At 35.7% G+C, this 72,089-nt stretch overlaps 6 protein-coding genes across 6 annotated transcripts; 5 read left to right on the top strand and 1 right to left on the bottom strand.

Annotated features, from left to right (window-relative positions):
• Positions 1 to 547: 547 nt before the first annotated feature.
• LOC133338234 (uncharacterized) lies at positions 548 to 5,823 on the top strand. The gene is made up of 4 exons (XM_061546412.1): positions 548 to 611; positions 677 to 2,350; positions 4,279 to 4,893; positions 5,057 to 5,823. The coding sequence occupies exons 1-4, from the start codon at positions 548 to 550 to the stop codon at positions 5,821 to 5,823; spliced, it is 3,120 nt and encodes a 1,039-aa protein (XP_061402396.1).
• Positions 5,824 to 9,221: 3,398 nt separating this feature from the next.
• LOC133338235 (uncharacterized) lies at positions 9,222 to 9,991 on the bottom strand. Its single transcript, XM_061546413.1, has 2 exons — positions 9,934 to 9,991; positions 9,222 to 9,844 (listed from the first exon to the last, which is right to left on the bottom strand). Exons 1-2 carry the CDS (start codon positions 9,989 to 9,991, stop codon positions 9,222 to 9,224), a joined length of 681 nt encoding a protein of 226 aa, XP_061402397.1.
• Positions 9,992 to 29,031: 19,040 nt separating this feature from the next.
• LOC133338236 (probable serine/threonine-protein kinase kinX) lies at positions 29,032 to 31,723 on the top strand. Its single transcript, XM_061546414.1, has 3 exons — positions 29,032 to 29,168; positions 29,232 to 29,884; positions 29,984 to 31,723. Exons 1-3 carry the CDS (start codon positions 29,036 to 29,038, stop codon positions 31,721 to 31,723), a joined length of 2,526 nt encoding a protein of 841 aa, XP_061402398.1. The 5' UTR covers positions 29,032 to 29,035.
• A 9,539-nt stretch (positions 31,724 to 41,262) lies between these two features.
• On the top strand, positions 41,263 to 42,198 carry LOC133338237 (uncharacterized). The gene is made up of 3 exons (XM_061546415.1): positions 41,263 to 41,317; positions 41,396 to 41,733; positions 41,788 to 42,198. The coding sequence occupies exons 1-3, from the start codon at positions 41,263 to 41,265 to the stop codon at positions 42,196 to 42,198; spliced, it is 804 nt and encodes a 267-aa protein (XP_061402399.1).
• Positions 42,199 to 51,645: 9,447 nt separating this feature from the next.
• Positions 51,646 to 52,904, top strand: LOC133338238 (PH domain-containing protein DDB_G0287875-like). Its single transcript, XM_061546416.1, has 2 exons — positions 51,646 to 51,709; positions 51,775 to 52,904. Exons 1-2 carry the CDS (start codon positions 51,646 to 51,648, stop codon positions 52,902 to 52,904), a joined length of 1,194 nt encoding a protein of 397 aa, XP_061402400.1.
• A 6,610-nt stretch (positions 52,905 to 59,514) lies between these two features.
• LOC133338239 (coiled-coil domain-containing protein 96-like) lies at positions 59,515 to 60,567 on the top strand. The gene is made up of 2 exons (XM_061546417.1): positions 59,515 to 59,569; positions 59,636 to 60,567. Exons 1-2 carry the CDS (start codon positions 59,515 to 59,517, stop codon positions 60,565 to 60,567), a joined length of 987 nt encoding a protein of 328 aa, XP_061402401.1.
• The last annotated feature ends 11,522 nt before the right edge of the window (positions 60,568 to 72,089 follow it).

Here is a 72,089-nt window from a genome sequence, read left to right on the forward strand (position 1 = left end):
AAAATTCCCAGCATAGAAAATCGTATTCGCGAAACATTTCATAAAAAAGCAAAAAATCCCAACATATCATCGTCTCTTATTGAGTCAATACAAACAATAATTCGGCAATATGGCAGAGTCATGGCAAGTCGTTGTTGAAAAAAAAACCCAAGACTTGACCAAAACATATGTATGAGTAGATGTAAACAATCGCTCTGTTGGTGGTGGCATGTGTTTTGGGTGTTTTATCGTCATTAGGTGATGAACGAATGTCTTGTTTAACATTAAGACAGATTCTTTGTTTGTCGTTGTTGTTGTTTTGTTTTGTTTAGATGATAACAACAAATTAGAAACTCAACAAGTTTGACCAGAATCCATTGAGGAGTTTGTGATCTACACACCAATACATACACACTTTCGTCACTCATTAAATGATACACGCGTCCACAGCCCAAAACACTAAACGTTATCTCTTAGTTTCATTGGAACGTTTCAGTTAGATTAAATCCGAACGTTATCAAATACAGAGCATTTACGGTTGCGCAGTAACAATCATCGAATCAGCATGATGTCTGTTAAGGGCCTACGATTGGCCATTATATTAATTATTGTGTCTATTTTAAATAACGAAGGTAAGTATTTCCATCGATTAATATGAAATTACGCTAGTTACTAATTTAGTTTCCCGGTTCACCAGTTTGTTTCGCCCAATTCTTCCAACAACGTCAACCCATACGTAATGTACCCAGGACGGGTTCAGTTTCTCTCGCCAGCAGCCAAGCATATGAACGTGAAGTAGACTTGGGTAGAGTGGAACTTTCTCGTGGAGTGGCCAACTCTCGCACTGTGACCAAAGCGAATGGAGGCTTTGCCAATGGTGGTGTCACATCGGTCTCAAAGAGTAATGCCGTTTCTCGAGAAATTGAATTGGGAAATCTAAATATCGGCAGTACCGTTACCCGCACCAAGACCAACACAAATGGCGCTGTATCCCAAGCAGTATCGCGTGACTTGAATGTGGGCGGACTAAGTCTTGGTACAACGGTGTCACGGGGTAACCCTACATTCGGCTTGCAACGGACCTCGGATGGCGGTTTGGAATTCGGTTTGGGAGCTTTGAGTTTTGATATTTCCCGTAATAACCAAGCGAACAGCAACGCCTTAACCCAAGCACAGGCACAAGCTCAAGGTGTCGGTGCCCGCGCTAAGGCCAATAGCAATTCGAAAACAAACACTCAACAATATGGACGTGCCGAAGTGACGAACACCTTCTCTAAATCGAATGCTATAAGTCGTACACGACAGGGACAAACATCTGCTACTACCGGTGGTATAGCAGGTGGAGCTGCCACCAATGGCGCCACATTCGGCCAAGGAATTCGCAGAGTTAGACAACCAGTGGCCAGCAGACCTGTCTCGAACTTTCCCTTCCGCCCTGTAGTTCAACCTTTCCGATCAGTTAGACCTAAACGTAGGGCACAGTATATACCATTCGTCTTTCCCGGCCAACGTTGGGGAAACAACAGATATCCCGTATTTGGTGGCCAACCCCAAAAACAAAACGCCAATGCTCAAGGTTTGGCCAACAACATGAACGGATTTTTCAATCAACAAGCTGGTGCCAATACTCACTCCAATCAAGAGTTCAATGCCAACGGATTTACACAGGACAATGGTGCCTCTAGTATTGGTTCTAATTTGTCTAAAGACGGAACCAGCGGCCAGGTAGCTTCTTCCAATGTTGCTCAAATGAATTCGTTGAATCAAGGCGGCTTCCAAAGTAGCAACAATGCACAAAGTCAATCGTTGAATTTTGATCGTAACCAGCAACAGGCAAATTCTGCCAATGCCGGCACCAATCAAATTATCACCGCCAATGGTCAACGCAACGAGGCCCAAAGTGGTTCCCAATCAACAAATAACAATCAATTCGGTTCATCCAGTAATATTGCCAACACCAACACGGCCGTCTTTGAAAATGGTAACTCTAAGGGTTCCTCAGCCGATTCCAGTAGCCAGTCCATATTCCAAGGTAACAATGGTCAAAATTCTGCTGCTAATACCCAATCGAATGTAGTCACTAAGCAGAATGCTGACGGATCGATCACGAATTCCGCCACTAGCAATGCCTCTGCTGTTAGCCAAGGTGGTAAGGGTGCCAATGCTGTGGCTTCGGCCAATTCAAGTTCGGGTTCTGGTTTGGGTGGCGGAAATGCCATTGCCCAAGGTTGGGCCGGTACAAATGGTGCCAATGCAAACAGTGGTGCCGTTGGTAATTTAGGTGGATCCCAAGGTTTTGGCAATGCCTTCGGGGGTGGATTTGGTGGCTTCGGAGGTTTTGGAGGTTTTGGAAACTTTGGCGGTTTCAGAGGTTAGAGTGTTATATTGAGTCTTTTTTAATGTAAAAAACAAGTTTTTATTGCACTGTTCCCAACGAATTTTTATATCTTTTGCACAAATAAATTAAATCAATGTTTGTTGTTATTGCTTTTTGTTTATGTATTTGTCACTTTTTATTTTGTTTGTCATTTCACAAGTTGGTGTTGTTTGTGTGTAGTTGTTAAGTATAAACAAGGAAATTGGATTTCATGTGGTGAGTTGATAATTGGGATTTCCCATTTCGTATTTCGTTAGAAGTTGATCTTTTTCCATTCCAATGATTCGGAGCATTCCCTTATTTTATGAGATCTTTAGAGGCGTCTTATCTCACATTGCGTTAGCAAAATCGCAAACGAGGCGAGGGTTACTCAAGTTCCATGAAAATACGTTAAAAAGCTGATACCTGTAGATTACATTATTTGAAGAAGCTGAGGTGGCAATTTTTCTTTTATATGTTATTTCAATATATGCAGTAACATATATTCCAAGTATGGTGTGGCATCAACTTTCCAATAGACTCCTTTTCGTAACTCTTTCAAGATTAAATGAACCTACTTTTAAAATTCGAAAAGTAGCTAAACCACCTGTCTACCGGAAGAAATAAATTCGAAGTCGTCTTATTTCATTCGGTGGTTCATTGTGTACTCCAAGAGTAACAGGAAATAATTGTAGTGGTAGTTCCCTATATAAGTCAAAGTGTTGGACTCAGGCATATTTTTGAAGCCTGAAACTTACGCAAAGTAATCTTGGCACTGTAACTTGGAAAAAATGACATCAGAGGTAAATTCAGTTCAGGGGTCCTTAGAGAAGACAAAGCAAGCGAAAGCATTACTCGATGTTTGGGTGCCAAACCAATTAACATTAAAAATAAGATGGAAAGAATCTCCATCTGCGAAGCTTTGGCCAAACGGAATAATATAGCCGCTTTTTTTCTTAAACGAATGGTGACTGGAGATGAGAAATTGTTAAAGAGCGGTGAAGCACCTCAAACGGTGACCAAACTAGAAATAACGGTCAGGAAGGTTCTGCTATGCATTTGGTGGGACTGGAAGGGGCCAAACGCTAAATTCTTTAAGATAGCAATTGATCATAAACGGCCAAAATTGGTCAGCAGGAGAGGTGTCGTGTTCCACCACGGCACACACATCTACAGTGACTCGCAAGAAACTTCAGGAGCTTGGCTGGGAAATTTTAATGCATCCGTTCGGACTTGGCACCAAACAATTCTCATCTTTTTCTTGCATTCCAAAATTTCTTTAATGATAAAAAATTGGTATCGAGCAAATATAGAGCAAGACACAATGCTGTTCAGAGACATGTAGTAGGCATACTTCCGATACACCCGGCCAACTTTGAAACTGTAATGTAAATGTGTGGACACTAGCCATCCCTGCAATTCAGAAAAGGCTCTAATTCGATCTGACGAATATAGAAATTCGATAGTTCTAAGATAGTAAAGACTAATTGGAATCGCCAATTGAATTAACTTTGTAGTCCACAAGTAGTTATTCGAAGGCACATATGCTTTTATAGGAAATTATACACCAGTGTGGTTTGGAATCACACCCCAAAGGATTGTGGCAAGATGACTCCTAATTCCATCCTTGAGCCTTTTGCTTGACGAGACAAATATATTACCACCCATTATATCAGATACAAATAGTCTGAAGAAAGAGTAGAGTCGCGTAGGTGTAGCGTTCCGGCGTGACTTAGTAAATAAACCACACTCTCGTATAAGTATCCTATTCACATTACATCACTGTGATCGTGCGTCTTCACTTTATTGTCGATACTACAACATTTCTCACAAATGTTTTGCTGGGTTAACACATTTGTACAAACTAAAACTTTCAAAATATAAAACATACTTTTAGGCTTCTTTCAAAATTGTTCTATTTTCATTTAATTATTTTTTTACAGCAACACATATTGGCCCACTAACAAATTCATTAACCTCCCATCAAAGACGAAACAATAAAACTATTTTGATAGCTCATACATCACCGCATATTCGGTCGACAGCGGAAAATAATTTACCACAAAATTACAGCATAAAACCGGCACACAATTTGCAACATCCGGCCATCGATGGAAATTCCACTGTTGAACTTTTCGATGTAATTGATGAAAATGAGAAAAGCGGACGTACCTTTGGTTTTATTGGCGACATAATTGATAGCTTTACACCGCGCTGTGTAAGGCCATGTACCCTGGATGCTTACAGACGAAATATTTGTTGTGAAACTGTTGTAATTATTCCACCACCGCCATCGAATGTGTGCTGCCAGCCACAGCTTCCGATTTATCCGCCTATTCGACCAATACCCACACCGACGACAACACCACCTCAATCGTATACCACACAGACCCCGCTTGTACTTGTGCCACCACCCACTCGACCTGTTGTAGTACTGCCACCACCTTCATTGGCATATCCGCCAGTGCAAACTCCATGTTGTGCCACTTGCACGACTTATGGTTACTATGGGCCTCCGCCATGCACACGTTACACATTACCACGGAATGGACCAAGTCGTATTTTATTATATGTTCCACCAATTGGTTAAATGTTCACGGCGCATCATCCCCACATTCATGTTTATAGACCTAACTAATGTAGATCCTCTTTTTCAATAATAAATTTAATTTCATACAGACAGAAGCCTTCATGTAATTTAATTATTTTACTTTACAGTAGCTTTTAAGAAATCATCGCAGCTTCAACAAAGTGCCCTCGAAGACAAAAACAACGTGCGAACAAACACAACTCGCTCTGAAACAAAATCCCTGGTGAAGACCGAAGTAACCGTCATCCAAAATAGCACCACAACAATCGACAATAAAAATTCAACTGTTGAAATTTTCAATAAAATTGATGAGAAGCAGCGAAATGGACGCACATTCGATTTAATTACAAGTTTTATGGACAGCCTCACGCCTCGATGTGTTTATCCCTGTACACAAGAGGCATATGACAGGAATCGTTGCTGTGAAACGGTGGTATTGCCACCACAACAGCCGCCGAATGTATGCTGCCAATCACAGCCTCCATTATCACCTATGCCTCAGCCGCCTATACCGCCTCCAGTAGTTCCGCCACAGCCACAATTACCATATCCTACACCATTTCCCCAACAACCGCAACCAATTCCACCACCGTTTCGACCACCATATCGTCCATATCCGTATCCTCAAGTGCCACAGCCTCAACCCATGCCGCCGTATCGTCCGCCGCCCGCCTTTCCCCAACAAATGGCGCCAAGATCGCCGTCACCACAGCAACGCCCAACAATTGTAGTGGCTCCCGCACCAACACCCAATTATCCTTTCTTACAGTGTTGTACATCATGTCCACCGTCCACATCAGCATATGGTGGTTACTATGGACCTCCGCCCTGTCAACGAAACCCAACACCAGTAACTGTGTATGGGCGAGCAACAGTGTATTTACCGTCAGTGGGCTAATAAATATTATTGTCGTTGTTATTTATTTATATATTTTATATTAACTCAAAGTTAATGTGTTATTTTGTAATGAGATACAGTCATTTTTTTCTTATTTTGAGATTTGCCTGTATGCGTATATTATTTGTTTTTATGGGTAATCCTGATATTGGGTACAAAGAAGAAATCCTTTTTTTTTAAATTAATAATTCACAAATAATAGATAATGCCTAATATGAAACATATATTAGGAGTGGGCCTAAAACTATTGAAAAATGTAAAAAACTGGATCGTCGTTTTATATGCCTGTAAATACTATTGTCATAGTTTTATAATTTACAAAGGACGAGTAACTCCCATATATAACCGCCTCAAAATAAATTTACTCATGTGCTCAAAATATAACAAATTCAAAATTCACATAAATTTAAATGAAAACTCAAAACAGACTACATAAAAGTGGTCCTATAGAACCACAAAATCTCGGATTTAACAAACACTTTCTGGGGAGGTACTAGAAATAGTTTAGTAAACAATACTACGATTTGTTAAGTCGAATTTCCTCAATATACATATCGACGCCTCCGAACCATAGTATGCTAAGTCAACTTAGCATGTTTTAAAGTTCTTTACGTTTTTAGATACTACGGTCCTTAATTTAAATTCACTGAAATTTTGGTAATCATCGGCCAATCCAAACCAAAGTTATAAGCAAAAATGTACTTAGCATGGCACGTACGATTAAAGAAACTTCCATACTTTGAAAGCTTCTACTGAAAAACTCACTTTTCAGACTTAGCATAGCTGGCTCGAGAAAGAACATTTGTTCCATAAGCTAGAACATACTTCCTGGCGGGCCGATTTTCAATTTGAAAAAAAAAAATGTTTTGATATGTTATCTTCCGCTTGATCTTATTATCTTATTCATTTCCCTTTAGTAAGCTTGCTTTTATATACATTTTGAGCTTGTGAATTCTCATCCACTCGCACAACTTGGCCTAGCCACTGTAGTCGTTGCAGCCCGATACGTCTCACTATGTCAATGTATAGTGGTTTATTCATAGAATTTTCTCTCATACACTCCAAGAGCTGCCCCGTCTGCTTGTGCAAGTACCCATGCAACAGTATCACCGTATTGAAGACTGTGAGTTTGGTCTGGCGATAAGTGGTCTTGTTTACAAATTGCTTACTGTGAGCCAACACTATTGTTCTCCGAATCTCAAAACTGATATCAGTTGTTTTGTTTGTGTCGATATCGAGGTAGATTTTCATCATCATCTCTGATTACCTCAAAGCTGTAGTTCCACTGTCGGTCCGACTCTAGTGCATGTCTTACGCGTTGATACCAGCAGGATGTTAAAAAGTCACAATATAGGCTGTCATCTTGTCACAAGATAGGCTGTCATCGTTCGGCATTGAAAGGCTCCGATGGGTACTTTCCGACTTTAACTTCTTAACTTCTGCCAGTTAAAGTTATCCTGCATAACCGTATTAATTTTGCAGGAATTTTCGTGGGTCTTTCCCAGGAAGCAGTGAAGCAGTGTAAAAATCTGGTTTATGGCGAATTTTCCAGGTCTGAAGACGTATTGGTATAATCCAAAAATGTCATTGACCATTTGCTTCAGTCGTTCACCAAGAATAACAACAAACCTATGAGAATTTAATAGTTGTTGGACATGTGTTTGTTATTCCTCACATGCTCAACACTTTCTGCTACACACACATTCATTCGCTGTGTGTGTGTGTTTGTTTTTTATTGTTGTTGGTTTTAGCAGCGCTCGCGAACATTCGCAAACATTTGTTTTTTGAGTTTTTCAAAAGAATTTTCTTCAGCAACAAATGCTCGCGAAAGAACGAATCGACGACGCTTACAGCAAAATTTTATCGTTCGTAAATTTTTCGTACAATGCGAACATTCGCAAGAGATTGCAAATGCTTGTTCATTCATTGTAACTTTATCATTCGCGATAAATTGAAAACATTCGAATTCTCGCCGTGAGCATTTGTGATAAATCGCGTATTTTAACCATTCTTCACACCCTGATTTTAATCATTCTACACACCCTGTTGTTCACACAGCACACTGAATATCATTGTATATGCGTTGAGGAGGAGAATAATTCCTCTATCGTTGATACACATAGTATTGTCTAATTTTTTGTGCACGAGACATAGAATGATGAGATTCCAATCATTCAGCCGATTGATTTCTATTCTAACCTCATCTTAGCTAGTTGGTACACAATCTATACCGTCATTTCTTATTGGTTCTGGGGTATCATGTCCACCGCCACTATTTGATACCAGAAGCTTTGCAAAATGCTGCTTCCAGATCCTTAGCAGGCTATCTGTATCTGTCACCAGTTTTTCTTCTTAATCTGCGTGAACCAACCTAACATCCTGAAGACTCGTATCGAGTGGTGCAATATTTGATCTTTGCAATTATTATTCCAGTAATTTTTGTATGTACTAAGAACTCAAATTTTTGGTCTTAAAAAACAGAAGGACAAATCACAGTTTTTTTCTTGAAAATAAAGAATATTGGGTAGAACCATTTTAGAGAACCTACGTCAAAGCATGAACTTATATCAGAAATGTTCTGCAACAATCATGGCGCTATGTCAAAATATGGTCCTACACAGGGACGTACGCAGGGGTCGGCCCTGGGGGCCCGGGAACCCCCCCCCCCCCAAAATGAATTTTTTTCACAGTAAATTTATGTTTCAAACAGTCACACTGTACCTCAAACAGTCACACTGTACAAAACTCGGACTGTTAGGATAATGAGGGAGAGTAAAAATCAAATGAGGTGGTACCATTATATAGGATCGATATTCCCCATTTACAATACCAAACAACTACAGTGCAAATTTTCTGGGTTATCTTATCGATTCTTTAAGTCTTCGAAGTCGAGACACAGCCAACTGAAGTCTATTTATGGAAAATGTATTTCGAATCAAATTGTTGGATGTTTTTATACCCTCCACTATGTAGGGTATATTAATTTTGTCATTACGTTTGTAACTCATCGAAATAGCCATTTCCGTCCGTCCGTCCGTCTGTTGTAATCACGCTATCTTCTGAAGGAATTGAGATAGGATGCTGAAATTTTGCATAGGGTTGTCTTTTGCTTGCAGGCAGGTCAAGTTCGAAGATTTTGGGGGGTTTAAGCGCATTTTTAAACCGAGTTCGCTGAAAATTGAAATTTCTAAACAACATATTACCATGCATATGATGTTTAAGAAATTGCGACGTGATATCACGATAATTTGCAAACTCATGTTCTTTCTGTCAAATTAAAATCTCAACAACCGTCATCACCCAAAATATAAAAAAATCCTATATATATATTAGTTTTTGACATGTTTTTTATTTAACATCATTTTTTCATTATCTCTTGCAGAACAGTCCAGTAAAATCTAGTGTTTCTTATAACGACGAGCACCAATCTTATGTTTCACAACATGGGTATTGTCGGAGGTAGAGTACAAATAGATGGGAACTTCTTCGACGCTAGTTTCAGTTTTTACTCCAGTTCTTTGATTGTCACCGGCAAAGCGACGGGTCGATGGACCGGAATTTTTCTTGGGAGCAACTTCATCGGCGGAGAAATTCAAGGGAGCACTTTCATCATCTTCGTTGACGTTCAAAGGTTCTTCTTCAGCATTAAGGGGTTCAGCAACAGCGACAGAGCTTTCACCTTGTTCGTTTTCTTCAGCTTCGTTAAGGAGATTTTCAATAGCTTCCAAATCGGTCAAACCATGAGCTTGCAATTGTTGATGGAATTCAGTGGGGATGGCGATGGCTTGGACATCCTTATGACCAGAAATGCCATTAGGAGTGGGAATGAATTGGACATCGGCGGGAATTTCAGATGTGGGATAGACAGGAACCAATTCAGCTTCGTTTTCGTTGCTGGATTTCAACAAAATCAATGAAATGGGAACGATTTTCTTGAATTTCAACAAAACCAATTTCTTAATGGCCACAGCACCGGCAATGAGACGACCTTGTTTGGCAGGCTGTTTGGCAATGGAACGGGCTATTGACAAGAAATATATAGAAAATATATTTAAATAAAATAATCATAAATCAGTTAGGATGGGTGTTCCCTCTAAGAATGTGTCTTACCATCGACAACATAGGCAGCTGCCAGCAAAACAACGACTAAACCCCAGACGAATTTCATGTTTGTTGAATTTTAAGTTTTTCTTTACGAGACAATGGAAATGTGTTCGGTATTAAGTAAAATTCTCGATTGATATACTGACTATGAAGACTTGATGTTTTTATTTATACTCTAATCAATGGCCAGCCGTCCAGCAGTCATCTGTCCGAAAACCAAAAACAAAAAAAGAAACCAATGACCCAATTTGCAAAATGCATATTTTCACCAATTTTTGGCAATTTTTAATCCGATACTCTGTCATATACAAAGTAATATACAGTAGACCCTGGATAAAAGCAAATCACATAGTGGAATAATAATTTGCATAAATTGTAATTCGAAAACGTATAATGAATTCTAAGAAATATTTAATTTTTTTTTAAACTGAATCGATTCGATTAATTAAAAAAAAAAAAATTTGGGCATTCCAATGTGATATTAAGACAATTAATTTATTATGTATAACTGAATAAATCAAATTGATCTCGAATATGTAATATATTAAAATATTACCAAAAATGAAACCCGATTACATATTTCACTGTTTCAACCTACTGTTATTAAAATATCACATATGAGTCTAAACTTGATATATTGTACTCCAAACATTCACTATATACAGAATCAACTGTAATCCCACACACATTTTTAATAACTCAAAAAATATATAGGAAATATCTAACACGAAAAATATGCAAATAACTGTCGCAAAATATGCAAAAAAAAAACCTTATTAATGAACGATCTTCATCTTTGTCACTTTTCTGCCATTAAATGAAAGTTTGGTGAAATTAATTCTTTGACAACTAGAAAACAATACCGTTTCAACGACACTGCTATCAATTTTATATTAATATCGATCAATATTAATAAGCAAAAAGAAAGAATGAAAAAAAACCCCCAGATATTAGTTTGGAAATAAAAAACAGATTAAAGTTCAGAAGATCGTTTGATTGATGCTCCAAAGCAAATGAGAGGAAAATTTTGGTTGAGTTGGACTTTTATAAATGTTTTATGGATCTAATCATTTGTTTTTTTTTTATTCGAATTAAATTTGATTCCATCAAATATTGTAAACAGATTCGCAGTCGAGTTGACCAAATCAATGTTGCCTGAGGTGCCATAGAAATTGTATTAATTTCGCATTTACTCTGTTTGCAAATTTTCGTTAAGGATCGTAAATAGTAGCACATATAAGGAATTATGGTATTATCCTGTCAAATACAATTGCACAGAGATGTTTAGAGTACGTGGATACCTCGCGGTCTTACCCCACGGTGCTGTAAACAGCAGTTAAATTGCAGATACCAATTTGTGCATATGTGCGCGCAAAAACGTGCTGCATCGCAGATGAGTAAAAGTACATACGAGCGTATTTTTTTAAATATAATAAATCAAGTGGTGTTTTACACCCTACAACATGCTGTGGTACTTTTGCATACTGTTTCCTGGAAGTCTAGAAGAACGTGTATTAAATGAATTTCAAAATCGCAAATGGTTACGTATAAACATATCTTATATGTTAGCCACATTGTAATGTAAATAACACTGCTGAACAAGATTTTGGCGAGTGGAGAATTCCTTTTTTGGAGATGAAAGACCTAGATAAGTGTATTAGAAAATCGGCACATGCCAAGGCATAGTTTTAAGGTACAGGACAGCGATCAAAAATGGACAAAACCATGTACATCGAATAACGATTTTTTCATAAGAAATAATAGAAAACAGTCCAATTAGAATAAATATGAAATTTTATACGTCAAGTAGTTTTTTGTCTACAAAGGTTCAAATCTGATAATTTTGCAAATTGATTTTTCATCTTATTTACGAACAATCAGTACATTTTTCTGATGCTCAAATATTTGAATATTTAAATTACGCTTTTTATTAAAGTGTCTGTTTTGGTTGATTTGGACGTTATAAACTAGGATTCGTTGTTGTTTGCATGTATATCTCTATATCATGTCGTGTTGTCCACACCTGTAGTACTTAGTTCATCAATTTTGTAGAACAAATTTTGAAATTAGTGGAGTAGTAAATAAGGTTTCAAAAAGTTTTGCCCTATTTTTTATTTGAGTTGTGAGAAGTTTGCTTTTCAACGTATAGAAAAATTCAACTGCGACTATATCTGGCCCTAAAAGTTATTTACCTATCTTGGTGATCTGCTCATTAAGAAAATATGGCATATTCATGAAATGGTTAGAAGTTAAGGAACGAATAAATTACGTCTGCCATTATAGAAATGATTGAGGGCCAAATAGGAAGAAGAAAGACAAGACAGATTCTGAACTAGTAATCATACAATATTTTACATACAATTTTCAAATACTTGGGGAAATATTATAGGAAGCGCAGATATGTTAGAATTAGTTTTAACCACAATTGCTTTTATAACGTTGCTTTTAACACTAGATTGGCGAAGGCGGTCATTTTGACCGTTTTTCAATTTCAAGTACAAAAACAATTGTGTATATTATGATACAGCTTATTAAAATTTGGTGACATTTTGTACCACATAGAACTACGTTTATTAATCATAGTAGCTGTTTCCCCCTCTTTCATTCCCCGTATTCACATGTGCCTAAAATCAGTCATTTTGACCTCTTGTGAAACATTAAGTAATCAAACTACTTTTATTATTGTATGAAGTAAATTTCTTCTATGACCTGATCAGTACAACAACATCGAAAACCATTTGCTACTCTAGAAACACAAAGTCGATTTTACTTTTGGAGTAAGCACTTACTCTTTTCGGAACATTTTGTCCGCGCTCTTATTTTTCAATAAGGGAAACTTGAGAGCCCTCCCACTGAAAACAAATAATAACAACGTTTTGTATGATTGAAAATAATGTAAAAAAAATTAAAAAATAAATTTAAAAAAAATTTCTTTACACAATAAAAATTCTTTGACCGCTTTTAAGCAATATAGGTATATACAAAATTCCAGTCTTTCTAGTGTTAAATTAATTTTTGTCATCTTGAAGATTTTTTTTCATTTAACGGATTATTTAAGAAAATTATAAACAAAATTGACGTATACCTTCGTGGAAAGTTGATACAAGAAAATATTAGTTCATGGCATGACATATGTAAAGTGCAGTACATTATCTTTGGAGTGACTTCCACAAGATGATATCAAGTCAAAATTAGGAGCAACTCGAGCAATTGCTATAGCCGAGTCAACTAAGGATTTTATTCAGTATTTTATATTACATTCCGACAATCTGTTATATCATTAAGCCATAAAATAAATCCAATTTTTCGCCAGTTATTTTATGAACCTAAGTAGATGCAAATTGTAAATTTGTATTACATTTGGTTAAATACCAACGACTTTATAAGCCTAAACAGTGAAATTTCCATGGAAGGTATACCAAATAATGGTCCGATGTATCAACAATTGTCACATGCTGTTTAGGTCAGTAATAAGCACTTTTACAAAATTCCTCCCATCTACCATAACTAATTCCATTCCATTCGGCCTCTCAGTAAAGCATACACATGTCGACCCATCCCATCGAACTTTTTATATTTTGACTATTTCCTAACATCCACCCAAAATCGCATAAAACTTTTTTATAAATTGCCTATTACTTAACATCAATCCCTAACCGCATGAAACGTAGTGGTCAGTTTATTTGTCCGGATATTTCAAATCATGCCTTCCAACACAACACCCTCATGAATATACCCAGTGGGAAAAAGTAATCGATGGTAAACGAACGGGTAATGCACAGCCACTATCATTTGTTGATTACAGTATGCATTATCCGTAACACCCTGCATGTCCTACGAAAATAATATATTCCTCTATACTATCCATATAATGCATAATGTAATCGATGAGTGATAATATATTCTGTTATAGGTCCTTAGTAATATGAGAAATAATTTATTCGCCGGGTTTTATTAAATAATTTGTTTATTTTATATGAAAAACATTTGTTTTTATTCATATATTTTATAATTACAAATATAACAATTTTACATATAGTTTTAAAGGGAAAGTATAACGTATGCACAGAATATTTTTTAGCCACAGGCAATACAAATATTTCCATTGTTTTCTGAAAAAAATGCAATAATAAAATATAGAAAAAGGATTATTTTATTATGATTTCATTACTTACAATTTTTTAAGATCAGACTCTAATTGAAGGGATTGTTGTCCAAGGATGGTATCCAGTTTTTTTGGAATTATGTAAAGGATTAATAATTTCACAATTTGTATTTTATTCCTTTATCCACTTAATTTGCACATTTTTTATTATTTTTGCTAATATTTTCCCATGGACTTTAACAAAATTACGTCTTTGTTGGTGCACGACACAGACAAAACTGACAAATTCACACTCCGACATGAGAGAGTCGGCAAATAACGGGACTTCAAAAATAAATATCAAGAAAAAAGTGAAACATTCCATTACCCTTTTATATCCTTTGGAAAACGAGTAGGCAATTAGTCTGCATTTTTTTTTTGTCAAATGAAATAACCGTCTCGTTACCTTTGGGATATATTATATAATGTATCTTCTATAATGTCTTTAATAATTTAACATTTTGTTCAAATATATATAATGTAATGATTATAATGCATTAGTAAATAGATTCTCAATGTAATACGTTCTCACTTTTCCCACTGGGTATCTACTATAACGACGCCAATGAGAGTGATTTGTACTATGTAGCCTGAGCATTGGACTCTTCGAATATATATGGAATATGTGAACTACATTTAGCAACTGTAATGAAAACCTTCAGAATACAGTTCTTATCTTCAAGATGAAAGTACTCAGAAGTGGCAAATTCATTACAACGCTCGAAATCGCAACAAGTCCATTAAGTGGAAACACACATACACTAATTATACATCTAATTTTCATACTACGGAAAAATATGCATCCACATCACATCATAACTAAATAAAATAAATAAGTGTAACTGCTAATACAAGATTCATTTCAATGCATTTCATCTGTGAATCTTGTTTCAGCTTTTACGAACGTGTAATCAAATACAATAAGAGTGGAAAATAGCAAAAAATTATCACAATCAGGATATTGCTATATTTCAGTGTTCGGCAAAATTAAATTGAGAGCAAGTGTGTGCGAGCGTAACTGAGAATTAACCATTAAAATAGACTGACGTAAAGAGAAAGAAAGAGATAATGTGTTTACCCATCGACCCTCAGTTACGGTAGCGTATATGGCCGAGCATGTCTGCTATATTTACACTTCGAAAACGCCTGCCATAGGAATGATTATAAAATTTTAAAAGAAAAACTTATAATTTTTACAGTTTCAGTCCTAACACTTGTAAGTTGATATATCCATATTTAGCTGAATAATATTAAGTATTTTTTAAAATGGTATTCTCTCCGATTGAGTTAAGAGTGAGGTTCGTCAAAGTTCGGTCTTAGGGCCAATGTTTCTTATTATGTTTGTACAAATTTATTACATCTCAGCTATCCATGTATATAGCAGGGATTATCTATAGATATTTCGGTATCTCAGAGAATAAAAAAACACTTGGCTGCAATGTCTACATTTTTCTACCATGGATATTAAGCCACCTTATTTTCGAATAATTAGTATATTTTTCCTGATGTTCAAATATTTGAATATTCTGATAAACGGTTATCAGAGTTTATTTTGGTTCCTATGGATGTTAAAAACTAGGATTTGCTGCTGTTTGTATGTATATAGAGATCATATGATTTCTAAAGTTATCCACACCTCTAGTAATTAGATCATCTAATTTCTATAACACATTTTAAAATTAGTGGAGTAGAAAAAAGTTTCAAAAAGATTCGTGCAATTTTTTTTTAGGAATGAAAAGTGTGTTCTTTAAAGTGTAAAAAACTTCAGCTGAGGAGACTTGTGGTCCTAAGGGTTATTTAACCTTTTAAGTGACCAAGTTATACAAAAATACGACATATTCATGAAATGGTTAGAAGCGAAAATTCCTATATGTTATATATACAACTAGCATAGGCCCGCTACGTTGTTAGCGAAACTTTTTATAGTTAAATAAATAAACATTATTTTAGCTACGCAATATACTTTTGGATTAAGTACAAATTTGAAACATTTTTATTATAGGTTTTATATCTTAATATGTTTGTTTTAATCTCAGATCTTACTCCGTATTTCTTTCGTACAGAAACGTTAATGCTTCTATCCTACTAAATCGAGTACAAGTTCTGTAAGTTTACTATTTTCTCGATCGTCCCGATGGACTGATGTAAAAAGTTCTATAATACTGTGTTAACCTTTTTTGTTCCTTCCGGTAATTTAATACTAATGGTAGAATATCTAGTTCGTTTTAGTACTGATAGTAGTACCCTTATAGTACAAATTACAATTTTGCACAGCGCATCATTTTTAATTCAGAGACCTGCCTTTATAGTGAAGATTTCCATTAAAATTGCAGAAATTTAGTATTTCTGGTGCGTTACGTATTACAAAATACTCAATGGTATTGTCGGTATTTTTAGTATATCCTCATAATAATGATCCAGGCCATTATTCATTACATCAAAAGATCGATCCAATGTGGTTGGAAACATCATTGGAAATATCAGTATTGTTATTTTAGAAAATTTGGAACTTTAGCATTTAAAATTGACTACACTTTAGTACTTGTGATGTTCAGCGGCTTATTGCATAGTTTCACTTATTTGTATTTGAAGTCTCGCCTGTTTTACACTACACTAGAAATTTTAACCAAAATTCACATAATCATTCGCTGTAGTATAGATTCATGTGGGATTCGAAACTATATTTCATATAACCGTATATATTTCCATTAAACATTTTATTTACCATAGTCAAAGAGTAATACTAAAATTCGGATATCTTTCTCTAACATTTTCTATTTAGTACTTTTTACTAAAAATTAAAAAAAAAAACTTTTTTTAATTTGTTTAAACAAAATATACATACAAAATTTCAGGACTCTACCTCTACTCGTTCTGTCGTATAAAATATTTAGTACTTTAAGTACAAATGTCAAACAATATTGCCAAAAGCATTGTTTTTATATCCACCCGTACCGCCGTTTACAATGTGTTGTACTTTTTAGTACATTTTAGAAGTTATTAATTCAAAATTTTTATGTATAAATTGTTATTGTCATAGTTGCAGATAATTATTTAATAACAGGTTCCTATCTTCATCCATTCTACCGTATACAATATTTAGTACTTGTATTCGATTCGTATTCTATTTGTTTATAATATACAAAAAATGTTGCCATACTGTGCAATATTTTGTATTAATGATGCCATTTAGTACGAATTTTCAATAAACCAAGCCTGTTAATTATAGTTGGACATTTTTGTACTCTAAATTTACATTTATATTTTTTACCATTCACTATGGTACAATATTTAGTACAATTTTGTGCATATCGGTCTATTTGTAATAGTTAAGCTACATACTAAATTTCAGATCTCAATCTATGACTTTTCCATTATAAGTTATTATTTTGTACCATTTTAGTACAAATTTCAAAAATATATTAATATATAGCATAGTATTTGTAATAATTAAATCTATGTGCCGTGTTTCAGATTTCTATTTCTACCGGTTCCATTATACTACAGTATTTAGTACTAATTCCACAATGTTATGCTTAGAGTAAGCTACATACAAAATTACAGATTTCTATTTCTACCAGTTACATTGTATTTAAATATTTAGTATTTTTTATCACAACTTTAGTGCTAAATTCAAAAAAAAAAATGGCATAGTATTCTATTTGTAATAGTTAAAGCTATATGTGAAATTTCAGAACTTTTTAATATATTCTAGTACTAATTTAAAAAAAAATATGTTTGCCCATCATTCTACTTGTAATAGCTTAAGTTACATACCAAATTTCCGATATCTATCCCTACCTGTTTCATCGTAGTATAATATTTAGTACTAATTTGCAAAATTTGTTCACACATTCTGATTTGTTTATAAATGACAAAGCTGCATACCAAATTTTAGAGTTGTAGTTCCAACCGTTCTGGCGTAATACAGTTTTTAGTACTATTTAGTACCTTTTAGTACTAATGTCCAAAAAATATTTTTGCACAGTATTCTCTTTGTAATGGCTTAAGCTCCATACCAAGTTTCAGTTATGAATCTTCACCAATTCCATTCAAATACAATATTTAGTACTTTTTAGTACATCTAAGTACTAAATTCCAAAGCTACATACCAAATTTCAGACATCTATCTCTACATTTTCCATCGTAGTATAATATTTAGTACATTTTAGTACCTTTAGTACTAATTTTCATAACTTGATCACAAATTCTGATTTGCTAATCACTGACAAAGCTGCATACCAAATTTCAGAGTTCTACTTCCAACCGTTCCGGAGTAATACAGTTTTAGTACCTTTTAGTACTAATGTCCAAAAAATAGTTTTGCACAGTATTCTCTTTGTAATGGCTTAAGCTCCATACCAAGTTTCAGTTATGAATCTTCACCAATTCCATTCAAATACAATATTTAGTACTTTTTAGTACATCTAAGTACTAAATTCCAAATTTTTTCACAAATTCTAGTCCGCTCGCCATAGACAAAACTACGTGCCAAATTTCAAAGTTCTACATCTAACCGTTCCCGCGTAATACAGTTTTTAGTACTTTTTAGTACCTTTTAGTACGAATTTCCAAAAACCCCGCCTTATCACACGCCTACTCACCAAACCCCACCTACATGCCAAATTTCAAGCTTCTAGCTTTAGCCGTTTCGTCTGGGCGTTGATGATCAGTCAGTCACTTATAACGCAACTCTTTTATATATATAGATTAAAGATAAAGAAGTTATTGATGGCCAAATATGAACGAGAACGATGGATTCAGAACATAGTAACCACATAATTATAACAATGCATGGGGGGCTCGATGGTCCGAAATGAAAAAAGTTAAATTTGTGCTTCCTTAAATGTAATAAGAATAGATTATTAAGTAAAAAAAAACAATGTTTTATTTTAAAATAGGTAATTTGTACCCATGTTAAATTGGTATATGTTTCTTATAAAATATATGAAAAGCCATTACTAATCGCGAAAATGTATGTTCATTAAGATCACAAAAATATATAACTTCAGTACACTAAATGTATTGTGTATTTATTAAATGTTTCTTTATTAAAAACCAGTAAGGAAAGTTCAAAATTCAGACGGGCAGATATGGATTCTTTGGTGTACCATTTCTATGAAAATGAGTAAAATTATGTATGAGAGCTATATATATAAACACATGGACCTAATTCAGCAACCGTTGCATATACCATTTGTTTTTTGTTATCACTCTATATTCAATGTAATACCCTCTGCCCAATTTCGTGTATGTCGAACAAACCTAGGCCCTTCGGTGCTCCATTTACATAAAATCGAACGAAAATATATATATGGGGCCTTTATCCAAATCGGAACCGATTTCAACAAACTTTATCAAACATAATTTTTTCCTCAATTGTATTCGCTATGCAAAATTTTGCTCAATCGGACAAATATTAGGAGTTTGGTGTATCATTCACAAAAAATCGGACGAAACTATATATGGGAGCTATATCTAAATTTGAACCGATTTTAACAAAACATCAGTACTCTGTGCAGAATTTTGTCCCAATCGGACAAATATTGGGAGTTTCGTGGATCATTCATAGAAAATCGGACGAAACTATATATGGGAGCTATATCTAAATCTGAACCGATTTCCTCCAATTTCAATAGGGTTCGTCCCTGGGCGAAATAAGTGAACTGTGCCAAATTTCATCCAAATCGGATCATAAATGCGACCTGTACTTTCCATGGACGGACATGCGTAAATCGACTCAGAAAGTGATTCTATGCATATTCTCAAAAGCAACCATGCGTCTATCTCGATTTATTTTGCCTGTTACAAACATATGCACAAAGACATAATACCCTGTACCATATTGTGGTACCAAATTTTATCCATCTACGATAACTGCTTCTAGGCATATTGACAAAATATAGGGAACATACCAAAAGCGCAATTGTATCAAGTGATTTTTATAAACCATAATTTATCTTCCCTAAAATCTTCAAAATACTGCAATTTAGTGGGAAAAGTTATATGAGCTGTATCTAAAACGGAATTTATATTGAATACAATCTTGTAGAAATTAGCGAGTATTTGGGATTAAAATTATAAGAGGGGTTATGCCTAATTAAGGACCTATATAGCTATAAATTACTCTAAATATTAAAAACTCCGCTACTTCTAAATGTGAGTCAAAAAATTTCTTTCTCGAATCTCACATTCTACTTTTTTATCCCGATATCCTCCAAAGGTATTTTTGTGTACAGAATACGCCTATATGAAGAATATAAAGAAGGGGGTTATATGGGGACTACCCCAATAAAGGGGCGAATATTAATAATTTTTGGAAGAAAATTTGTGGATGCCTATATCGGATGAAAATATAAATAAATATAAATACGATTTTTACGAGTTATAATAAACTTTTACGTTGTTTATTTACGGTAGAGGGGGCACCATTGAACTTGAAGCAAGGACCTTCAGAATACCGTAAATTGGGGGGTATCCTTAAATGGGGGCTATTCCAAAACATGTACCCATATTTTTTTTTATTCATTGTTACCCCTGAGTGCAAGAAATTGAAATTTACCACAAATAATCCACAACCTATCTTTAATTTACTGATCCTCATCACCCACACATACTAGTCCACATTACCCGCCAAGTTATTTTTATTCGTAGTTTAGAGTTTTTTTTTGGAAATATAGAAAAAATATACAGTGAGTGCAATAAGTATTTTGCCTCAATATAAATTTGACAAAATTCTAATATATACGCCTAAAGCCAGCATACTAAAGATGTAAAATGAATTATGTATGATGGGATATGTTTGTGGACATATTTAGATCTTATTTCTGCAAGAATCACTGCGAAAGACCTATTGGTCACGAAGATATCGGCCAAAATCTATACCAACCCAAAAATGATTATCACAAAAAAGTATTTTGCTTTCTATTATTATTTTTGAAAAAATCATTATATAACACACGCTTTGTCTTATTATAGTTACAATTGCGGGTAACCACATACTAAAAGCGATTTGGCGACGATTCCAATAAACCACTGAATTTTTTCGCGAATATTTTCTCACATTTACGTTCAATACATTCTCCAGCAATTTTTCATTTAATATATGGTAATTTCTCGTCCTAATCTCAAAATGAGAGTATTAGATATGGTCGTCGCAGCTTCAAAACATCCCAAATAACTTTAGAATAATAAAAAGGAGGTTTTGCAAAATAAATCGCGAGGACAGGACCTTAAAAACTATTAAAACCAAAATCCGACAAACAAATTATTAAAAAAATATCGCGAAACCCCCTTTTTGGGACTTTGAAAACGTTATGGTTCATTAATATTGATCTAGGAACCAATATATGCAATGAAAATAGCAATAAGGTGGTCAGATTCAATGAAATGAACAGTTCTAAAACAACAGAAACTACCAACAGTACATGAAGTTGGGAGAAAACATCATTCTTCGTCAAATACTATTGCGTTCAATATTTTACATCCGTTTAACACAATCAGTTGCGAATAAAATGCATCAGTGAATAAACTGGTCGATCTATTTGTTTTCGAAATTTGATGTATTTCTATTGCCACAAAACCGTTCATATCTTAGAATCTGACCTTCTTATTGCTATTTTCATCGCATATATTGGTTTCTAGATCAATATTAATGGACCATAAAGTTTTCAAAGTCTGAAAAATTGGGTTTCGCGATATTTTTTTTTTTTAATATTTTGTTTGTCGGATTTTGGTTTTAATAGTTTTTAGGGTCCTGTCCTCGCGATATATTTTGCAAAACCTCCTTTTTATTATTCTAAAGTTATTAAATGAAAAATAGCTGGAGAATGTATTGAACGTAAATGTGAGAAAATATACGCGAAAAAATTCAGTGGTTTTTTTGGAATCGTCGCCAAATCGCTTTTAGTATGTGGTTACCCGCAATTGTAACTATAAAAAGACAAAACGTGTGTTATATAATGATTTTTTCAAAAATGATAATAAAAAGCAAAATACTTTTTTGTGATAATCATTTTTGGGTTGGTATAGATTTTGGCCGATATCTTCGAGACCAATAGATCTTTCGCCGTGATTCTTGCAGAAATAAGATCTAAATATGTCCACAAACATATCCCATCATACATAATTCATTTTACATATTTAGTATGCAGGCTTTAAGCGTATATATCAGAATTTTGTCAAATTTTTATTGAGGCAAAATACTTATTACACTCACTGTATATATATATATATATATATATATGGGCAATATTGCCAATTTTTTAACATAGCTGAAACGGAGATTCACCCCTTCATAACTCGGGAACTACTTAAGTATATGAAAAAAAGTGAATAGTTTTGGGTTAATTGATCTGTCGTTGCAAACTGTTCATGATATTGACCTCCAAACTTTATTTTGGTGGAAGCTGTGTCTACTTTAATGTAAAAAAATGTGTAAAAACAGGATGAGGCGAACCAGTTTTTTATGTTCTCTATCGATTTGTGACTAAGCCACTCATTGCACGGTCTTCGTGTCAAAATAAAACTAGAAGCCAACAAAATGGGGACTAAGCCCCTTATGTATCATTTTTCAACATTTTAACTGCATCTACCTTTAAATGATGCTGACATTTTGAAGCTCGATTTTGAGTGTTTTTTTTTTAATTTTACTTCTAGCTTTAATGCGCAAACAGGAATTTATAAAAATCGATTATAAGATTATTGTAGTCGCGAATCTGCGTAATTTGATATGTATTTTGTGTATGTAGTACGCACAGCTTCAGAGTAATACTCATCCGAAGGTGCGAATTTTGTGCAATCAAATTTCTAAAAAACCTATTTTTCGGGCCAAATTTTTAGATCTGTTAACTGAATGATATGGGTACCCGCGATCAATATGGTTTTTTACGTTTCGGATGATATAAAATCTTCTTCGTGAAAATCCATCTACTAGAACGGGGGAACTGGCCTTCCAAAAACACGAAATTTGGCAAAAAAATGTTTTTGAAAATATCGCGGATTTATTTGCGTTTTCTGTGGATCATTTCCGCTTCAATAAATGACATCATACGGATTTTGATCTTTTTCGAAAGCTATATCTAAATCTGAAAGAGAGATGTACGAAAGAGGGATGTACGCAATTTATCTCAAAAATAGATTGTGCTGGCACATCCATGGTTCTTAATGGACCACATTGAAATGGTATAGATCGATGTATTTTTTTTAGGGTGCCCAGCGAAATCGGATGCGCGTTAATGGCATATGGAGTTTTCGGAAATTATTCGCGTTTTACGATTTTTTTGGGTACTTCAATGTAACGTATGGCACATCTTAGCCGTCAAATGAAATTTCGCAAAATATATATGGATTGGAAGATAAACTTCAGTACTTCCTGGAAACCGCATGCGCATCAAATGATTTCGAGAATTACGCGATTTACACGCAATTTAAAATGTATATTTCATAATATTATTTTATTTTAAGATTTATTCCTATTTATAGAATTCTAAGATTTATCGGAAGGGTCTTGATATAATCCGCATGGCGTATACTTATACACAAAAAGTGATTATTATTATTATATATGTAAATTTTTCGGCGAAATTCGGGTAAAATAGCAGAATAACCCCAACATTTTTTCTGAAATTTCTTGTATTCAATTAAAAAGTAAATATGATGACATTATTTTTTCGAACCAAAAACAAATATTTTTCCTCAATATCTTGTTTTGTTGTCGCTGTGATTTAGAAACCGCTACACGGGTTTGTGTGATTTTGATATCATTTGATTCATCATGGTGTTTAGATTATGTAGATATTTTTAAATTAATTTTTAGGTGTGTGTATGTCATTAATGTAATGAAAATATTGATGTAATCTCCTATATTTTTTATTTTTCCCATATTTCGCGAAGACGTGCAATTTTATCGTGATTATTATAATATATTCATATTGTTATTTTACAGAGGAAGATATATATCAACGTTTTTTGTCAATATAATAAACGGCGTAATTTATATTGTTGCAACAAAAACAAAAAAGCTGATTTTTTGAAAATGGAATATTAAAAAATTGGCAATATTGTCCATATATATAGAATGTTTGACCTGGAATATATTTAGACAACAAATCGACTAAGTTGTGAAAACAATTTGTTTTCATTTTTTATCGTTGTTACGCCCACAATATCAAAAAAAGAAAATGGTGGTCCACATTACCCGATTTAAATATTTTATTACTGGACCTAGTTATTATGTTAAAAACGTTCAAAGGCACATTAGGGTTTTAACTTTTTAACAAATGAATTTTGGCTACTAATGTCTTAAACAGAGTTTATTCCATATAATTTCTTAAGGTGCAATCATATATTTTAACTGACTTTCATCTATAAAATGTATGTCCTCTATCTGTCATATTTTTCTATCAATTCTAACCATGATCAATATTTATATAGAAAATGTCTTGCAGTGCTCGTACTTTTCAAACTATTACTTTATGACTACGTAAATGTTACATTAGCTGTGTCTGGTTACTTTTCCAATAAAATTTACTCAGTAAGTTCTATTTCAGAGAGTAAGCCGTTTTTATTCTCTTCTGGATAATACTGAGAAAAGTAAACAGACATTATCCATTAAGACTTTAATAAATATCTCGTTATTTCATTTACAATGCTTGTTATGTTCTTTAAGGAATAAAACTCCAAAAATAAACCAGTGATCGGAGCAGTATAGTCGGACGGGGCCGACTATATGATACCTACACACAACAGCATGGGCAATATTTCACGATATTTGCACCCTCTTGACCGACTAGATGTCAATACATATTACTAATATTCAGGACAGCCCTTCTAATTACTTATTCTTCATCGTGGGTTGTGTTGTGATGTTCGGCTTTCAATTGTGGCCTATAGATCGACTCGAAAAGACACACAAAATTAAGTTTTCGGTGAACTTCCTCCCAATATTATTATCTGAAAATTATAAGCTTTGTCCTTAACCATAATTGTAACCTCACGGAACATTTCAAAACGATCAGCCCCATGTTTCCGCCCTCTAGTGCGGTAATAGATTACTAAATAATATATGCATATGTAAGCACCTGTAAAAATTTAATTGTAACTCCCACATCCGAGTACATACGACAATATAATTGGTATCATCTATTTCTGTTGTTGACCAATGTTTTTCTTTATTAAATTTGTACTCCTAATTATTATGAAATTAAAACGATTTTTACATATTTGCTCAAATATGAAATAAAAATCGTTTTAATTTCATAATAATTAGCTGACCAAAAAAGCCCAACAAACAACATACAAATATAATTGGTATCAGTTTAAAGGTCAACCACTCCTCTATATATACTATCAACTTCCAGGGTGTATATCCTTCAGGGGTATACATATACGCTATAGAATACAAATTTTGTCATTTTTAACACAAAAGTCAGAGTCCATTTGATCCGCTACATTTTTACCGATCTTTATAAAAACAGACATTCTTATTCTTTGGCCCGATCCCCTTCTCCATGTAAAATTCGCGATGTTTGGGCCATAATTGCTGCCTCTGGATCGACCAGAAAAACCGACAAGAAAATAGTTTTTGGTCCATTTCATCCCTTAAATATTAACCGATCTATACCAAAAACAATAGGGGTCTTCATTGGCCAGAACCCATCAGACATGCAAAATTTCGTAAAGATTATAATGGACGGGACGGACGGACACACATGTCTTAGGGCTGCAAAAAGCTATAATACCCTGACAACATGGTTGTGTAGGGTATAAAAATGTTTCTTGATTTTGGTAAAAATTTATAATTAATGGGTGCTTGAAATATTTCGAACTCAGCTGGATATTTCTTACTGGAATACATTTACCCATTAAAATTAAGTATGTTCTCAGCGTAAAACTGTCAAATTAGCTCTCTCCGTTCGCTCTCTTTTACTGGACCTTGGAGTAAACAGACAACATTCAGTACCATTTGGTAACTGGTCTTACCAAATATCGAGTATACAGATACAGCTATTGAAAATATTTAGATTTTGAGTTTCGTGGCACAATTTTTTTATGTCATCTATTTTCATTTCCAAAATCTGGTCGCCTTATGTCCCTATTTACAATTAAGAGTAAGTATGTTATTTTGAATCGATTGCATTTCTTTGTATGGGACGCTGAAACCTTTTATGATTTTCAAAATGTCATATATTTTGTTGGATACAGATGATTATGTCATTTTTTTCTTAACATAAATTTCTAATCATAAATTTATTGATGTGTTTTTAAATGTCCATAATAGTGATTTGAAATATACGATCAGAAAATATAATTTGTTCATATATAATTCAGAAAAGGGCAATATTCTCCACAAATTTATATATTTTTGTTAAAAAATTCGTCACTAAAATTTGTTATTGAATATATTTTGCAAATTATTTGTCAACGATATCTAATTTATAAAGAAATTTCTTTTCAATTTTAATATTTAATTTAATTAAAATATAAAATTAATGAGATCGCAACATTTAACTAAATTGGATGAATCAAGTTAATACTTGATAAATTATGAATAAATTTCTAAGAAAAAATTTTTGCGAATGTCAAATTGGCAGGAAATTAGAAAAAAAAACAAAAATATTTATTAGAAAGTTTTGCCCTGAACCACATGCAAAACAACATTGCGTTTTGCTATATTTTTGACCTGACACGCTTTCTAGTCGGTTAATCAAGCGTAACATCAATGCCGCGAATATCGGAGGGGTCATATTCCAAAAAAGAATTTAACCTTTTTATCATTGGCATTTTTATACCAAAAAAGATGTATGTCAAACTTTCACTAAAAAATTAAGAAAAAAATATTGATTAACAGGTACGGTGCAGATAGGTCCCGTGTCATGTATGTGATTCCCCATGTAAGGAGTGTATTATATTTTAAAAATGTTTGATCTTTTAAATATGATTTTTATATTAAACTACTTGTGTGCAGTGTTCTCTATATTTATCTTTTACTCTGAAACCCCAAATATTTACTCTCACCAAGGGTGATGCTCGTGTTACACTGTAAGAAAATATGTCTATTCTTATGGAATCAATAAACAATTTATAATATTTTATAAATGTAGATAATAATACATTAAATAATGCTTTAGATATTATGAACGAACATGGGACTATGTCTCTGAAATGTAAAAAAAAAAAAAATAATCCAGATATAGCCGATTAATCGTAGAAGCAATTTTCAAAAATGTGTCACTTTGGATTAAATGGGGAATTCTATTGATTCATATTGCATTTAGAAATTGTTTAAATTTTGTCACTTTGTGGAGAAGTTTCCAGAAGGAGTGGGCCGATTGCCCCATCGTTTCTACTAAATTTTATGTTCGATTCATATGGGATTTACATATTTTTCAATTTTTGACCCATGGCACCTCCAGTACTGGAAGGAGTGGAACAATCGTCAAACAGCTACAGGCTAGGTTATATTAATACCAATATTATGTTGTGCAAAGTTGTTTCAATTCATATTATTGTATGGAACTTATTCTTCGCAAAATGTTTAAAATTTGTGGGGAAACTCCAGAAAGATTGCGAATTTTGAAGAACATTCTTAATTGCTTGACGAATATTTGCAAATCATCTCCAAATTGTCGGAAACGAATTTGTTACAACTAAAGACACATTTTTACTAAAACAAAGTACATAACCCATATATACCCTAAGTAGCCATAAGGCTGTAGATATAAAAATCGCCTTTATTTTATTTTTGAAGAAGTTGTTGTCGATAAAGTTGAAGAACCTTTGAAGATGGAAGCTGTAGCATCAGCTGAGAAAACTGAAGATGTTGTAATGGCGATGGGGGAGCCCCTCATGATAATGGAACCAGAAATGATGATGCAAAAGAAAGAAAAATTATAGTGGAAGAGCCAGTTATGATGAAAGGAGCTGTCATGGTCGAGGGAAAACATGCCGTCATTAAGAAACTAGAAGAGATGATGATGGAAGAACCTGCCATGAAGAACGAACAAGTTATTATGCTGATGGAAGAACCAGTCATGATGGAGAAAGATGTTATGGTTGAAGAACCCATGATGGAAGACAAAATAGCTCCTGTCGTCCAAGAGACACCAAAAGTAACTCGAATGATCCAGGTTGGCGAATAGTTAATACCCGTACAAATTGTTACTGCCAAATCGGATATCATGAAAAGCTCTGAAGATGTAGTCGATGGCACCAAACCAGAAGAAGCCAAATCTGAATAGTAAGCATTATTTCTTGTCCGAATATGGAAACCATTTTTCCACTCCTACTAGTACACAGGCTAAATCCTCAAAAAGCTAGTAGCATCGATCACCAAACCTCATTTGGACAACTTATTACTTGAATTATTTACGTATTTACTTGTGACACTCCTCTCACAAATAAAATATATTAATTTTAAAATCTCTAATATATATAACTATAAATTACGCACTTATATGGTAATTCAAATAATTTCATACTTTCCAAATTTCCCTATTTTTTCTGAGTGTATACAAATTGGCTAAGAATATATTATCATGCTAAGGCTAAGAAGAAGACTATTACCGACAGCACTGTTGACCCGTATGTAGCACGCACATCTGTATCACAACATCAAATATCAAGCTCATCGAACGCTGCGCTCACAGTAGGGTCGTTAGCCATCAGCAGCATAACGAAGAGGGCACACACAAAAAATTAGCCTCGTCTAACATAACAACAAAACTAATCGCAAAATAAAAAGCACCGACTTGCTGTTCGCTCGAACAGTTCAAATTGTGTATCGCGTGTCAAAACAAGTGTCAGAGTTGTGTCAGTCAGTCGGCAAGGTGTGTTCTGAAAGCAAACGCCGAGTATAAAAGCGAGGTGATAACAAACAATTGCTCCAGTGATTACAAATAATGTTCAGACAGCCCTCGTACTGATCGGATAGAATAGTAAAGTGCGAGAGTGTAAAACGTAATAATGAATAAACATTTAAGCCTTTTCACCTGGGCAATAATTGCCCTGGTTTTGAGTTGTGGGTGTGTCGCCTATCCCACTGAATCTGATGCCGAGCAGACAACCGAATCGCCCATAGCCGATATGGCTTTGGTGGGTAAGTGAAACGAACGTGGAAATATATTTGTGTGAATTTTAAATGTCATTGGACAATTTCTAGATACCCATATGAAGGACAGTAAGACCGAGACGGAAGTTAAGGAACATGGCAAACAACACTCTGCTAAGGGCGATAGTGCCACACCCCAGACTATTGCCGATTTTGTAATTCATCCTTTGATTGCATTGAAACCAAGAACTCCTGAGGAAGCTGTAGGCGAGGGCAAACAAGCCGGAAGTACCACTACACCCGCACCTTGGCAATTTTTCGGATTCAATCCATCCCAAAGTTTGGGTTCCTCGGTGTCCTCTTTGGCTGGCACCGTTACCGGCTGGTTGGGCAATCGTATTCAAATTCCCGGTTTGATTGATACACCCGTTGCTGAGAGCACCACAACAACTACCACCACGACCACAACTCCTCGTCCCGATGTTATTGTCAGGGTCCAACATCGCCCCACCACTCGTAGGCCTTTTGTGAACAACAACATCCCCAATCGCCCACATCGCTTCAGTGACAACGGTATCTATGATTCCGAGGAATATTACGACGACTACGAAAACGATTACGATGGTGATTACGATAATGACTTCAACAACAATGACGATGATGATGACTTTGTACGTGATGATGACAACGTTGACAACGAGGAAGATGACGGAGCAGAAGAAGAGGAAGGTGTAGAAGAGGAGGAGGAGGAAGAGGAACGTCCAGTACGCAAACGTCGTCCCAGCTCCAGTAGCAGCAGCAACAGCAGTAATAAAAACAAGAATAAGAAGAAGAATACTGAGAAGAAACGTAACACCAACAAGGATCGTGACGAGAAACGTAAACGTCCCGTGAAGGAAGAAAGCGAAGAAGAACCAGAAGAAGACGATAATGTTACTGAAAATAAACGAAAGACCAACAAGGATCGTAACGAAAAACGTAAACGTCCCGTAAAGGAAGAAAGCGAAGAAGAACTAGAAGACGACGATGATATTGCTGAGGTCAATGATTTCATCGAAGATTATGAAGATGCGCTAAATAATGACTTCTTCTTTGGCAAGGGACATGGCTCGACAAAACGTTCCCAGACTCAACAAGGTTTCATCCAATTGGGTCAACAAAATTTGATCGATCAAATCCGTCAATTGACCAGGGGACAAACTGTCCAAGAATCTGGATCTGGTATTCGCAAAGTTTCTTCAACGAAACAAACCCGCCCTCAAGCCACCTTGATTATTAATCGCAATGGACAGACTGTTTTCATTGGTCCTGAACCCGTTGAATTTACATCAAGCGGTAATCACAAGGTTTCGCAGTCCACCACATCATCTGCCAGTTCCAACCGCCGTCCTGGCTACAATTATCCCCAACCACCATTGACTGTGCCCTTGAGACGTAAGGGACAACCCACCCAGTACATAACTATTCCCTGGAGCCAGTTGGGTATTTCAACACCCAGCAATTTGGTTTCGGTGACCGATGGCATTCAAACTCAACCCTTGATTTTGAACATTCCCCAAAGTGCCTTGGAGGCTATGCAAAACCCTAGACCCAGCAAGAATAAGAAACCCATAATTACTTCAGATGCTGTGCCATTGTTGGCCGAAGCCTCCCTAATGGATGTTTTCAAGCCACCACAAATTCCACCAGCACGTACTCCCTCGGCTACCAAGAACTCCTTCAGGACCTCCTCCTCTTCGTCATCATCATCGGTAAAACCCGTTATCATCACAACCAAAACAAAACAACGTATCCGTCCAGGTACAATCGTAGAGAAAGCTCCCGAAGTGACTGAAATGGAAAATCAAAAGGAAGAGAAACAACAGGAAGCAGATCAAGAAGAAACTCAGTTCATTGTTATCGGTGATGATGGTGAACAGGGTTTGGGTCGTCAAGCCTATGCCCGTCTGAATGCTGCTCGTAAATATCACGCTTTAAATCCTTATTACCACATCATTCAAGGTCAACCAATTAATTTGCGTCGTGGACGTGATTTGGAGATGGGAGGCGAAATGAAAATGGAAGAAGTTGTCGCCGATAAAATGGAAGAACCTTTAAAGATGGAAGATGTAGAACCAGTTGAGAAAACTGACGGTGTTATGATGATGATGGAGGAACCTTTCATGATGATGGAACCAGAAATGATGATGCAAAAGGAAGAAAAAATGATGGTGCAAGAACCAATGATGATGCCTGAAGATAAAATGGAAGTGCCAGTTGAGATGAAAGAACCTGCCATGGTTGAGGGAAGACATGCTGCCGTTGAGAAACAAGAAGAGATGATGAAGGAGGAAGTCACGATGATGGAAGAACCTGTCATGAAAAACAAACAAGTTATGATGATGGAAGAACCAGTTATGATGAAGAAAGATGTTATGGTTGAGGAACCCATGATGGAAGACAAAATAGCTCCCGTCGTCCAAGAGGCACCAGCAGTAACTCCAATGACCCAGGTTGGCGAACAGTTAATACCCGTACAAATTGTCACTGCCGAATCGGATATCATGAAAAGCTCTGAAGCTGTAGTCGATGACACCAAACCCGAAGAAGCCAAATCTGAATAGTAAGCATTATTTCTTTACCTTAAGGAAATAAATAATATGTTAAGAGCGATCGAATAAGGTTTTTAATGATAAGAAGTATTAATAAAACGAAAAATAATAATAATATTAATTAAAAAAAAACAAACATTAATATTTATTTTGCACTGGGATTAACTACATCGGGGAATGAAAACGAAAAACCAGGAAAATAATTTGAGCATGATTTGTAAGCTTTGAGTTTAAATTTTAGTTCTGTTGATTTTGGGGATTCTAAAAGTGGCAGTATTTTTGTGTCACCATTTGGAAAATAACACACTTTTTCCTTCAAAACCTGGAAAATATATATATATATATTTATTTTCTCTGGAATTTCTAAATTTTTCACTCGATAACTGTTTTCTAATAATAGCATTCTGATCATGCCAATTGGCCCATTGGATACATAAATCCCCTCGGGGCAACGTAGTTAAATGCAAAATACATGTTGCCGTTTTGCAAAATCAAACTTTCGGAGCATTGACCTCTTCATTGTTAAATTTCTCCACTCTGACCTCTTAATGAACTTTCTTTTATGAGACATTAACATCAATAATCGCTAGGTGAACAGCTAATTAGGTTTACTTATAACAACAGGCTTTTAATCAAAACATCCAAAAATATTAGTAAAACAATTTGTTTTAAATTAAAAAAAAAAATTCCCAGAAACCGATAACAACAACAACTGTACCTTAGCCCCGTTGTTGGATACAACGGTATCAACAACTTCACACATAACCTCTCAGCATAACATAGGTATAATGATTATCATTATTGCTGTTCTTGTTGTTGTTGTTTATTTTCAAATTATTTAAATTAGCTTCAAAATAGCTCTTGATTAATGATTAGGTCTTTTTTTAACAAACTTCAGTTCGTCTTCACCAACCTAAACGCGATTCACTCATCTTCGTGTGTTTTGTAAAATATTTTGCCATACAAAACGGATTGTTGACCCCTGGATTTGTGACACCAAAACACATCTAAACGATGATGAAGAAGAAGAAGAAGCTAATGATATATATCATAACGGTGAATTGTTACTTGGAATTATTTCTGAAAACAAAACAGAAATGCCAACAAGTGTTAGAATATGTGTCAATATGTTGATGCGATCATTATCATCATAATACATATACATAGGTATAAATGTATGAAGATAATTTCTGTGAAGAATACACATTTGCCCTCTTCAAAAAGAATACATAATGATGGCGATGATGATCATCATGGTTCGTCTAACAGAACTTTTTCACACAACAAACAGTAATTTCAATGGAATACAATAGGGTCATCACATACCGACCATCCATTGTGATTTGTGTAGAGCACCCTATTGTTTTCCCTATATTTTGCTATGTTTTACAAGACATTGTTTTCCTTTTCATGTAAACATTCACTTCCCTTTTAAAACGAATAAAAATCTATCAGCTTAAATCATGTAATTTACATAAAAAAGAAATCAAATCTATATGAGAATGTGAAAGTTAATAATTTGCTATCATCAGCTTTAGAATTTTTAGCATGTTCTAGATGTTCATTAGGGTGGGCGACATCAGTACAAATAAAAAAAATATAGTGGCATGTGTCATTTTTGCCCACCTAAAATATGTAATTTTCGCATTTGTACTGGTCTTCAGTTAATTATACTCTCCAACATAAGATGGAGTGTATATTAGATTTGTCATTCTGTTTGCAACACCTCGAAATATTCACCAGAGACCCCACTAAGTATATCAATTACTGATCAGAATAAAACTCTGATATTGTTTTCTACTTGGTCTTTCCATCTAATTCGTGGCCTTCCCCTTCTACGGGAACCATCAGTAGGCTCATTTTTATATGCCTTTTGAGCTGGGGCATCTTCATTCATCCGCACAACATGGCCTAGCCACCGTAGTCGCTGCAGCTCAATACGACTGACTATGTCGATGTCCGCGTATAAATTGTAGAGCTCGTGGTTCATTCGTCGCCGATATTCACCGTCGACGCAGATCGGCCCGTAGATCTTTCGGAGAATTTTTCTCTCAAACACCCCAAGCGCTGCCTCATCTGCTTGCGCAAGTACCCATGCTTCTGATCCATATAATAGCACGGGTAGTATCAGCGTCCTGTAAAGTGTGAGTTTGGTCTGGCGAGAGGTGGCCTTGTTTCTAAACTGCTTACTTAGACCATAGTAACATCTGTTGGCCATCACAATCCTTCTCCGAATTTCAAAACTGATATTATTCGTTTTATTTATGGAGGTACCAAAGTATATAAAATCTTTGACCTCGAAGCAGTAGTTCTCAAGTTCCACAGTTGGTCCGAGTCTACTGGACGTCTTGCGCGTTGATACCATCAGCTTGGTCTTCTCGTCGTTTACTGCCAGACCCACTTTGGCAGACTCCTTTTCAATTTGTTCAAAGGTGGCTGTTACCGCTCGCAATGTTCGACCCATTATATCGATGTCGTCGGCGTAGGCGAGTAACTGATGTTGTTTGGTGTACAGAGTGTCATTTCTGTTCACCTTTGCGTCTCGTATGACCTTTTCCAGTAGGATGTTAAAAAGATCACACGACAAACTGTCACCTTGTCTGAATCCTCGTTCGATATTGAAGGGCTCCGATAGGTCCTTTCCTTCTTTAACGGCTGACCTTGTGCCACTTAAAGTTATCCTGCATAGCCGTATTAATTTTGCAGGAATGCTGAACGCAGACATGGCTTTAAACACCTCTGAACGGATAGGGCTGTCGAATGCGGCTTTATAGTCGACAAATAGGTGGTATGTGTCGATGTGTTTTTCGTGGGTCTTTTCCAGGATTTGGCGCAGAGTGAAAATCTTGTCAATGGTGGATTTGCCAGGTCTGATGCCGCATTGGTATGGTCCGATGATGTCATTGACCATTGGCTTCAATCGTTCACACAGCACACTGGATAGCACTTTATACAGGAGGATGTGCCTGCACCAAAGCCTTCGGTCTGGTTTTTGTGCACGGGACAAATCTTCATCGCCACTATTTGATACTAGTAGCTTTTCTGATGCTCCTGTAGATCTCAACACGCTGTCTGTATCTGTCACCAGGTTTTTCTCTACAGGAGGATGTGCCTGCACCAAAGCCTTCTTGGTGTTTTACTCGTTGGTAAAATTTCCGGACTTCCTCTCTCCTGTACATCTCGATTTGCTCACGCTCACGTTTTTCTTGTTCTTTCTTCTTTTTTCTGAAAACACGTTTCTCCTCTCTCGTTTTTCGATAATTCTCCATCACGTTACGTCTTGCTACTGTCTGCAGGGTTGCCCTATACGCTGCGTTTTTCACATCATGGGTTTCTTGGTGGTGGTTTTTGGTACCCAATTGTTCTTTTTGCTGCAGTTAGTAGGGAGTGGGCAATTCTTTGCCATTGTGCTTCTATATTATTATCGGGACAAGAAGTGCTTTCTTCAAGCAGATGGGTAAGTTGAGCGGAGTAGGCCTCGGCTACCTGTTGTGTTTGCAGCTTTTCGACGTCGAGTTGCCGTGTTGTATTAGATCGCACCTTTGCTGCAACATTAAGACGGGTGCGTACCTTGGCTGCCACAAGGTAATGGTCCGAATCGATATTCGCTCCTCGGATCGATCGGACGTCTAAAACACTGGATGAATGCCTTCCGTCTATCACAACATGATCAATTTGATTTCTCGTTACTTGATCAGGAGAAATCCAGGTGGCCTTGTGTATATCGAGATGCTTGAATCTGGTGCTGCTAACTACCATGTTTTGGCTGCCGCGAAGTCAATCAACCTCATGCCGTTGTCGGATGTTTCTTCATGAAGGCTGAATTTTCCGACGGTGGGGCCAAAGATATTTTCCCTTCCGATTTTTGCATTAAAATCTCCTAGCAGAATTTTAATGTCATGTCTCGTTTCATGGCAGCTATAATACAGGGCGTAATCGTCTGATTTACTTACGCCTGTCCCTTTCCATCGCATTTCCTGTAAGGCAATAATATCGGCTTTGTACTTCTTGAGTATATCCGCCAAAGCGAACACTGCCCCTGTTCTGTACAACGTGCGCACATTCCAAGTGCAGATTCGCAGATCGTGGTCCTTTATACGTTTGCGGGGGTCGTCAACATTAGGGGGGTTTGGTTTTATTTTTCTTTGCATTTTCATAGTAGGTTGGGTTTTCCGAGATTGGGCAACTAACCCGACGCCTCAACCCATTTTTTTATAGTTCTTATGGGTGAACTCGCGGCACATGTTAGCTCACTATTTCATCGGGTGATGAGAATAGCTCCCCAGGTGGCACCGCGGGGAGGTCAGTGTCCACAATTGAGATGAAAGAGGGACCAAGATAACCCTGGGCTTCGCCATGTTAAAGCCAATCAGAGCCGTTGCTTGGTATCTATCATCCCCTACGCCACCCAAAAAGTAGGTATAGTAGAAAAACGATATATTCAGTAAGAAATTGACAGGTTTTGTCTCCTTTTATATAATCCTTAAGATGTTTCTCCTTTTCATTAATAAATCTCACATTACAGCCGAAATTAATTTTGTGAGGATTGTCATCGTCAGTATAACGTAGCACAGCCATTAACACTAGAACGCCGAAGGCAGTCATTTTGACCGCTTTCCAATTTCAAGTACAAAAGCAACTGTGCATTTAATGACACTTTTTTTAAAATTTGGTGAATTTTTTTATAATAAACGTAATTCTATGAGGTACAAAAAGTCACCATATTTTAAAAAAAAAAGTCTCATTAAATGCACAGTTGCTCTTGTACTTGAAATTGGAAAGCGGTCAAAATGACCGCCTTCGGCGTTCTAGTGTTAAAGCTAGAGTACAAATTGCCATGACATGTTGCTTATATTTCAGAATTGTATGTGTTTGGTCTGATTTCAATTGATTGACATATCTATGAAGATCACATATTAAATTTTGTCCGATATATGTCAATGGTCCACCAAAGATGTCATGTATCTTCTATGGACAGGGTATTGTACGAATGAGCATTGATTTTATGTGCCCAAAGTAGTAAATGATATCATATAGTCAGCCCCGACTTTTGAACTTTCCTTATTGGTTATTATTAACAATTAACACCAAGTAATGTATTCAACGTGTTGTTTCAAAACCTTCAGACATATTGTAATAACATTATTTCATTTGAAGAATGTCTTTAAATATAAAATTTCATAAAAAAATAATTGCCGTTTTTTAAAGTTTTCATTTATATATAAAGTGATTATTAATACTCTTTCGAGTCGAGCTTGATGATCTAAGTTTTGCAATGAAAAGGAAAGCCAGGAGAAGAACCTACGTACCCACCATTATGCGACGCGTTTCGCCGTTGGTTAAGCGGCTCATCAGGCATATTGGCCTATGTGGCTTTACAAAGGTCGTACGTTGATAACTTGTATTTATTCCACCCTGATGCGAAATTTGCATATGCGAATTAAATTCAAATTTGTCAAAGTTCGACATTTGTCTTCATTCTAGGAACAGTCCATTTCAAATCAGATTTTTGTTGTAGCGATGGATAATTAATCCACACACCTACAATTGCTTCCATGGTATACACATGTATTTCATTTATAAAAATTACATAATTATCTTAAATACATAAATTGGTTTATGAGGTGATATACGAGCTAATAAACATCCATGTCAATCATCACAATTCGTCAATTTGACATTTATTAGTATTTTTATAATTTGTTTCCACCAAAATCGGATCAAATCAATAAAATCTATCTAGCTTGATAATAAAAATTCAAATAAAAATAAACTATAAAATAGCAAACACCCATCGATTGGGCACATTAATTTGCAACAGTTTTTTGCCAAATATGTTGTTCTTCTCCCCGAAATTGACGTCGATATCAAAGACATTCCAAAAATAGAAAACAAACCATTTTGTGAAAACTTCAATCAAAACCGCTAACTGGATCTCTTAATAAGCTACTTGGATCAATTAACATTCTAATGGACTACCGTTTTATTGTTTGGCTAACCTAATAATGAGTGTTTTGATGATTGGTCCATAACATATGAAAAAATATAGCTAGCCATTTATCGGATTAAAAATGAATAAAGACATTTCAAATTGAATGAAAGGTGGCGGAATTTTGGCAAAGATTTTATATTTTATTCGAACGTGGATAATTGGTTTGGAATCAAGTGTATATGAGTAGTTGGCTCAAAAATAAATTTGTAACAATATTAAAAATGTTCAGTTAAGGGGTCTTTTATTATTTAAGAAATTTATATTTAAAGCATTTTCCAACGATCTTGAACTGGACAGACAAAACCTCTAATTCTCTGAACTCAGCCCACAAAACCTTAATTTTGATGGGAACTCATTGATGGTAGTAAATTAAATTGTTTTATAACTCCCACCACATAACGAATATATATTATTTTATGACTGATATATGACCTGATTACTATGAGTTCTTAATAACTGTAACCCCATCTGAAAACAACCTCTATCTAATTAAGTAAACCCAAAAATATCTCCAACAGCCGACAAAAAAACAAGAATACTAAACAAATGATAATAAATTATGCCGGCACAATTGTGGATTGCTTAGAATGAACATCCAAACAAACAATTCAAATCATAATCAAATGGCATTTGTTCTGAAAACAAACAATTACTTGGCAATCTATGTCAAAAGACAACAAAACTGAATAACAACAACAGCATTAAAGACACCCTTAGCCAAATTACATAGCAACAACAGACGATTGTTGTTGTTGTCGTCAATGGCATATTCTTCGCGTATCAAAACCCATCTAGGCCCAAAGTCATATATTATTATAATAAGGTTAAAGACCTCTGCTACTCCAGCCAACAAGCCGGCTTTGCTTTGCGCAAGCGCCCATTCTTGACCGCAGCCTCTGGCATGTTGGCAATTATGTCAAGTAGAACAGAACCCAAGAGTAAAAAAAAAACCCCAGCAATGGGGTGATGATGATGAACACAGGTTAGACGAAGAAAATTAAACGAGCAAAGAAAATAACAGTTCGCTGTGGACTCCCATATTTGAATTGATAATCATAACTACCGCCAAACAGTCATATAAAATAGGGAGGTTGATATGTAATGTTTGGGAAATGTTGGTTGCTGTTTGAAATTGAAATAATAACTCATATAATTTAATGAATAATATTATAAATGAAAATAGAAATCTGTTTAAAATAATATTTTTATACACTTCACCACACTGTGGTACAGGGTATTATGTCTTTGTGCATATGTTTGTAACAGGCAAAAGGAATCGAGATAGACCCATAGTTCCTTTTGAGAATATGCATAGAATCACTTTCTGAGTCGATTTATGCATGTCCGTCCGTCTGTTGGTGTTAAATTGTAATCAAAGTACAGGTCGCATTTATAATCCGATTTGGATGAAATTTGGCACAGTTCACTTATTTGGCCCAAGGACGAACCCTATTGAAATTGGAGAAAATCGGTTCAGATTTAGATATAGCTCCCATATATAGTTTCGCCCGATTTTAGGTAAATGGAGCACCAAAGTCCTTGAAAATCAATCGATTTGCACAAAATTTGGCACAGCCTACTGAATTAAGTCTAGAATGACTTGTGCTAAGTTTCGTGGAAATCGGTTCAGATTTAGATATAGCTCCCATATATAGTTTCGCCCGATTTTAGGTAAATGGTATGTCAAAGTCCCTATATATCTTCCGATTTGCACGAAATTTGGAATAGCGTACTGGATTGAGTCTAGAATGATTTGTTTAAAATTTCTTGAAAATCGAATCAGATTTAGATATAGCTCCCATATATAGTTTCGCCCGATTTCAGGTAAATGTGTACCAAAGTCCCTGAAAACCATCCGATTTGCACGAATTTTGGCATAGCGTATTGAATTAAGTCTAGAATGACCTGTTGTATGTTTCATATTTTCGACCGATTTAATGTAAATGGTGCACCAAACACCTCATGTTTGTAATATTGACATGACATTTTGAACAAAGTACAAATTTAAGCATTTTGACATTTGCTTTAAATCGATTTACATAACTTTGTCCCATTGTAACAAACGAATGGCATGGTTATGGTCACATATTTTAGTTCATCCAATTTCATGTTAATGGCTCTTCTGTTAGGATGCATTCGTTTAATATACCCATAGTGGTGAAGGATATCATATAGTCGGCCCCGTCCGACTTTACTACTTTCCTTTAGTGGTTTATATATGGAAAATTATTGTTTTAAAAATCCATGCTTACATGCGGCCCAGTAGTGTTTTAAAAATCCACACTTACAAAGAGTAGTGTTTAAAAATCCACACTTACTTGTGCCCTTGAAAAATATTGTTTTGAAAATCTGCACTTAGTCGGGTCCCTGAAAAATATTGTTTAAAAAATCCTCCTCTTTTAACACCCCACGCGTAAAAAATAATCTTTAAAAACCCCATGCTTAAAAAATAATCATTAAAAAATCTACGCTTACTTGGGACCCTGGAAAATATTGTTTTGAAAATCCACGCTTATTTGTGTTCCTGAAAAATACTACTTTGAAAATGCACGCTTAAAAAGTAATCTTTAAAAATGCACGCTTAAAAAGTAATGTTTAAAAATCAACGCTTAACAAATTATCTTTAAAAATACAGGCTTAAAAAGTAATCTTTAAAAATCCACGCTTAAAAAATAATCTTTAAAAATCCACGCTTAAAAAGTAAATTTTAAAAATCCACGCTTAAAAAGAAATATATAAAAAACCACGCCCCAGGAAAATATTGTTTTGAAAATCCAAGCTTAAATAATAATTTCACGCCTTCTATAGGTCCATGAAAAATGTTTGGGTCCTTCAAAAATGTTTTTAAAAAATCAAAGCTTTTTTGGGTTCTTGAAAAAAAATCATTGAAAAATCCACGCTTATTTGGTCCTGGTAGAAATCCAATATTTTGATCGAGCTGTATTGATATTGGTATTGATGGTTGAACAACATTTTAGATGCCGTATAACGGTAGCGAACAATGTTAGTTATTTTAATTGTTTTTAACTAAAAAAAAATAAAAATAATTAGCATGGAATCTAAAAATTCTATACTAAATTTTAAAATTGTAGGTCCTTGGAAACAAAAAAGGACATACTTATTAAAAACCTGTACAAAAATGTTATACAGTATATATTGTTATATTACACCACACTCATCATACCACCATCGTACTTCGACGATCATATGAATGCATAATCCAATGATAGAAATTAACAATGGTCACCTGAAACCAAAAAAATAAAAAAAAAACAGACAACAGAACTCATGAAAAGAAAGTCAAGTGTTAAGATTCATGCTCATTAGATATTCGCTAGTTAAGATGTTCTAAGCTAAGCGAGTTCGAATTGAGAAAATGAAATTTCACCAAACTTTTGCGGTTTGCCAAAGCTATTGTAATAAAGTTCATATAAAAACCGACAATAGTTCTAAGTCTTCATTCTGAATTTATACGCTAACAATTAAAGAAGACTTCTAGAGAGAGTGTGGGAGCATTTGAAACAAAAGGACATACACGACAGAGAAAGAAACGAAAAAAATGAAATTTACATTGGTACTATTGCTGGCCATTGGCCTGGCAATGGCATTGGCAGGTTGGTTTTGAAAAAATACAGCAACAATAAATAGAAATGATGTATAAATATTTTAATTATTTTTATTTTTTTAATTAGAACCCGAACCCAAACAACAATTGCCCCGTGGTGTTATCCACCAAATCAAGGCTGGTGTTGCCGGACCAAATCCTTATATTTTCTTAACCGTCCCACATGGTCGTTCTCAAGTGATCCAGGGTTTTGAAGTTGTTGAGGGTGATGATGATGATGACGAAGTGGAAAAAATCTCAAAAATTGAAAACCACGATGAAGAAGAGATGGAGGACGAAGATGAGGAAGATAATGTCGATGATGACGAGATGGAAGATAACATGCCACAGCATGATGACGATGATGATGAAGAAGATGATGATATGATCCTTGATGTCATGAAAAATATCGACACCAAGACCCAGGTGAGAAAAACCCAACAAGTTTCGTTGCCTCTGAAAAATGGCCGCAATACCCAGATGATGGTGTCCCGTGAAAATGCTGGAGCCATTATGGTGCCCGATGAAATCATCGAAATTGAAGGCCAAAGTGTTATCGACGAAAAGACCGGTAAGCCAGCCATTCTTTTGCCCCGTTCCATTTTGGACTCGATTCCCGATGGTAGTGTGGTGGCTTTAATGGAACGCCCTATTGAGGGCCGCTCGGCTGGAGAAGAACGTGCCAATCGTGTCATTGTACGCAGACGTCGCAGGGGTTCCCGCCGCAATGTCAAGCGTGGCCGTCGTGGCAACCGCCGTAGGGTGGTAAACCGCAGACGTGGTGGCAACCGTAGACGTCGCAATGGCAACCGCGTGCGTGTTGTACGTGTGAATGGCAATCGTCGCCGTGTCATACGAGGTAATCGCCGTCGTCGTGTCATCCGTGTTTAAGACCAAGAAAGATACCTGAGGCAGGATATCTGCCTAACATCTAGCATTACTAGTATTACATAGTTCTTAGTCTATATTCTATTTTACGCTTCCCCTCTCTAGATAACGGCTTCTAATGGCTAATACGTTTAGGTTAAACGAACAAAAAAAGACAACAACAAATAAAAATAACAACAAAAACCAACATTTAATTTTGATGAATATCATGGGGTAACTAATTTGCCATTCATTAGACATGGCCAGCGTTTTGGAGAAAGTCAGGTCAGGGTACAAAGTTGGGGGGTTATTTCGAAGAAAGGCAACAAAAACAAAGGGCACATCGGCATTTGAAATTATGAGCCACGGATTCGAACGCGATACAGTTATATTCGACAACTTTCTTTGGCAAATTGTTCGTTTTCTTTTCTTGCCAATTGTGGTGTTGTTGCTTTTCTAGCCAAAAGATTTGTTTGGTTCGATTTAAATCTTTGCAAGCATTCAAAGTGGTTTCATAACTTCACTGACAGTCATCTTTGGCGTCGTTGATAATCTTTAGCTGTTTGTTTGCTAAGAATTCGGCTCGTTATGTTAATGATGTTGGTTGGATATTCCCCATCCAAATTACAAGAGAGCCGATATAAACTCCAACGTTATCAGTTCGCAACGCATTGCTTGACCGCTGATGTCAAGCGTAAAATCTGTCTGTTGATTTTTGGTGTTTTATTTCATTTTGAAATAAAATGAAATTTGTGTATATTTTAACGGTGGCCCTGTGTGCCCTAACCGTATTAACTCGTCCAACGGTGGCAGGTAAAATTCTAGAACATTCCAAGGGTTTACGATCTATTTAAGTAAGAACATTTTCCACCTATGCAGATTCTCAAGCGTCCAATGTACCACAAGAAAAGCATGAAGAGCCTTTGGAATCCAAACTTCTCAACGAAATTGAATCTCATGACGAAACATTAGAAGATGATGCCGACGAAGATGTTGTCACTGAAACTGATAACAGTAAGCCCCAAGAAAATGTAGCCTTAAATGGTTTTGAAATTACAGAAAAAGACATTGAACAATTCAAAGAGCCTGGCATGGTAAGTTCTTCAGCTAGCCGGTAACAACAACAACACAATACTGTGGAAATTTTCCCTAATTTTCTAGCAACGCTTGGCTCGTGAACTTCGCGAATTCCATAACAACAACTTGTTACAACGCAGTAATAGTCAATTGGCCAAACACGATGATGCTGAAGATGAGGTCATTTCCGAAGCTCGGGCTGTACGCAGACGTCAACGTGTGCGCAGACGCAGAGTCAACAATGGAATTCGTCGTGTCAACGGTAATCGTAACAGACAAGTGAACAGACGTAGACAAAACAATCGTCGCAAGCTGAACAAACGTAATGGTGTTCGCCGTCCAAACAAGAACAAAAACAACAAGAAGAAATTCAAAGCAAAAAAAGCCAAAAGAGGAAATCGCAACAAAAATGGCAAACGCCGTGTAAATCAACGCAAGGGTAACAAGAAGAAAAACTGGAATCGTAATGGTGTCAGGAAAAATCAAAACCGAAGAAACCGTCGTAATGGTTCCCAAAAGAGGAGGCGAGTAACTAAAAAACAAACTCATGGACCCCGTAAATCGGATAACGAAAAAATGGAACATACCGCTGACGAAACCAAAGATCAACAAAAAGTCACAGGAACTGAAATGAAATCAGAAACACCTGTGAAGGAAAATACTGAATCGTAATCGGCTTATGTTGGAATGCATTGCGGGCAAATGATCTATAACTGATAGAATAAGTTATTTATTAATGTTTTTTATTTATTAAATAAACAATTGAATTTTTATCGATGATTATTTTAAGGGTTTGAAGAAAATTATGGCAGTTTACTGAAGTAAATAACTTCAAATTAATGGATTGAATGAAATTCGTATTGATTCTTATACCCTCAGCCTTACTATTAATGAGGGTATTTAAAGAAAATGCGGCTAAAGCCGCCAAAATTCCGTAAATGGTCAGGTTATATGGGAGCTATATCAAATTATGGACTGATACTTTTTATTTCGGTATGAAGATTTGACACCCAATGATAATCCAATATATCATATTAGAGCTAATAAGGTGGGAAAAATTGTCCAAAGTCCCAAAATATCGAATAATGGATGGTACCGTTCTATGGGGGTTAGTCCGAAATATAACGTTGGGGAAAAAGAAATCCATTATTATTACTACTTACTTTTTTTAAATGGTTTAAAACAGTTTTATGGTTGATTTTTAGCTTCTGGGCGATATTACAACTGCTAACATGCCGGTCAACTTCGATCATTTCTCCGATTTTATCGACAATTTTCTATAGTATTTATTTTTTTAATATTTTATTTTACAAAATTAATATACTCACCACCATCTTCACATTTTATTATATACACTTTGTTTTCAGGTCAATCGGTTTTTTATGTTGTTTTAGAATTTCTACTTGCAGATTTCTATAACAAAAGCAAAATTCGAGAATATCAAAATTTTTACTTTTGGCCAAAGAATTTGTCATTTGGGACCAAAGTGTATAGTGCGGTGGTTCCGACATTCCCATGTTGTCATCGCCCTTTTCCTCTTTAGCATGGTGCTTATTCAGAAAACCTTATGGCTATAAAACAAATAAATTATATATTATGAAGAACTTTCGGAATTATTTACCAGAAATATATCACTTTAGGCTAAACACTTTCAGAACATATATTCAGCAGAGGCAGATTCGAATCGCATACTCGCTGTATAGACAACAAACCCGATATTGTTCTACCTTCAGACCATAACCTCGATTTTGTGTCAAGGTGCAATAACTATATCGAAACTATGGAATCCAAAACACTTTTCCACGAAAGAGTATTTCAATTATGTGATGTCGATATAAATTTGACATGTTGAATATCCTTCAAAAATATATACATAACGTAACGTTTGTCAGATAATACTTGACAATGCATAACGTTTTAAAATTACCGAAAATATTTGGAAATACAAATGTAAGTTAAGTACCTATTTTATGATTGCCGTTTTTTCTGTGGAGGCTGACATATGCGTCTCAACCAACTATGCTACTATCGTACTGAAGTAACCTCTCAATTGTATATCGGATATGGGTTATACGTACATATTTACAAATATCTACCTATCTACCAGTACCACACAAATATATATATCGTCGTCTAAAATGCAAAAAGGCGTAACTAACAAAAAATTGAAAATTGACTTTTTGAATGAATATTGTGAATGTCAATAAACTACATGTGTTGACAAAGTTTTACACGTCTGCGGTCAAAAAAGGACCTTCTATTAACAAAAAACAAAAAGACGTAACTACAAGTGGGTTTATTTGATAAATGCAAAAAGGCGTAACTAACAACAAATTCACGTTTTTACTTAATTGTTATGACTGCTATTAAACTAAATTTGTTAAAAAAAAATAGTCTATTATTCGTCATATGCAATATCACCCTGCCGGGCATACTTTTTTGACATGTTTATAGTTTTCATCCAAAACAGTTTTTTGCTTCTCCTATACAATTATGCTTTTGTAAGTTACGCCTTCGTCGGACAAAAATAATTCAAGGTCATGTTTCGAATAGTGGTTGTATAATGGTTATAGGTAGGTATAGGTTCTGACTCTATATAAGAAATATGTATATATTCTTGAAGAAAATATTCACTGACGATCTAGCCATGTCCGTTTATTGGGTAGCAAAACTCGCTTCTAAAAATTGTAAACATTGGCAGTAATTCTTATTATCTCCCAATTTAGATTAGGCGAGTTTACTTGCGGCAAATTTTTGACTGTAGGAGAGAGGGGCAAGGGAAATAGAAATGGAAAAAATTGTTCGTACCGACAATTTTCTGGCAATTCGTTTTGTGTATTTCGTATTTGTTGACATTTCATATTTATTTAAATGTGAAAAAAACTATTGACATCAAATGAAAAAAAAAATATTTTCGAAATCGAATTTCCTTGTATAGACGCATGAAGCAAGTTCAAAAGGAAACGATAATAATTGCCGCAAGTAAACTCGCCTAATATAAATCAGGACTATGCTCTTAAACTTTTACCAGTTTTTTTTTTTAATGGTCAACTTTTTAGGGTATGTATATTGACCTATATAACACTATCTCCGTTTTGGTATTTTAAGGTTTTCGAAGGGTTTCAAACAGAATTGACTGCAGAATGATATTTCGAGTTCTCTTGGGGGTTGTCGATTTCGATCGATCGACAAGATGTTGATAAAATCAGTATATGTTTGGTTCAAATCGTTTTGGTTCTGACCTCCACCCCGTAGGTTTTATAGCGCGAATAGAATTCTAAAAAAACTTAAAATATAACTGGGAGCCATGTAGAATCATGCTATTCAAACCCTCAAAATACCACAAATGAGGCGGTATTCTGACATTTATTCAATAGGAAACCAACTAACAATTTTATCGCTAGTGCATTAAAAATGGATTTAAATTGTACGGTCACAAAATATGTATATAATATCCATCATGGGACAAAACATGATATCTTAAACAAATCAATAAATAAGTAAAACTGTTAAAAATATTAAAAAAAATCTAATATCAAAACCTAACATCAATAAATAAGTAAAACTATTAAGAAATATTAAAAAAAAACCTAATATCATAGCCCAAGGCATGAATATGAAATGTATCAGTCAACGAAACAGAATTCTACTCATAGGCCGATACTGAATTTGCATAACCTCTGTAAACTTTCAAATGTATATCTTTTCGCTCAAGAGAGAAAGAAAAAAAACATTTACAACTAATTAATAATTTCATTGATTTGCTATGGCTTTCTTAAATTTAACTCTTTTTGTTTTTGCTAATAACAATAGTTGTATTTTCGTAACTACGAAGATGATCCGTCAAATCGTACATTAGTTATTAACTTCTTTCCATATCCAAAATGAAACAAACTCAAATTGATTGGTTGATTAATGATGACCGCCAGCCATCATTTTGTGTCCGCAGAATTATGACATACCGCTTGCTGGCCGCCTAGCTTTCTTTACGGTGAAAATCAATCACGGGCCCAAGAAATGATGTGAAAATGATGGATTTGGGGAAAAGAAAAGACCTAAATTAACTACAGAAAAATATATAAAATCTGTAAAGAACGATTCTGGCATCAGTCAGTTCCAGTGTGTCAAATGTTAACAACTCTTTAGATATTTGTAATATTTAGACATCGACAAAAATCGGGAACATGAATTACAAACAATTGCTGTGTGCACTGCTGTTGTGCACAGCCGTGATCCTTCCAGCGGCAGGCAAGTATACCCAACCTCTGCTTAACCTCTTACGCAAATAGCCAACAATTTCCCCTTACTTTTATAGCGGCCAATCCTCGCAAAAATGAACGCCGTTCGGCTGATAGTGGGCCCAATAACCCACGTATATATCCCGAATTTTGGAATATGATTGGCAAAGGTTCGACAACTACAACCACTGTCGCTCCAACAACCACATCAGTAACTACACCAACAACTGTTCCAACGACACCAACAACCACGTCTCCAACGACACCCACAACACCAACCACCACGTCTCCAACGTCGCCGACCACGCCCACTACGCCTACATCTCCAACATCGCCAACAGGTACAGGTGCATCGCCCACAGGTGCATCACCCACTGGCGCATCACCCACTGGTGCATCGCCCACAGGTGCATCTCCCACAGGTGCATCGCCCACAGGTGCATCTCCCACTGGTGCATCACCCACAGGTGCATCACCCACTGGAGCTTCACCCACAGGTGCTTCACCCACTGGTGCATCGCCCACAGGTGGATCGCCCACTGCACGATATATTCTCAATGACATCGATAATACTGATGAAGAAGCCAACGACGACGACGATGATGACACCGAATACGATGATGTGAATGATAATGACGACGATGGTGATGATGGCACCAAAGGACTCTTGGCAAACAATAATAATGATGACGACGATGAACCAGCCGGTCGCCAAGCCGGCTCTCCCATGATTAGACGTCGCAATGTTCAACTTAGACGTGAGAGACAACAACACCGTCGTACCTTGCTGCAAGCACGTCGTCGCCGAATCAATCTGCGAAGAAATGTCGTAAGAAGTCGCTCCGCCCAACGTCAAAATCGCATTCGTCGGCTAAATAAACTTCGAACTCGGCGCTTCAGACAGAAGTTAAGGAAGCAAAAGCAACGAATTCGTCGCCAGCGGGCCAGAAGACGTCGTTTGAGGGCTAAACGTCGCAAGACTATGCGCCGTAGGCAAAGGCAACGTAGATTGCGTAAAATGCGACGACAGAGGCGTAGACGTCAACTCATGCGTAGAATTCGCCTAAAGAGGGCTGCCAAGCAAAGGCAACGACAATTGCGTAGATTCAGACGTCGTACTCCAGGTCGCAATCGTATTGTCCGAATCAATGTATAGAAAAAAAAATTGCTGCGAAATAAATGAATTGACTTGACACACAAACAGCATTGTATTGTATTAAAAATTGATTTAATTTTTTTTAAATTTTAAAATATTTTTGGATATCTCATACATATTATGGATCTTAGTGAATTTTCTTCGATTTAGCCATGCCCGCTCCACTATAGTGTTTGGTATTAACAATGAGATATATCGATTCACATTTTAATATAGGGCGCACATAAAGATATAATGTTCATATAGCTTGCATTTGCATGGTCTCACTTATATTTTCCATTATCACAAAAAATGAATGAAATATTACTGCCTGATTTCATGTTGATCCAATTGAAGGCTAACCTATATGATTGTAGTTTGATATTTCGGGCTTTTACATGGAGAGTAAATTCGTCATTGAAAAAATGTGCAATATTTTCTGATATTGCTCCCACAATTTGTATTATACAAACCGCATGTTCCTCTCGAAGTGGTTATATTGGTGTTTGGGAATTTCACCGTTTTGACATGATCCACATATATAAAAATCCTGCCCGCTTTAAGTTTCTATCCCCATTGCAAGGCAAAGTGACAGTAGTTTCGTATTTCGTATTTCTCAGAATAATTAAAAAAAACAGTAAGGAAAGTAGTAAAGTGGGATTGGACCGACGATAGTCTACATATGTATCCTAACAGATGTCACCTTTTTGAAAGAATATTGACACGAAATTTATCGAACTAAACTATGTGATAGTTCGAAATTTTATATAGAAGCCATGCTATATCTATATCTGAACCGATTTCAAGGAAACTTGCCAGAGATAAATTTATATTAACTTCAGTACGTTGAGTCAATGCCCCAGCTCAAAAAGCATATAAAAATGAGCCTACTGATGGTTTCCGTAGAAGGGGAAGGCCACGAATTAGATGGAAAGACCAAGTAGAAAACAACATCTTGGAACGTGGTCTTCCAAATTGGTGGACTTGCGCACAAGACCGACGCGCTTGGAAATCTTTTATAAGCTCGGCTTATGGAACAACCGTTCTGTAACAAGGCCTAGCTATGGATCTTTAGTACACCGTTTACTTAAAATCGGACAAATATATATATATATATATATATATAAGGGGTGTATGTAAATATGAACTGATTCACTCAGTACGCTATACCAAAATTCGTGCAAACCGAAGTATATATGTGGACTTTATCTTAAATCGAACGAAAATATATATGGAAGCTATATCTAAATCTTAACCGATGAAACTAAGCACACATTATTATAGACGCAATTCAGTACGCTATGCCAAATTTCGTGCAAATCGAAAGATTGTAGGGACTTTAGTTCTCCATTTACATAAAATTGGACAAAAGTATATATGGGTGCTATATATAAATATGAACCAATTTTCACGAAACTTTGCACACATTATTCTAGACTATACCAAATTTATGGGAGAAGATATATAGGGACTTTGGCGCACCATTTACATTAAATCGGACGAAAATATTTGTGGGAGCTATATCTAAATCTATACCGATTTTTCAATAGGGTTCATCCTTGGACCAATTCGATTCAAAAATTAGACCTGTACTTTGTTTACAATTTAACATCATCAGAGGGACGGATGATCAGGAAGGTTCTGCTATGGGACTGAAAGAGGATTATTTATTATGAGTTGCTTCCATACGCTAAATCCTAATCTCTACTGCCAACAACTGTACCCTTTGACAGAAATAGGAATTGACGAAAATGGCCAGAATTGGCCAACAGGAGAGGTGTCGTGTTCCACCAAAACAACGCCGCAAAGTAACTATGGGTCTGTATAACTTTTATGCTAAACCACCAGATTTTTTCCTTCCCAAAGGCTTTGAAATGACTCACTAAAATATAATAAAATTTTGGAATTATTAGTTGCGGTTTCTACGTAGTTTAGCACCGATTCATCGGCATATTTCGAAAAAAAATTACTGCACTTGTGCATTACAGAGCGTATCGTCCAAGTTTGCTATAATGGTTCTAAACAGAAAACATATTCCTAAAACTATTACTCGCTTTGTGGCATTGCTTTGATTTAAACCGTTTCTTTTCGGTTAAATGATTTTTCTGTGTCAAATTTAATAGGTTGATTCCAAAGGGATATATTAGGTTTGTACTTAGGACACATGACTACATAAATAAATCCAAATACTCAATTCCGTTGATTCATGCTTATAATTTACGACTTTATTTTCGATAAGCCATATTCGTGGTGAAGTGGAGTTGTGATATGACACATATATCGACCGGTCATACAACAATGTATATATATTGAAGGAAGCAACGAAACAGAGTATACAAACGATCGTTCTCCTAACAAATTGGTTAATCTTTTTAGCCAAATCTCTGTTAACATACATACTCATACAAATATAAATTATGAAACTTAATATCATAGCCCAAGGCATGAATGTGAATTGTATCAATCAATACAACAGCAAATTCTCCGCATAGGCCGATACTGAATTTGCATAAACCCTTTACCCTTTCAAAATTGATCTTTCGCATAAGAGGGAAAAAACATTAAATTTTTTTAAACAACTAATTAATAATTTCATTGATTTGGCATGGCTTTCTTTTCCTTCATTTTTTGATTCTAATAGAAACTAATTTCGTATTTTTGTAACCACGAAGATGATCCGTCAAATCTCACGTTAGTTAATAACTCTTTCCATAGCAAAATATGTACAAAGAACACAAATTGATCGGTTGATTAATGATGACCGCCAGCCATCATTTCGTGTCAGTAGAACTATGACATACCGCTAGCTGGCTGCCTAGCTTTCTTTACGTTGAAAATCAATCACCGGAGTGAGGAATGATGTGAAAATGATGGATTTGTGGAAAGAAAAGACCTAAATTAACTACAGAAATATATATAAGGTGTAAAGAACTATTCTGACATCAGTCAGTTTCAGAGTGTCAAATGTTAGCAACAGTTTAGACATTTGCAATATTTGAATATCGGTAAAAACTTGGGAACATGAATTACAAGCAACTGCTGTGTGCACTGCTGTTGTGCACAGCCGTGGTCCTTCGACCCACAGGTATGTACATCCTTCTTGTGAAATACATACCGAAAATATCCTATAATTCCCTCTTTATTTTACAGCGGCCAATGGCGTGAACCGAGCAAATCCTCGCAACAAATTGCATCAGAACAATCAACCCCGTTCGGCTGATAGTGAGCAAAATAACCCACGTATATATCCAGAATTTTGGAATAAAATTGGCAAAGGGTCGACAACTACAACCACTGTCGCTCCAACAACCACATCAGTAACTACACCAACAACTGTTCCAACGACACCAACAACCACGTCTCCAACGACACCCACAACACCAACTACCACAAGTCCAACGTCACCCACAACGACTACGCCTACAACTGCAACTACGGCAACAACAGGTACTGGTGCATCACCTACAGGTACTGGAGCCTCACCCACTGGTGCATCACCCACTGGGGCATCACCCACTGGGGCCTCACCTACTGGTGCATCACCTACTGGTGCATCGCCCACTGGAGCATCACCCACTGGAGCTTCACCCACTGGTGCATCACCTACTGGTGCATCACCCACTGGTGCATCGCCCACTGGTGGATCACCAACCGCTCGTCAATTAGACGTTAGTGAAGACGACTCTGCAGTTATTCGTGGCAGTGACCTGGAAAAGCATAGATCAAGCAAATATGATGAAATCGACGATGATGACGACGACGACGAAGATGATGACGATGATGAATATGACAATGATGACACCGACGCTGAAGAGGAAAACTACAGTGTTGCGAACAAAGGATCGCGACAAGTTGCCAACTATAACAATTTTAACAACAGGAGAATCATGCAACGCATCCAACGTGAACGTCGTATACGCCGCCGCCAAAGGAATATTGCCCGACGCCGCTATATACAGCAGAGACGATCGATTCAGAGAAGAAGAAGAATTGAAAGAAATCAACGGATTCGCCGATTAACAGTAAAACAGATCCAACGTCGTAGGCAAAGGATTTTCGAGACAATTGCCAGGCGACGTCGCCGCAATCAAAGGAGACTTCGCATGCAAGCTAGACGCCGACGTTTACGTCAGCGCAGACTAAGGCGACGCAAGCGAATGCAAAGAAGAAGACGCATGCGTAGATTCCGCCGCATGCAAAGACTTCGCAGAAGACGTCAACGCATACAAAACAGACGTCGTGTGCGTCTCTTTAGATTGAGAACAACTCGTCGTGGTTGAGGATTAAGACCATAGAAATTTGAGATATTGATGATCCGATGAAATAAAGGCATAAACAAACTAGAAAAAAACAAATGTGTCGACAATGTGTTTAATTGGCCGAGGGTGGTATACGCAAAATTAGAATGGATATCATTTTAAAGGTATGTTTAAATTGTTCTTATTCTAATTAGTTTAGTTAGTTTAGGTTTTTTTTATTTTCTTTACTATTTTCTATTGACAATTAATTTTTTTTTAAAGCTTTAAATATAAATTCAATAGGGACCCCAAATAATATAAAACTTATTAAGTACATTGGAGCTATGCTTTTATTAAGATTTTAACCAAAATTCATTAAGTACTATTTGTATTTGCTCCTGCAGAATTTTGTGTTGATCGATCGTAGTGTCATTGATGAACGATATGTATGAAATTATAGTTAAATCGATTTTTACCAAACTTAGCCCACTTGTTATACCCTTCACCACACTGTGGTACAGGGTATTATGTCTTTGTACATATGTTTGTAACATGCAAAAGAACACGAGATAGACACCTGGCTACTTTTGAGAATATGCATAGAACCACTTTCTAGATAGACGGACATCTATCTGTCTGTACATGTTAAATTGTAAACAAAGTACAGGTCGCATTTATGATCCGAATTGGATGAAATTTGGCACAGCTTATTTATTTGGCCCAAGAACAAAAGCTATTGAAATTGGAAAAAATCGGTTAAGATTTAGATATAGCTTCCATATATATATTTTCGTTCGATTTAATGTAAATGGTGCTCTATAGTCCCTATATTACTTTCGATTTGCACGAAATTTGGCACAGCGTACTCAATTATGTCTAGAATGATATGTGTTCATAAATATAATCTGATCAACACAGAAAATTACAGGCGTCACCATCGACTAATACTGAAACATCATGTAAAATTTCACTTCGATCATCACGTCATTTTTGCCAGTAGTGATAAACTGACAACTATAAGAATACGTAGACCCCAGGAGTGATTTTAAAATAACTCTCATGTCCGACTCATCTCGGAGCCTTGGTCCATGATAAACATAAAAAATGCATAGTTATTCGTTCCACTTCTCGGAGTAAAAATTTATAATGTTCTGATCATAATTGTGGAATCTAAAGCGACAAGAAAAATTGACAAAATAGAACTATTTCATCCCCTAAATAGTATCCAATCATTACCCAAAACAATTGGGGCTGTTTTTGGCCAGAACCGAATCTACATGCACAATTTCGTGACGATTGGTACACACTGTGTTTACAAATTTGTGTTTAATGGACTCGATTAGATTTGTGACGATCGGTACACTAAGTGATGGGTCTAGTACCAATTTTTCGTGTTAAAAACTATAATATCAACACAAACCTATAATACCCTTACAATATAGTTTTGTAGGGTATAAACACTTTAGTGGTCGAAACGTACACCAAGCTGAAACCACATGCCTGAAAATGCGTATAGTGGAATTTGACTTTATTTGATCAATATTTGTTCTGATTTTTACTGCATTTATGTACGTCAAGCCCGAACTTTAAAATACCTTAAATCGATCTGACTTTTATGTGGCTAACATTTGGAAAATGTTGGAAAATGAGCTAGAAGTTCGAATATACCGAAAATGAAACGTGACGTGTGTAAGGGACTATGTAAAAACATGGACTAATATAGGAAATTTTCTGTGTAGAAATAGTTTCCTCACCAAAATCTCCGAATGCCAAATGTTTATAAAGGAGCTTAAATTGTATTTATATTTTTAAAAAGAATTTGTATTCATTTTTTTTTCAATATAAATTGGTACAGGGTTATCCATTTCGTGGCTTCAAAATGAAACGTAAATAAAACACATGTAATATAGTTTACCAGATACATTTTTATACCCTTCACCACACTGTGGTACAGGGTATTATGTCTTTGTGCATATGTTTGTGACAGACAAAAATAATCCCGATAGACCCATGGTTCCTTTTGAGAATATGCATAGAATAACTTTCTGAGTCGATTTATGCATGTCCGTCTGTGCGTCCGTCCGTCCATGTATTTTTGTGAACAAAGTACATGTCGCATTTATGATCCGATTTGGATGAAATTTGGCACATGTCACTTATTTGGCCCATGGACAAACCCTATTGAAATTGGAGAAAATCGGATCTCATTTAGATATAGCTCGCATACTGAATTAGGTCTTGAATGATGTGTGCTAAGTTTCGTGAAAATCGGTTAAGATTTAGATATAGCTTCCATACATAATTTCGTCAGATTTTGATTTGAAATCATGAAAATCATTCGATTTGCACGAATTTTGGCATAATGTATTTAATTAAGTCTAGAATAATGTCTACACCAACTATATATATCTACACAAAGTACTGAAATTAAAATAAATGGCAAGTTTGCTTCAAATCGGTTCGGATATAGATATATCGTAGCTTCCATATATAATTTCGACTTATTTATGTTAATGGTACACCAAATAATAAATAGGTGTCTGATTGAGATTAAATTTTAAACAGTGCAGTCATTGGGGAAGTCAATTGTCCCCTGCCTGCGTTACCAGTATACAGTCATTTCGGTAGTACAAAATGACAGTATATTTACCTAGTTACGTATATATAACAAAGTAGATTGTATAACAGTTTGGAAATTTTCAAATATTTTATTAAAATTAATACTGTATACATATCTTTATATATTAATATTTATTATAATAGAGTATTGTATACAATTATACTGTTTGATCCATCTGTGAATCCCCAATTCGCGTCTCTTTTATCGGCCTAGTGCTTTTCAAATCTGTCTCCCAGCTGATATAGGAGTCTATGAAGAGAAGATTGAGATTTAAAATTATCAAAAGTTAGAAAATTAATATGATCATCGAAAACTCACCTATAGAAAATCTCTAGAATATCTCTTGAGCATTTATTGATGTGTTTCGGACATCTATGGAGTGATACATCTTTTAGTATCGTTACGAACGATCCGATCCTAACCCTAGTGTGTTCTCTCAATCTGAAAGGTTGAAATCTTAAGAAAACCTGGAATGAAGCCCGTAGATGAATTACATCTGTCTGTGATGTGTTACAAAATCCAAAGTTACCTCAGATTTAAATGTATTTCGTTCGAATATAGAAATTCAGGTTCCACATCACATTGTATGGTACATTTCACATAGTATATCAAGAATATATTTTTGCGAAAAACAAACTTCTATTAGACTTTTTCTTTTCAAAATGTGAAAATTACTAAAAAGTCTTAACAAAATGACAAAACAATTGTTCTGTTTTGTTTTGCCTATGAAAATTTATATATATAAAAAAGTCGATTCATTACCCTTTGCATTACCAGTAACTACAGAATTGGAATGATATAACTAGACAACTTTTTCAATCGACAAATAATTCCAACAGTCTATTTTATGTTCCATTTTTGAATATGAAGTAACTAGATCACTAAGTCACTAGCTATATAACTATGTAATAGATGATAATTGATATTTTTTGAAAAAATGGGAATTTTCAAAATTTCTGTTTCTCTGTCATTCAACTGTGAGAAATATTGTTATAAAATTACATTTCAAATTTTAAGGAAGAAAAATATTTTGTATTCAATCCAAATATTCTTGTTAATGTTATATTTTCTCATATAAAGATTGATGTGCTTCTGTTTCGCCTATCGCCATAGTATTGGTCATATATTTCGACTTCTTCCGAACTAATGTTTGCCAAAATATCCTCATTTTTTCGTTCAGTGTATAAAAACTAAAAGGAATGAATGACAATTTTGAGAATATTTTTTATTTTCAAATGTTTCTCTTTTTTATAATTGTGTATGTGAGAAATTTGACACACACCGACAACCCATGGGACCTATTTTGGGCACTGCTGCTCTAAACTTGCCCAAATGAAATGAAATTTAGCATAGGTTCCAGAAAGACATAAAAAATTCAAAATTCCTTCCAAAAGGAGACGCCTTTTCGGATACATATGTATGTATGTAGAATATACCCAAAGTGGTGAAGGGTATCATATAGTCGGCCCAGTCCTATTTTACTACTTTCCTTACTGGTTTATTATAAAGTTTGACCCTTGACATTATGTGCCAAGCACTACATCATTTAAATGGTTTCTACACGGACATTGATTTTTTTGGCCTACTTTTTGATCACTTTTTGACACATATTGGGCGGTATCTCAGTCATAACATGTCAAATGTTGGTTTTTAAAAGTTCGAACGCACCGTCTTGTTGAAACCACATATTTTCCATGTATGTGAAAGATTAATATCTATATTAATTTTTTTATTTCACATGTCTAGTTTATGGATTTTCACATATTCCAATATAAAATATTATTTTTTATAATATGTCCATTTGTGACACGATTCTAGCATTCTATATATGATACAATGATATCAATGTAAATGTAATGTAAATGACCGATGTATGTTTCCGACTTTTCTGACGTATAAACATCGGAAACCCACACAAAACCCTTAGGTTTTTTACAAAATAGCTATTTCTATTAATCAATATGGAAATTGCCTTATAGAAATCCATATTAAATTTCAAAATTTTCTCCTCCAAAAAGTATAGAATTTTTTTTAAGTTCTAGTTAGAAAGAAAGGGTATTATGTCTTTGTGCAAATGTTTGTAACAGGAAACGACACCCACCCATGGTTCCTCTTGAGAATATGCATAAAAACACTTTCTGACTCGATTTATGCATGTCCGTCGTCTGTATGTCTGTCTATGTTCATTCAACTATTTGCAAGACGGTTTTATATTTATTAATAAATATTTTGTTGTTCATATTTCTGTTGAACATTCTCAACATTTCTAATACATCTTACGATGTTAAAAATGAAATAAAATCTTCTCATTAATATGCAACACAGTGCAGGTCGCATTTATTGTCGAAATTTAATGTAATTGGTGTGCACCAATTACAATAAATATATCTTTAGATTTAGATATAGCTCCTATATAGTAAGTGTGGTATAGGTTGGTAATGTTAGTGGTATAGGTTGGTATGTTTTATAGTCATTTTTTTGTAAACTGAAACATGTTCTATAGTTTGCTGTTCTCAAAAAAAATAAGATAGCAATGATCTGTTTAATTTAAAAAAAAAAACATTTTTTTTTTAACATTTGTTATATAAAATTAAAAACATGATCACATTATTTCTTCGAACAAAAAACAAACAATTTTCCTCAATATGTTGTTTTGATGTTGCTGTAATTTACAAACAGATTTGTGTGAATTTGATATCATTTACTTTATAGTGGTGTATAGAGTAAGTATATAAGTAGATATTTGTTTGTTTTTTAATTAACTTTTAAGTGGATATTTTTTATAAAAAAAAATGATGTAATGTCCTATATTTTTATAATATATCCATATTAATATTTCGCGAAGGAAGGCAGATATCAACGCTGTTGGTCAACCAAAAATTTGACCACCAATGGATTCGGAGTCAGGACATTTTTCTCTTTATATATAACAAATATAATTGACGTAATACGAAAACAAACAAAAAAAAAACAATTTTTTGAAATAGAATATTATAAAATTGGCAATATTGCCCATATATGTATGTTTAGTTTTCTACGAAACTGAATAACAGATATAATTAGATGTATAATCTCGGCTTTATATGTGAATTTATGAATTTATAATGTTTGTAATTCAATTATTTGTTGGCAATAGCATATTCATAATTAATGTGTGCTAACTGACTTCATAATTATCTGCACCAAAACCAGGTTGACTTTAAGTCGATTAGATTATTTAAATATTATACGATATTTAAATAAACTGCCAGCAAAATAATTTCAATGTATATTTTCACTCAACTATTTGCAAGACGGCTTTATATTTATTAATAAATATTTTGTTGTTCATATTTCTGTTGAATATTCTCAACATTTCTAATACATCTTACGATGTTAAAAATAAAATAAAATCTTCTCATTAATATGCGACAATGCGATCCGATCAAATAAATATCCATTATGTATTATAATATGATTTTTGCGAATAACTGTAAATGATAATTTCGCCAACATTTGCACATTTGTCTATGCCAAAGAGGTTAACAAGAAACTGTATCAATAATTTAGCATATCCACTGCTGCCTATCTTGATCTCACCAACAGGCAAGCCGGCAACTACTAAGACGCTATGTTATGCAAATCGACCCTCGACAGCTAGTTTGCCATTCTAAAGATTCTGTGAACTTTGCTGATTAGAAATTTTCGCAAATTATTAATATGCTAAACTATTTTTGGGTCATCGATGTTAAAGCGGCGTCTAAAGTTCAGGTCGGTCAGATTCTGCACGGGGGGAGAGTGAGATGTTATGATATGCGAAGAAGAAATTCGCAAGTTTGCAAAAACTATGCGAATTTATGACATTGACCGGCCGTGTCAACAGAACTACCCATTGTTGTTGGCATCCGAGTCCGTTAATGAAACATATAAAATCCGAGGTCGTTGGGTGAAATGGTATCAGTCTTCTTCTGGCAATTTTATGCATAGGCATACAAATCGCAGAGATACAAGGACATTTCGTATTGTGACCATTTCCACTTATCACATTCCAAAATGCGTTCAAGCCTCCTGCTGGTGGTTCTGACCGCCCTGGTATTCCAATCAGTCTGTAAGTACAACTTTAGGCAATTTGTCCACCTGTGCAACATTTGATGTAATTGTTTATTTACTCTAGACGGCCGTAACGTGGAACGCTCCAATAATGGCTATAAGCTTTTCCGAGGCGCTGAACGCTCCGCTGCAGTCTCTCGAGATGAAAGTGAAGCTCGTGGTGATATTATGCAATGGTTCAATAAAGGTGCCACTACCGAGGCCCCAGTAGTGGAACCATCACCTACAACACCAACATCTCCCACTTCTCCAACGTCTCCCACATCACCAACGTCTCCTACATCACCAACGTCTCCTACATCACCGACATCTCCCACATCGCCAACATCTCCCACATCGCCAACATCTCCCACATCGCCAACTTCTCCCACATCGCCAACTTCTCCCACTTCACCAACTGCCAGAGCCGACAATGGCAACAGACAAATGAGCGAAAATGATGATGAAGATGACGACAATAATTCGGTAGAAGGAGAAGAGGAAGATTTCCGCAAACACAAGATGGACTACGACGATGATGATGAGGATTTTGATGACGACGAGGATGACGATGAAGATTACGATAACAATGGCGTCTCCACCAACAAAAGGAGAGCCGATCTCGTCGACAGAAAAACACTCCGTCGTGAACTCAACAAACGTTTGGCTAAATTGAGGGAGGAAAACCAAAAGCGTATCAATAGAAATTTTCGTAGGCGCCTTCGTCGCATGCGCCGCCGACAAAATAGGCGTCAAATGCGCAGACGTTTAAGGCAAAGACGCATTGCCAATAGAAGACGTCGTCGTGCAATGCGCCGTCGTCGCATTGCTTTGAGACGCTTTAGACGCCGCCGCAATCGCATCATCAGGAGAAGAAATCAACAACGCAGACGCCGCAATCTACGCAGACGTGCTATAAGGCGCAGACGTCAAAATATTGTCAGACGTCGTCGCAGGCAGGATCGTAGAAGGTTAATTCGTCGTTTGACACGTGGACGTGGTGTTCGCTATATTTAGACCTCAAAATGACAAAGTATTATGAATAAAGGCAACGAACTATTATTGATTGAGAACAAAATGCATCTGTTTTTTTTACTTATTTGGTTGTCACTTCGAAAATTGGGGGGAAACTTTGGGAATATTGGGAAGATCATTGAACGAACAACTAAATATATCTTATATTTACTAGGACACCATATGTCATTGGGGTTAGTAAAATATGTCGAAAACATCAAAACTACCTGAAGAGTTTAGGGTGCTGCACTGTATCAATTATAAGAACGAACGGTACGAATAAGACAAATTCAATACATTACCGATTAACAAAATAACATATTGAAAATAGTCGTACATAATGCCATGGTAATCTTGGTTAAGCAAACTTGGATGGTACCTCCATTATTCGGTATTTTTAGGAATTTTCATCCAAAACGGAAAATATTTTGGGCCTCCATTGGGTGTCAAATCTTCCTTCCTACTATCTCTACTTGTTTAAAAAAGACACTATGTACGATACACCAATTTGAAGTACTTTGAGAATTTCGATATGTTCAAGGTCCTATCCCAACTCCCTAAATATTTGGCATATGATTCAAATAAAAGTGCCGATCGTATTCGTTATTTTGAATGGAGGGTATACAAAATATATTTGACCCCGCCGTCGGAAAATTCTGCCTCCATGAAGAAACATCAGACACGGGCATGAGATTGACTTCGCTGCAGCAAAAAATAAGCAGCACCAGATTCAAGAATGTCGATATACACAAAGCCACCTGGTCGTTGTTTGATCGGGAGACGTAGACGTTCGATCAATCCGAGAGCAAATATCGATTCGGACTACAGCCTTGCAGCAGCTAAGGTTCGCACTCGTCTTAATGTAATTCGATGTCGAAAAGCTGCAAACACAACAGGTAGCAGAAGCCTATTCCGCTCAACTTAGCTTGACGAAAGCACTCTTTGTCCCTATAATAATATAGAAACACAATAGCAAAGAATTGTCCACTCCATCCAAACTGCAGCAAAAGCAACACTTGTGTACCAAAGACCACCATTATGAAACCCGTGATTCGATCAGAAGTGTCGTGATTCTACTGATGTAAAAAACTGCAGACATTAGCATCACGTGTTGCGAGGGAGAAAAGGAGAGAAAAAAGAAGAAACAACAAGAAGAACGTGAGCTGAAGCAAATCGAGAAGTGCAGGAGTCAGAACGAAGTCCGGGTTTTTACCAACGGGTAAAACACCAAACCGAAGGATTTGGTGCAGCACATCCTCCTGTAGAGATGAAGATGGAAACCTAGTGACAGATACACATAGCGTGTTGAGGATATGGAAGAAGCATTTTACAAAGCTTCTGGTATCAAATAGTGGCGGTGAAGAAAATACCCCAGAACCAATAAGAGATGACGGTAAAGATTGTATATCACCTTGTATACCACCTGGTCAGGAGCAAGTGTCAGCTGATTAGTACACTTTGGCTAGAGGAATGCATGTCCAATGATTGGAACATTAGCATCATTAAATAAGCCTGTTTCCCATCGCATATAAAGTACTATCCAGCGTACTGTGTGCATGACTGAAGCCATTGGTCAATGACATTATAGGCCATACCAATGCAGCTTCAGGCCTGGCAAATCCGCCATTGACCAGATTTTCACTCTTCGCCAAATCCTGGATAACACCCACGAAAAACACATCGACACATTTCATCTATTCGTTGACTATAAAGCCGAATTCGGCCGCCTAATCCGTTCAGAGTTGTTTAAGGCCATGTCGGCGTTAGGCATTTCTGCAAAATTAATACGGCTATGCATGATAGCTTTAACTTGCACAAGGTCAGCAGTTACAGTCGAAAACGACCTCTCGGAGCGCTTTAATACCGAACAGGGCTCAGACAAGTTGGCAGTATGTCGTGTGATATCATCCTGCTCGAAAAGGTCATACGTGTGACAAATGTGAACATGTTACTTGCCTAAACCGATGGTATCGTTGTAATGAGCGATAACTGTAATTTTTGAGCAATTGAGAAGGAGTCTGCCAAAGTGGGACTGTCAGTAAATGAGAAAGCTGATGGTATCAACGGGCAAGACGTCCAGTAGACTCGGACTGTGTCTGTGGAACTTCGAAGTAGTCAAAGATTTTATATACCTTAGCACCGCCATAACTAAAACTAATGACATCAGGATAGTGTTGGCCAACAGATGCTACTATGGCCAGAGTAAGCAATTCAAAAACAAGGGCATCTCTCGCCATACCAAACTCACACTCGAAAAGACGCTGATACTTCCCGTGCTGTTATATGGCTCTGAAGCATGGGTATTTGCGAAATCAGATGAACCAGCTCTTGGAGTGTTCGAGAGCAAAATTATCCGAAAGATCTATGGGCTGATGAACCATGAGTTGTACAATCGATATAGCCAGCGACTACGTTAAAAAGCGAGACCACGAATTCGATGGAAAGATCAAGTTTAAGACAAATGAGAAGTGCTACGCACACGACCGATGCACTTGGAAATCTTCTTTAAGCTCGGCTTATAGAACAAATGTTCTGTCAAAAGCCAGCTAAGTAAGTATAAAAAGTACTATAATTTCATTTTCTTTAACTAAAATATCCACATATGTCCATTTTAAATAAATCGAATATATCATTAATTTAAGTATGTTTTAACATAACAATAAATGTATTAGCCCGCTAATGTTGTATGGTAATAAATTCATTCAAGCATCAGTGAATTAATTATTTGTTTTATTATTTATTTATTTTGTGTTGATTTTTTTTTTTTTTTTTTTTTTTGACTCAAAATTATTAATGATCTTCAGTGAATTAACTGTACTTTTAGTTACTGAATATTTTAAATTTAAACTCGTGTCTTCCCATTTGTTTATGCAAATAAGCTGAGGTATGATTATGTCTAAAACATGTTTGATTATACTGTTGGTAATGTAGTAATGGCAGGCACATTGCGACAGAAAGTTGTGCTTAAGCCGAGCTTAAAAAATATGTCCAAGCGCGTCGTTCTTGAAATCCAATTTAAAAGATTACTAAGCTAGCTTGCGACAGAACGGTTGTGCTTAAGCCGAGCTTAAAAAAATGTCCAAGCGCGTCGTTCTTGTGCGCATCTCATCCAACTCGCACAAAAGGAATAAGGTCTACACAAAAACCAGAACGAAAACTACCCAACGGAGGATCTATTTTGTATGAAGTCGTCCAACTAACGCAAAAGGGATAAGCTCTACACTCTAGAAAAGACGCCCTAAGAAGCTCTAAGGATCCACTAACATATTATAATATAAAACAAAGTCATGTAAGTGTATTACTCATTGAATTAAAAAAAATTTGTCGAAAAAATTGTGTGTCCAAAAACAGGTGAAAATATCAAGAGATTTTTTTTTTTTACTTCGTATAGTGCGTATTTAAAATATTTCAATTTCTGTGAAGTGATTAAGATTGTGTTATACCAACTTTTCTATAAAAAAAGATATTATGAACGCGGACGAAATTTCAAAATTGATAGAATCCGCTGTACGTGCAGCGATTCAGACACATAAATCAGAAGTCGACAAAAAAGTCGACGATCTATCAAGAAAATTGTCGTCCATTTCCATAGGACAAACAGATGTAAAACCGTATGAGGAAGTAAAAATTTTTTCAACAATAACATGCGATGAGTCGCTAGACGTTATTAAATCTTTGCCCGAATTTGACGGGAAAATAGAAAATTATGTGTCGTGGAGACAAGCGGCACATAACGCGTATAAAGTTTTTGAAAGATATGATGGTAGCTCAAGGCACTACCAAGCAGTTTGTATCATTAGAAATAAAATCAGAGGACCGGCAGATGCAGTATTAGCATCATTCAATACGGTGTTAAATTTTAAAGCTATAATAAATAGGTTGGACTTTACGTACTCAGATAAACAACCAATTCACCTGATCGAACAGGAACTAAGTACCCTCAGACAAGGCGGACAGTCAGTGATACAATTTTATGATGAAGTGGAGAGAAAGCTCTCATTATTAACAAATAAAACTATTATGAGCTATGACAGAAATTTAGCTTTAGCCATCAATAACAAATACCGACAAGACGCACTCAGAGTATTTGTTTCCGGATTAAGGAAACCTCTCTGTGATGTACTCTTCGCGGCCCGCGCCGCTGATCTTCCCTCAGCTCTAGCCTTAGCGCAAGAAGTGGAGGCGAATCATGAAAGATACGTTTTTGCTACATCATTTGCAAATAGGAATGATGAAAAAAAGAGTAGGTCTGAAACCTCAAAAAAACTTCCATTAAGAAAACCGTCTGATAATAGTTATAACAATAACCAACAAAATTATCATAAACACAAAAACCCACATTACGAAAAGGGTGCTGATGCTAATTTACAGCCTAGAGATCAAACCGAAGAAATGGACTTGGATCCAACGTCTTCCAAATTCAGATCACCGACTAATTATGGTAACGGTAGAAATTCTCACAGACAACCTTTTAAGCGTCAAGCAGGGTCTGACCGGAGTACGGGCCCAAAATTTCAAAAAGTTAATCAAATAATTCCGGAAGAGCAGGCGGTACAATATGGTGACATAGCTCACTCTGAATTTGAAGACATAAATGACGAATTAAAGGAAGATTGTGATTATGTTAATTTTTTAGAGGAAGGTCCCTACTACCGTTTGTAAGGCGGACAGTAGCGGGGAAACCAATACGCCTTTTAATTGACACAGGGGCTTCGAAAAATTATATAAAACCTCTCCATGAACTGAAACATATAATTCCTGTAAGTACTCCTTTCTCGGTTCACTCTGTCAATGGACAAACACCTATTAAACAAAAATGTTTTGTAAATTTATTCGGCATGAACTCTACATTTTTCATTTTGCCAACTTTAACAACATTTGACGCTATTGTGGGCTTAGACCTATTAAAACAAATCAATGCAAACATTGACCTAAATAAAGGAGTCATCCTACATAATTCTGGCTCTGAACTTATTGAATTTTTTGAATGTAAAGATGTTAATTTTATAGAAATTGATAAGATTGATGTGCCTTTCGCAGTTAAGGCGGATTTTCAGAAAATGTTAAAAAAACGAATGAAGGTTTTTGCTGATCCTAAAGAAGCACTACCTTACAACACAAATATCGTTGCTACTATTAACATGGAGAACGAAGAACCAATTTACTCTAAACTATATCCATACCCAATGGGGGTATCTGAATTTGTAAACTCAGAAATAAAAAAGTTGTTAGCAGATGGTATAATTCGACCTTCGAGGTCACCTTTTAATAGCCCAGTATGGGTAGTCGACAAAAAGGGTGTCGACAATCTAGGTAACAAAGAAACGTCTTGTTATAGATTATCGGAAGCTTAATGCCAAAACAATTAATGATAAATATCCTGTTCCGAACGTAACAATGATATTATCAAATTTAGGTAAAGCAAAGTACTTTACCACTTTAGATCTGAAATCCGGGTTTCACCAAATTGTTCTCGCAGAAAGAGATAGGGAAAAAACAGCATTCTCTGTAAACAACGGGAAGTATGAATTTTGCCGTCTCCCATTCGGATTAAAGAACGCTCCGAGTATGTTTCAAAGAGCTATAGACGACATACTCAGAGAGGAAATTGGTAAAACGTGCTATGTTTACGTCGATGACGTTATTGTTTTTTCAGAAACCAAAGAGAATCATGTAAAACATATCGACTGTGTTCTTAGGAAACTGCTCGATGCAAACATGAGAGTCTCTATTGAAAAGTCAAATTTTTTTAAATCCGAAGTTGAATACCTTGGCTTTGTCGTATCAAAAGAAGGTATAAAAACGGCACCATCAAAGATAAGTGCCATACAAAATTTCCCAGAACCAACGACGTTGTTCGCTTTGAGATCATTTCTTGGGCTAGCGAACTATTACCGATGTTTTATAAGGGACTTTGCCAAAATTGCAAAACCTTTAACCGATAATTTAAAAGGAGAAAACGGAAAAATTCCTGCAACCAAATCCAAAAAGGTTATCATCAATCTTAATGCCTCCCAACTGGATGCATTTTACAAATTAAAAAATATTCTATGTTCAGAAGACGTCTTGTTGATGTACCCTGACTATAAAAAAGCATTCGACCTTACTACTGATGCATCAGGGCATGGTCTAGGTGCTGTTCTATCCCAAGAGGGAAGACCAATCACTATGATTTCTAGAGCGTTATCGGATAAGGAGTTGAATCTCGCCACAAACGAAAGGGAACTTCTAGGAATAGTCTGGGCTCTAAAAACTCTAAGGCATTACCTTTATGGTGTGAAGACTCTTAACATCTTCACTGACCACCAACCGTTAACATATTCAGTTTCGGACCGTAATCCTAATGCACAAATTAAGCGCTGGAAAGCTTTTATAGATGAACATAATGCAAACTTATATTATAAACCAGGAAAAGAAAATCAAGTTGCAGATGCGCTATCAAGGCAAGTCGTCTATGCATTAGAGAACGAAAATTCGTCAGACATGGCAACAGTTCATAGTGAGGAGTCATACACCTACACTATGGAAAGCTCAGACAAACCGGTCAATTGTTTCCGCAACCAAATCATTCTGGAAGAGGCAGAATTTCCCGCCACTCGAAATTTTATACTTTTCGGAAACAAAACGAGACATATCATAGAATTCGGGGATAAAAACGAAATACTGGCTAAACTTGTTGATGCAGTCAATACTGAAGTAGTAAATGCCATTCATTGCGACCTACCTGTGTTGGCTCACATTCAACATGATTTGATTAAAATGTTTCCTTCAACAAAGTTCAGATTTTGTAGTAAATTTGTCGCTGACATCTTCAATCAATGCGATCAGAGAGAAATTGTTGTAAGTGAACACAATAGAGCTCATCGGGCAGCTCAAGAGAACGTAAAACAAATCCTTTCGGAATACTATTTCCCCAAAATGGTAAAAATAGCGAATGAGGTTGTTGCAAACTGCAAAACCTGTTCAAAAGCTAAATACAATCGACACCCAGAGAAACATGTTATAGGAGAGACAATAGTTCCTTCATATGCCGGTGAAATTCTACATATTGACATTTATTCAACTGATAAAAAACATTTCTTAACTTGCGTGGATAAATTCTCAAAATTCGCAGTGGTACAGCCAATAGCCACCAGAACAATTCTGGACATAAGAGAACCGATTCTCCAATTAATGAATATTTTTCCAAACACCAAAATTGTCTATTGTGACAATGAGAGGTCTTTCAACTCCGAGACTATCAGATCAATTCTGAAAAACAGGTTTAATGTCGAAATTGTCAATTCACCTCCTCTACACAGCACATCAAACGGGCAGGTAGAGAGATTTCACAGCACTCTTGCCGAAATCGCAAGATGCCTAAAAATAGAAAGGAAGATCGATGACACTGTCGAACTCATCTTACAATCGACCATAGAATATAACCGGACAATTCATTCTGTCACGAATGAGAGACCTATTGATACGATACATTCTACACCTTCTGAAGTAAGAGAAAAGATTAAAGAGCGAATCTGTAACGCGCAAAACAGGCAGTTACAATACTTCAACAAAAGTCGTTATGACAAAGTTTATAACGTGGGAGACAAAGTCTTTGTTAAGAATAATCGTAGACTTGGAAATAAAATGACCCCACTTTATGAAGAAGCTACTGTTGAAGCAGACATGGGGACAACTGTCCTAATAAAGGGGAGGGTGGTCCATAAGGACAACCTAAGATAATCCTTTCAATAAGATGTCTAAATGTTTCTTCGTCTACCTTTTATTTTTCTTTACGCAGGCTAACACTACAATTGCTTCTTATGATAAACCTCACATTTGCAAAGATTATTGATTATTCGCATTCCGATTATATCCCAATTTTGGACGGGAACGCGATTATATGGAACAAATATGGGTACTTAAGACATACGACAAACCTTACAACGTATTCCGAGATATTAGACGATACAAAAAACGCAATACAGATCTTCCCTCAGACGCATGTTAAAAAGATATTGGAGGCCGATGTATTGCATATTGATACTCTTTTAACAACACTCACCGTACATCATCGGCATGCGAGAAGCATCAATCTTATAGGCACAGCACTGAAGGTTATTGCCGGTACACCAGATGCCGATGACTGGGAGGATGTCAAATTTGTCGAGAAACAACTCGTAGATTCCAACAACAGACAAATAGAAATAAATACGAAAATACAGATCCAAATAGAAAAGTTGACCAATGCAGTAAACACAATCTTAAATACCGAACGAAAGGAACAAATTGATACTGTTAAACTTTTTGAAATTTTAATGGCTAGAAACAGAATGCTGCTTATGGAATTACAAAATATAATTTTATCTGTAACTTTGGCTAAAATCAATATTATAAATCCCACAGTTTTGGACCAGGATGATTTAAAATTTTTTATAAAAAATCAGATCAATGAGCAATACACAGATTTTACCATATCAGAACTAATGTATTTGTCTAAAGTAAAAGTAATATCAAATGAATTTTGTTTGCATTTTATCATTAGATATCCCATTCCAATACGAACATGTCAGAAAATTTCTTTATTCCCAGTTCCCCACTTCAATAAAATTATTCAATTCGCTGACACCAACACTGTGGTAGACTGTGAAGGAAAGACTTATTCAGCAACAGATTGCAAGCACGCAATATCTTCAACCTATTGTCAACTGATGCCAGAGTCAACCTGCGCTCAACAACTCATATCGGGTAAATCAGCACACTGTAATACGCAAAGCAATAATCTTGAAAAAGTGGCAGAAATCGATGATGGAATTGTCATTGTGAATGACGCTATTGCAGAAGTGAAAGAAGCAACCGAAAATGTCAGAAACATAAACGGCACATTCCTAATAACTTTTGAAAAAAATGTGACTGTCAATGGTACGCTGTTCGTAAATAGAAACAACATTGATATGCGGAAACCAGGAACACCATCATTTCCCTCAATTATTATAAACAACCACAGCGAAATTTTAAGTTTATCATCTGTCCATGAGATGAACTTGCAAAACTTACAATATATTGGCGAACTTGAAAGAGATGCAAAAGTGCGGCCAATATTAGTTGGTTGTGTTGTTTTTATGAGTATCGGATTACTCTATTCCATATTGTGCCTCATTAAGCGTAGGGTGAAGAAGAGAGAACAGCGAGATTTTAAATCTGCCGTAGCAATGGCTATAAAGAAGACCGAGGACGGGCATGTGTTACGTCTGGTGGCGTGATCATGGGAAGTGTAGTGTGTGTCAGCAATTTTGATTTGTCTGATTTGAATAAAGAAGGTTCATTCTAACTCACCAAAAGGATCACTTACACACAGGGAAGGCATGTAGTCTGTCAGACTTTGGTCCTTTCCTTACTGATTATTTACTTAGTTTAAACAAATTCTTCTACTAAATGACTTAGTGAATATATATTTTGAAATCTTAGTGAGCTGAAAAATTAGTCACTTCTTTGAAAACAGGAAATTAGAAAACCTCCCCTCTGATTCATCATAACCCTTTACAAATTCACAAATAAATGTCCAAACATTTGTTCACTTTACGATGTGACAGCCGAAAATAAAATATTGTCTATAATTTACATATAAGTCAAAACGCCCCACTGCAGTCCTATCACTGGCCAGCAATCATGTTGCACAAAATAACAAATTGCCTAACATATTTGACATGTACAAAACATATTTGACATGTATCTCATACTTAGATTGAGGAACTTGGAAGCAACCAAATCAACAGCAACGGCAATGAAACGGAAAATCCCCCCAATTTGTTAACAAAATTCTAATTTTGTGCCCACATTCAGACAGCAGACAAAGGAAACGCATTGGCCAAAAAGCCGCCAAGTGAAACCCTTTTTTTATTTACCCGAATATTTACTCGTTAAAAAGAGAAATTGAAACCCAAACTCCACATAAAACAGGGGGGAAATAGAAAGGGGACTTTTGTTTTTTGGTTTATGATGAACATGGCAAAACATGACACACTCACACACACTCTCTCTTGCCAGAGAACATTCCTGTGGCCCCATGATATATGATTATTTGCGTATTTTTTAAAGGGGGGCCTTCTAAACATATGGTAATTTGTTTCACTGCCAGTATTTCTTTTTTTTTCGTTTTGGGTGCAAGAATGAAAAAGTAAACCAAAGGCAAGCTTGCAGCAAAAAAGCCAACAGCAACAACAAAATATGGCTTGGATAAAAAATGTCTTAATTTGCACAACATTAACTTGCATTTTTCATTTTTTCACTGAAATCCAAACAGGGTTCTCAATATTCCGGCACAACCCCCTTTTCAACCCCTTTTTTATGATAGAAAACACACAAAAATTTGTTTTGAGGTATGAATTGCATGCATGACAATGTCTCATATGAAAGAACGTACGAACGACCGAACGAGCGTATGAATGAATGACTGCCACCCCCAATGGGGTGTCCTAAAATTATGCTTTAAAAATTGCAATAAACTTTTGTTGTTGCTGTGCTTTGTTTTTAATATTCAAGCGCATATTGTTGGGCGCCAGGGGAACCCCTGAATGGTGATATACAATTAGGGGTCATTGTGATATGAATATGAATAGGACAGATAAGCGGTATGGGTGGGTGGTTTGTTGGTTGTTTAGTATATGACATATATGCAATTAGTATTGGATTTGTTGTTGTAGTTTTTCTGTTGTTTTTTTAATATTCATGATTGCATTCACGTAGGTGATATTTCTTTTAATTAAATGCAATAGTGTTAGAAGCAAAAAAAGCATACGGAGAAAATTTATACAAATTAGGGGGCGTTACTTTGTTTAAAATATAATTATTATTTTTATTATTTCTAAATTATAGTTATTTTTTCTGAAATGCCTGTGGTGGATTGCGTGCATGTCTGTCGTAATTGTGTAAATTTATAACAATGAGTAATATATATTTTATGCAAGAGAAATTAAATTTCACAATTATCAAGAGAAATCTGACATTTATTATTGGCTAGAGTTATTCCAAGGACTTAGACTTTGCAGGATGAATGGAAGGGCTAGAAAATACTAAGGAAAATGAGAGGACCATAATAACGATAAGTATACGGCACTCCCGCAGTCCCTTACACGACTTTCAGAGGCAAAATCAAACTTTAAACGTTAAAAATAAATGGAAAACAATTTATATTTTTAGGAGTACTATCAGTGGTAAAAAAATTTGAGACCTCGGATTTTTAACTTTTGAAATAAAAGCAACAAAAGAGCGGTCACTCACGCGACTTCAAATATACACGACCTTAGACATCACTACTAATAATGGAAAACCGCTGCGTATTGTGTGAATATTTTGAATTTTTAATATTCTTTACATGAATAAGAGAAGGATTTTGCGATAGATTTTTCTCGGTCATTCACGCGACGTAACTCACGCGACATTTTTGATTTTGCAGTTTTTATTTCTGCAGTGTCTGCATTTTATAGTCATTAAATTATTATTAAAGCTAAGAACAAAAAGATAAAATTACATATGTGGTATTTCTT

The sequence above is a fragment of the Musca vetustissima genome, unplaced genomic scaffold (genome assembly GCF_032173495.1).
Source record: "Musca vetustissima isolate MV318-11 ecotype Yass unplaced genomic scaffold, APGP_CSIRO_Mvet_v1 utg53229, whole genome shotgun sequence".
In the NCBI taxonomy this organism is placed as follows: domain Eukaryota; kingdom Metazoa; phylum Arthropoda; class Insecta; order Diptera; family Muscidae; genus Musca; species Musca vetustissima.

Excerpts from the sequence above, each read along its gene's own strand:
- LOC133338236 (XM_061546414.1), top strand. The coding sequence starts at position 29,036 with ATGAATAAACATTTAAGCCTTTTCACCTGGGCAATAATTGCCCTGGTT. Across the intron at positions 29,169-29,231 it reads AGCCGATATGGCTTTGGTGG|ATACCCATATGAAGGACAGT; the intron begins GTAAGTGAAACG and ends GACAATTTCTAG. Across the intron at positions 29,885-29,983 it reads AGGAGGAAGAGGAACGTCCA|GATCGTGACGAGAAACGTAA; the intron begins GTACGCAAACGT and ends AACACCAACAAG.
- LOC133338234 (XM_061546412.1), top strand. The coding sequence starts at position 548 with ATGTCTGTTAAGGGCCTACGATTGGCCATTATATTAATTATTGTGTCT. Across the intron at positions 612-676 it reads GTCTATTTTAAATAACGAAG|TTTGTTTCGCCCAATTCTTC; the intron begins GTAAGTATTTCC and ends CCGGTTCACCAG. Across the intron at positions 2,351-4,278 it reads AAACTTTGGCGGTTTCAGAG|CAACACATATTGGCCCACTA; the intron begins GTTAGAGTGTTA and ends ATTTTTTTACAG.
- LOC133338239 (XM_061546417.1), top strand. The coding sequence starts at position 59,515 with ATGCGTTCAAGCCTCCTGCTGGTGGTTCTGACCGCCCTGGTATTCCAA. Across the intron at positions 59,570-59,635 it reads CCTGGTATTCCAATCAGTCT|ACGGCCGTAACGTGGAACGC; the intron begins GTAAGTACAACT and ends TATTTACTCTAG.
- LOC133338235 (XM_061546413.1), bottom strand. The coding sequence starts at position 9,991 with ATGAAATTCGTCTGGGGTTTAGTCGTTGTTTTGCTGGCAGCTGCCTAT. Across the intron at positions 9,845-9,933 it reads AGCTGCCTATGTTGTCGATG|CCCGTTCCATTGCCAAACAG; the intron begins GTAAGACACATT and ends TCTTGTCAATAG.
- LOC133338237 (XM_061546415.1), top strand. The coding sequence starts at position 41,263 with ATGAAATTTACATTGGTACTATTGCTGGCCATTGGCCTGGCAATGGCA. Across the intron at positions 41,318-41,395 it reads CCTGGCAATGGCATTGGCAG|AACCCGAACCCAAACAACAA; the intron begins GTTGGTTTTGAA and ends TTTTTTAATTAG. Across the intron at positions 41,734-41,787 it reads ATATCGACACCAAGACCCAG|ATGATGGTGTCCCGTGAAAA; the intron begins GTGAGAAAAACC and ends CGCAATACCCAG.
- LOC133338238 (XM_061546416.1), top strand. The coding sequence starts at position 51,646 with ATGAATTACAAGCAACTGCTGTGTGCACTGCTGTTGTGCACAGCCGTG. Across the intron at positions 51,710-51,774 it reads CGTGGTCCTTCGACCCACAG|CGGCCAATGGCGTGAACCGA; the intron begins GTATGTACATCC and ends TTTATTTTACAG.